Genomic DNA, 72089 nt, shown 5'->3' with positions numbered 1-72089 from the left:
TTCATCGCTTGTGTCTTGCCATACGCGGTGATCCTTGCTAAATAATAATAATAATAATGATGGCATTTGTTAAGCGCTTACTATGTGCAGAGCACTGTTCTAAGCGCTGGGGGGGATACAAGGTGATCAAGTTGTCCCACGTGGGGCTCACAGTCTTAATCCCCATTTTACAGATGTGGGAACTGAGGCTCAGAGAAGTTAAGTGACTTGCCCAAGGTCACCCAGCAGACATGTGGCGGAGCCGGGATTCAAACCCATGACCTCTGACTCCAAAGCCCGTGCTCTTGCCAATGAGCCACGCTGCTTCTCAATCTGAACTAAATCTGTTCCAGGAGCAGAGCTGGGATTGTAAATGCTTACTCACAGCCCTCCCAGTTGTCTCCTCAGGCTCGCAGGGGCTTCATACATTCATTCATCTTTATTGAGCGCTTACTGTGTGCAGAGCACTGTACTAAGCGCTTGGGAAGTACAAGTCGGCAACATATAGAGCCGGTCCCTACCCAACAACGGGCTCACGGTCTAGAAGGGGATGGGGTTGGGGTGAAGGGTTTGAAGGCCAGAAGGAGCGGAAAGATATTATTATCTTAGAAGCATCATCATCATCATCAATCGTATTTATTGAGCGCTTACTATGTGCACAGCACTGTACTAAGCGCTTGGGAAGTACAAATTGGCAACATATAGAGACAGTCCCTACCCAACAGTGGGCTCACAGTCTAAAAGGGGGCTCACAATCTAAAAGGGGGCTCACAGTCTAAAAGGGGCAGTGTGGCCTAATGGAAAGAGCACAGGTCTGAGAATCTGAGGGCCTGGGTTCTAATCCTGGCTCCATCACGTGCCTGCTGTGTGACATCCGACAAGACGTTTAACTTCTCAGTTTCCTCATCTGCAAAATGAGGATTCAATTCCTGTCCTCCCTCCTACTTAGACTGTGAGCCCCGTGTGGAGCCTGATTATCTTGTATCTACCCCAATGCTAGGCATGTAGTGGTTAATGAATACCACAATTATTGTTGTAATTATTATTCTGTCAATAGTAACAATAACTGTAGCGCTTGTGAAGTGCTTACTCTGTGGCAGGCACTGTACTAAGAGTTGGGGTAGATACAAGGTAATCGGATTGGATTTAGAGCCAATTGGGCTTAGATCCCGGACTGTATACATTAGACTGTACATGGTCCAATGTACAGTGCTTTGCACAGAGTAAGTGCTCAATAAATACAATTAAATGAACAGCCCCTGTCATCATCATCATCAATCGTATTTATTGAGCACTTACTATGTGCAGAGCACTGTACTAAGCGCTTGGGAAGTGCAAATTGGCAACATATAGAGACAGTCCCTACCCAACAGTGGGCTCACAGTCTAAAAAGTGGGCTCACAGTCTAAAACAATCTTCATCCTCATTTTACAGATGAGGGAACTGAGGTACCGAGAAGTGAAGTAACTTGTCCCAGGTCAATAATAATAATTATCTGAAGCACTTACTATGTGCCCAGCCCTGTTTTGAGCAATGGGGTCGATAGAAGGTAATGAGGTTGTACCACACAGGGCTCACGGTCTTAATCCCCATTTTACAGATGAGGTAACTGAGGCACAGAGAAGTGAACTGACTTACCCAAAGTCACACAGCTGACAAGTGGCAGAGGCAGGATTAGAATCCATGACTACAGACTCCCAAACCCGGGCTCTTTCCACTAAGCCACACTGCTTCCAGCAGACAATTGGCGGAGCCGGGATTAGAACCCAGATCTCTCACTAATTCTTCTGGTCTTGGTGGCCAGTCCAGAGATGCCAAGCCTCGGCTCACTCATGGTGGCTCTGAGCCCCGGCAGTTTTATAAGTGATACGATACAACTGCTCCAAAAGTCGAATGTAATTATTATACCAGCTCCTGGTCTTTCAGCCAAACAGTAGGAAATTTATGACTCTTTAAACCTTCTTTTAGAACTGAGGGTTCCCACCACGTTGGTGCCACAATCCACCAATCAACCTTCCCCAAACTTGATTCCATTTTCCAATTCTTCCGCCACAATCCACCAATCAACCTTCCCCAAACTTGATTCCATTTTCCAATTCTTCCGCCACAATCCACCAATCAACCTTCCCCAAACTTGATTCCATTTTCTAATTCTTCCTCTTTTCCATTATGGCATTTTGTTAAGCACTTACTATGTGCCAAGCACTGGATTAAGTGCTGGGGTAGATGTAAGCTAATCAGGTTGGACGCAGTTCATGTCCCATATGAGGCTCACAGTCTTAATCCTCATTTTACAGATGAGGTAACCGAGGCACTGAGAAGTCAAGTGACTGAATAATAATAATTACGGTATTTGTTAAGCGCTTACTATGCGCCAAGCACTGTTCTAAGCGCTGGGGTAGATACAAGGTAATCAGGTTGCCCCACATGGGGCTCGCAGTCTTCATCCTCGTTTTACAGATGAGGGAAGTGAGGCACAGAGAAGGTAAGTGGCTTGCCCAAGGTCACCCAGCAGACTAGTGGAGGAGCTGGGATTAGAACCCACATCCTCTGACTCCCAAGTCCGTGTTCTTTCCACTAAGCCACGCTAAGGTCACACAGCAGACAAGTTGAGGAGAACACAGTTCGTCTACACTGCTACACTGCTTTCTCTATCTGGGCATCTTGGAGTGTGCTGCCAAGATAGCAGAATTCAATGTCGGCATTCTACTCCGTCTCACCAATAAGAATTTTTGTTTGCTTAGAGGCAGTCTGGAATATACACTCGAACTTCTTCAGGCTAATTTATTAACTTATATCTACCCCAGCACTTAGAATAGTGCTTGACACATAGAAAGCACTTAATAAAAACCATGACTATTACTATTATTAATTCTTAGCCTGTAAAAATGTGTTGATTCTACAAGAGAGTCTTTCCAGTGGGAAGATACTTTCATACCCAAAAGATTTTACTGGGCTGATAAATAGGCTGCAGGTAGGTACAAATGACTTTAACTTTAATTTTTCACAAAATGTTTCTGTAAGTTCAAGTGATTATTATATTTGTGTCAGAATATATCATTTTTACACTATATTAGAGAAGCAGCGTGGCTCAGTGGAAAGAGCTCGGGCTTTGGAGTCAGGGGTCGTGGGTTCGAATCCCACTCCTCCACATGTCTGCTGTGTGACCTTGGGTAAGTCACTTAACTTCTCTGCACCTCAGTTACCTCATCTGTAAAATGGGGATTAAGACTGTGAGCCCCACGTGGGACAGCCTGATCACCTTGCATCCCCCCAGCGCTTAGAACAGTGTTTTGCACATAGTAAGCGCTTAACAAATGCCATCATTATTATTATTCATATATTTGCATGTGGGACCACAAACTACCATTAGGTCAAATTAATTTTAGAGTACAGCAGTTTGAAGACACTGACAAATACAACAAAAGAGATTAAACATCAGTCGAATTGCAATTTCAGTACCACACTGATATTAAACATTATTATAAGACATTATTATTTCTGGTGTCGGAAATACCTGATGGATGAATTTTCAGCGCAAAGAAAATGGAGCCAAGATTTCGGAGGATTTCTGGCAGTCTCCGTTTTTTTTTTTTTCAAAGTTTCTCTGCAGGGTCTTGGTTTCACATGTTTAAGAATAGCTTTCGGACTTGCACTGAGTCACTAAGTTTGGAATTGTTAAAGGAGAAAAATTCCTGTGTCTGGTGTTGTTCTGGCTGGGTTTGACCCTGCGAACCGGGTTTCTTTTCAGGTGGGTGTTCTTTCCTTATTGCCGATTTCCTTCAATTCATCAGTAGGGGTTCTTGCCACTTTGCTAGGAATTTGTGACTCTGGCTTGGATGAAGTTACTTCACACCAACAATAAGTTGGCAGACAACTGGGTAAAGGCTTATTTTTTTCTTTCTTTTCGGCTTCTCCCTCTTCCTTCAGAGACTCCATCTTTGGGTGCCATCTGAACTTATTCCTTTTAATTCACCTCTTACTGGCTACAGGGACTTTCCTCTTGTGGTAGGAACATGCCTTCTATGAGAGTTTTCCAATCTCCTATGTTCTGTGACAATCCTCCTCTCAAGTTGTCCTCAAGACTCTGGGGTCTTGTACCTGAAGCTGATGAAACATGATTCCTTGCCTGCTAAATCCACCCATCAATCAATCAATCAATCGTATTTATTGAGCGCTTACTGTGTGCAGAGCACTGTACTAAGCACTTGGGAAGTACAAGTTGGCAACATATAGAAACAGTCCCTACCCAACAGTGGGCTCACAGTCTAAAAGATAAAGGATTCAACATGATTTCATAATTTCATAAAATGCGACGCAGTTCCTTGCAATCTGTAACCACATGGTCACGCTCTTAGCGCAGTGCTCTGCCCATAAGAAGTGCTCAATAAATACTATTAATGGACATGGTCAACTGATCTGCTGGTTGCCAAAGATCCGAGACTTAGTCGGTCTGGGAATGTAAACTCGTTGTGGGCAGGGAACGTAGCCCACTGTTGGGTATGGACTGTCTCTATATGTTGCCAACTTGTACTTCCCAAGCGCTTAGTACAGTGCTCTGCACACAGTAAGCGCTCAATAAATACAATTGATTGATTGATTGATTGATCTGCGAACTCTGTACTGACAGTGCTCTGCACACAGTAAGTGCTCAATAAATACAATTGATTGATCTGCGAACTCTGTACTGACAGTGCTCTGCACACAGTAAGTGCTCAGTAAGTGCCATTTATGATGATGATCTGGGATCATCATCATCATCATCATCATCAATCATATTTATTGAGCACTTACTGTGTGCAGAGCACTGTACTAAGCACTTGGGAAGTACAAACTGGCAAAATATAGAGACAATCCCTACCCAACAGTGGGCTCACAGTCTAAAAGGGGGAGACAAAACCAAACATACTAACAAAATAAAATAAATCTGGGATGTGATTCTCCAGCTGCCATTCCCTGTGTCATCGTAGCCAATTCATGTAACTTCTGCTTTCCTTCCTACTATATAGTAATCATTCCCCCTCATCTCACCGATCTTAAAAGAGAGAGTAACCATTAAGTGCGTGAGCTCCAAAGAGAAAGGTACAATTCTGTCAAGGGGTGTTGAAATTACAGCGTGCAAGGCAGAATGCTCATCAGACTGTGTGTCTACAGTCAGCCTGGGTTCCTTCCTCCCCAGCTTCATGGATATCCCTGCTTCCCTCTTCTCCAGCACCGCCCACTGCCCCCAAACTGGTCGACCTGGTAAATCAAACTCCGCAAAAGTCAAACATTAGCCATTAAAAAATGCAGGGCTGACAAAGCAGCGCGAAGGACTTTGCCCGAGTAACGTTTCATAAAGCGACGCGTGCCTGCCCACTGTGGAACCAGGTTAAAGGAAACAAAGGGTCCACGTCAAATTCAAGGTGGAGAAACAAACATTCATGGCTTGAGGTTGTGAAATGACCCAAACGGTGCCTCAAGTTGTTTCTGAATAATAATAATAATAATAATAATAATAATGACATTTATTACTCTATTTATTTATTTATTTATTTTACTTGTACATATCTATTCTATTTATTTTATTTTGTTGGTATGTTTGGTTTTGTTCTCTGTCTCCCCCTTTTAGACTGTGAGCCCACTGTTGGGTATGGACTGTCTCTATACGTTGCCAATTTGTACTTCCCAAGCGCTTAGTACAGTGCTCAATAAATACGATTGATGATGATGATGATGATTAAGCGCTTACTACATGCAAAGCACTGTTCTAAGCGCTGGGGAGGTTACAAGTTGATCAGGTTGTCCCTCGTGGGGCTCACAGTCTTCATCCCCATTTTACAGATGAGGTAACTGAGGCCCAGAGAAGTGAAGTGACTTGCCCAAAGTCGCACAGCTGACCACTGGCGGAGCCGGGATTTGAACCCATGACCTCTGACTCCAAAGCCCGGGCTCTTTCCTACTGAGCCACGCTGAATAGAGATAAAACACTGTAGTGTTTAATAATGATGGCATTTGATAAGCGCTTACTATGGGCAAAGCACTGTTCTAAGTGCTGGGGAGGGATACAGGGTGATCAGGTTGTCCCACGTGGGGCTCACAGTCTTAATCCCCATTTTACAGATGAGGTAACTGAGGCACAGAGAATAATAATAATAATAATGACGGCATTTATTAAATGCTTACTATGTGCAAAGCACTGTTCTAAGTGCTGGGGGGGATACAAGGTGATCAGGTTGTCCCACGTGGGGCTTACAGTCTTAATCCCCATTTTACAGATGAGGTAACTGAGGCACAGAGAATAATAATAATAATGACGGCATTTATTAAGCGCTTACTATGTGCAAAGCACTGTTCTAAGTGCTGGGGGCGGTTACAGGGTGATCAGGTTGTCCCACGTGGGGCTCACAGTCTTAATTCCCATTTTACAGATGAGGTAACTAAGGAACAGAGAAGTGAGGTGACTTGCCCAAAGTCACCCGGCTGCCAAGCAGCGGAGTCGGGATTAGAACCCACGACCTCTGACTCCCAAGCCCCGGCTCTTTCCACTGAGTCACGCTGCAAATATAAGAGTAAAATACATAAGTAGAATAGAGTGCTTTTCCTAAGAACCCCAAAGAATTCGGTATTTCATTCATGCTCACTAACTTTCTGGGCAATGGCATGCTATTGATGCCTGTCTACTTGTTTTATTTTGTCGTTTGTCGTCTAGACTGTGAGCCCGCTGTTGCGTAGGGATTGTCTCTGTTGCCAAACTGTACTTCCCAAGCACTTAGCACAGTGCTCTGCACACAGTAGGAGCTCGATTAAATGAATTAATGAATAAAAGGAAGGAACTAGAAGGGAGCTTGAATCTGAAAAACTGAGCCAGAATATGACTTTGGATCTGGAGGATAAGGGAAATGAAAGATTGGAAATGTTAAAAAAAAATTATCAGTGGGTAATGTCCTTTACTGCAGCAATGCTTGGTTTGCGCTCAACATCATTTTCACTGAAGCTCAAAAATATCGTACTGTATCAAAAGGAACTCCTTCCATTTCCTTTCTCCTTTAGCAACTAATGGTCTGTTTTCTCTCCCTCAGGCTAAATTCAACATCATCTACGACTGAAGTAAACAGTTTTACTGAACCCTGCGGCTCACCAATAAGTGACGCCGCAGAAGTTTATTTAAAAAGCCAATTTAAAAAGAAAACACCCCAAACTATACGATACCCAAAATAACTCTGACCCCTGACATTTGGTGTAGGACTCCTCCAGGGGAGGGGGAAGCTAATTCCAGTGGAGACAGAGTCAACTCATCTCCAGCCTTTGGCTTCATTAGTTAAACTCTTCCAGATGGGAAATAGTGGAAGCAAAGGAGCTTTTTGGAGTCCTTTTGGATTGTTAATGAGCATTGCAATAGGCTACATGTAAAAGAAAATATTTGTCCTTTATCTCTGCCGGTAAAGGGCAGTGAAGAGGTGTTTGGTATTAATATCCCTTATTTTCCAAGGGAAAACCAGAGGCTGGGACCCCCTAAGTAAATGTGAGGTGGAAGAAAAAAATGAAGCCGGTACCATCAAGCAGAAATTGTTCCTGAGCCTGTGAGCAAGGAAAAAGGGGATGGGATTATATGATGAATTCCCAGGGGGGCCCATGGCTGCCATGTAATCGGTGGCAGGCATCTCATGATTGACCACTACCGGCAAGATCCCAGCCTGAGTACTCCTGGACTGGCTACTAAAGACCGTTGTCGACCCAACATTACCGTAATCACATTTGGGATTTCAGGCCACAGTGTGGCCCGGCAGACCTTTGCTGCAGGTCCGATGCAAGGAAAGTCCAGGAAGAGCACCAAGACCTAGTATTGAACTCTCCTCAATGCTCAGTGCAGTGCTCTGCATACAGTAAGCGCTCAATAAATACGATTGACAGTTTCCATATCTAGACCGGAAGCTCATTGTGGGCAGGGAATGTCACTGCTTATTATTGTATTGTACTTTCCCAAGCACTTAGTACAGTGTTCTGCACACAGTCAGCGCTCAATACGATTGAATGAAATATCTATCAGCCAATCAGTCATATGTAGTGAATGCTTTCCGCTTGCAGAACGCTGCGCTAAGAGCTTGGGAGAGTTCGCTATAACAGAGTTATATCTTGAAAATATTTGACACCATCAGCAGTGTAAGATCTGGAAATTACTTAGCATATTTAGCTGCCCGGTTTAAGCTCTTCGACGGTCTGTGACTACTTTATAATAATACGATTGAATGAATGAATAACGGGCCATGTGTGCCCTGTCCAATCCGATAATAATTTTCATAATAATAATTTGGTACTGTTAAACATCCACTGTGTGCCAACCACTGTACTAAACACACCATAGTCAGGTCAAACACAGTCCCTATACCTTTTGGGGATCACAGTCTAAGTAGGAAGGCATTGAATCCCCATTTTACAGATGAGGAAACTGAGGCACAGGGAAGTCAAGTGACTTGCCCGAGGTCACACAGCAGGGAAAGGGTGGAGCCTTGATTAGAACCCAGGTCTTCTGTCTTCCAGGCCCATGCTCTTTCCACTAGGAAATGTGATTTTTCAATTGCCAATGAAGTAAAGCAGCCATGCTGGAAGATACAGCAGGAGACTTGGATTTAAATACAGTGTGGCTTAGTGGATAGAACACAGGCCCGGGAGTCAGAAGGACCTGGGTTCTAATCCCAATTCACCACTTGTCTCCTGCGGGACCTGGGGCAAGTCAGTTAACTTCTCTGGGCCTCAGTTACCTCATCTGTAAAATGGGGACCAAGACTACAAGCCCCATGTTAGGCAGGGACTTTGTCCAATCTGACTAGCTTGTATCTACCCCAGCAATATAACAGAGTTGGTAGACACGTTCCCAGTCCACAACGAGCTTCCATGTGACCCAAATATTATACTGGTAACACAGAGGAAAATTCTGACACTGGATCCTCCGGGATCCAACCCAGCCCACATCCTCCGCTCCTCTGCCGCTATTCTCCTCACCGTGCCTCGTTCTCGCCTGTCCCGCCATCGACCCCCGGCCTGGAATTCCCTCCCTCTGCCCATCCACCAAACTAGCTCTCTTCCTCCCTTCAAGGCCCTACTGAGAGCTCACCTCCTCCAGGAGGCCTTCCCACACTCAGCCCCCTCCTTCCTGTCCCCCTCCTTCCCCTCTCCATCCCCCCCCCGCCTTACCTCCTTCCCCTCCCCACAGCACCTGTATATATGTATATATGTTTGTACTGATTTATTACTCTATTTATTTTATTTGTACATATTTATTCTATTTATTTTATTTTGTTAATATGTTTTGTTTTGTTCTCTGTCTCCCCCTTCTAGACTGTGAGCCCACTGTTGGGTAGGGACTGTCTCTATATGTTGCCAACTTGTACTTCCCAAGTGCTTAGTCCGGTGCTCTGCACACAGTAAGCGCTCAATAAATATGATTGAATGAATGAATGAATGAATGACACTGAATTCTGCTACCTAGGCAGGATTAATACCCATGACCTTCTGATTCCCAAGCCCGTGCTCTATCTATTATGCCATGCTGCTTCTCTGTACAGGCCATTCTCAATAGCATAGTGAGTCTCCTATTCATTCATTCATTCAATCGTATTTATTGAGCGCTTACTATGTGCAGAGCACTGAACTAGGCACTTGGGAAGTACAAGTTGGCAACCTATAGAGATGGTCCCTACCTAATAGCGGGCTCACAGTCTAGAAGGGGGAGACAGACAACAAAAATAAAACATATTAACAAAATAAAATAAATAGAATAAATATGTACAAGTAAAATAAATAAATAGAGTAATAAATATGCAAAAACATATATACATATATACAGGTGCTGTGGGGAGGGGAAGGAGAAGCTGTGCTCATCTCAACGGAGCTATGTTGGGTGGAACAGAGAAGCAGCGTGGCTCAGTGGAAAGAGCACGGGCTTTCGAGTCAGAGGTCGTGGGTTCAAATCCCAGCTCCGCCAATTGTCAGCTGTGTGACTTTGGGCAAGTCACTTACCTTCTCTGTGCCTCAGTTACCTCATCTGTAAAATAGGGATTAAGACTGTGAGCCCCCCGTGGGACAACCTGATCACCTTGTAACCTCCCCAGCACTTAGAACAGTGCTTTGCACATAGTAAGTGCTTAATAAATGCCATCATTATTATTATTATTACTGAGAGCTCACCTTCTCCAGGAGTCCTTCCCAGACTGAGCCCCCTTTTTCCTCTCTTCCTCCCCATGCCCCCCACCCTACCTCCTTCCCCTCCCCACAGCACCTGTATATATGTTTGTACAGCTTTATTACTCTATTTATTTGGCTTGTACATATTGACTATTCTATTTATTTTGTTAATGATGAGCATCTAGCTTTATTCCTATTTATTTTGATGACTTGACACCTGTCCACATGTTATGTTTTGTTGTCTGTCTCCCCCTTCTAGACTGTGAGCCCGTTGTTGGGTAGGGACCGTCTCTATATGTTGCCAACTTGGACTTCCCAAGCGCTTAGTGCAGTGCTCGGCACACAGTAAGCGCTCAATCAATACGATTGAATGAATGGGACATGAGAGGAGAATGAATATAGGAGGATACCCTATATAAGAGGAGGATACCCACACAACTGCTGAATGGAGAGGTGAATTGAGGAAAATGAATGCAAGAACAGAGGGGACGTTTTTAGGACATAGTGAACAAATTCTCAGACAATGCTGCAACTCAGCTGAAAACTGGGAGTCAATAGCTGAAGGACAAACTAGGTCATACCTTTGATAAATGAGGCTGCTATCGAGAAAGGAATGGCTCTTTGGAAGAAAAAGCTTCACTAGGAATGAGAGGCAGGGAGGTAAAAACACAAACAGTACCAGGCCCTGCAAACGTCAAACACGATAACACAACAAGGCATGACCTTTTTGTGCGCACACTGGGGTGGGATTGTGGGTCCTGCTTTGGCCTTTTCAGTCCAGTAGGTCAATTTCACCTTCAAGGGAATCGTAAACTCCTTCTGTTAAGCAGCGTGGCTCAGTGGAAAAAGCCCGGGCTTAGGAGTCAGAGGTCATGGGTTCGAATCCCCGCTCTGCTGCTTGTCAGCTGTGTGGCCTTGGGCAAGCCACTTAACGTCTCTGTGCCTCATCTGTAAAATGGGGATTAAAACTGTGAGCCCCACGTGGGACAGTCTCATCCCCCAGCACTTAGAACAGTGCTTGGCACATAGTAATCGCTTAACAAATACCATGATTATTATTATTATTATTGTGGTTGGAGAATGTGTCTACCAACTCTGTTGTAGTCTCCCAGAAGCTTAGTTCAGTGTTATGTGCACAGTGAATGCTTAATAAACACCATTGATTGATTGCTTGATTCTTCAAATTAATTCTTCCTGCTTCCTAAACACTGAAAATTATAATTTCGGTTCCTTCATAGTTACTGGTACGGCAGTATAGAACTGGTTGAAAGGGTAGGCTCATGGCAGCAACATTGCCTCATGGAGAGATAACAATAATAATAATAATAATAATTTTGGTATTTGTGAAGCGCTTACTATGTGCAAAGCACTGTTCTAAGCGCTGGGGAGGATACAAGGTGATCAGGTTGTCCCATGCGGGACTCACAATCTTAAACCCCATTTTACAGATGAGGTAACTGAGGCACAGAGAAGTTAAGTGACTTGCCCAGAGTCACACAGCTGACAAGCGGCAGAGGCGGGATTTGAACCCATGACCTCTGACTCCCAAGCCCGTGCTCTTTCCACTGAGCCACGCCGCTTCTCTAATAATTGTGGTATTCGTTGAGTGCTTATACTGTGGGCCAGGCACCGTACTAAGCACTGGGGTGGGATACAAGCAAATCGGGTTGGACACAGTCCCTGTCCCACATGGGGCTCCCAGTCTTAATCCCCATTTTACAGATGAGGTAACTGAGGCCCAGAGAAGTGAAGAAACTTGCCCAAGGTCACACAGCAGACAAATGGCAGAGCTGGGATTAGAACCCAAGACCCGACTCCCAAGCCTAGCTCTATCCACTTCCGCATGCTGCTTCTCTGACCACACGTCTGGGAGTCGGAGGACCTGGGTCAGAAGACCTGGATTCCTATCCTGACTCCGGCATTTGTCTGCTGCGTGACCTTGGGCAAGTCTCTTCACTTCTCTGGGCCTCAGTTACCTCATCTGTAAAATGGGGATTAACGCTGTAAACCCCCCTGTGGAATATTCATTCATTCAATCATACTTATTGAGCGCTTACCGTGTGCAGAGCACTGTACTAAACGCTTGGGAAGGACAAGTCGGCAGCATACAGAGAAGCAGCGTGGCTCAGTGGAAAGAGCCCGGGCTTTGGAGTCAGAGGTCATGGGTTCGAATCCTGGCTCCGCCACATGACTGCTGTGTGACCTTGGGCAAGTCACTTAACTTCTCTGAGCCCCAGTTACCTCATCTGTAAAATGGGGAGTAAGATTGTGAGCCCAACGAGGGGCAACTTGATCACCTTGTATCCACCCCAGCGCTTAGAACAGTGCTCTGCACATAGTAAGCGCTTAACAAATGCCATGATTATTATTATTATTATTATATAGAGACGGTCCCTACCCAACAACGGGCTGGAATATGTACTGTGTCCACCAAGATTACCTTCGATCTATCCTATCCCTTAGTAATAATAATAATAATAATAATAATAATAATAATAATGGCATCTGTTAAGCGCTTACTATGTGCAAAGCACTTTTCTAAGCGCTGGGGAGGATACAAGGTGATCAGGTTGTCCCACGTGGGGCTCACAATCTGCCCACTGTTGGGTAGGGACTGTCTCTATATGTTGCCAACTTGTACTTCCCAAGCGCTTAGTACAGTGCTCTGCACGCAGTAAGCGCTCAATAAATACGATTGATGATGACGATCCCTATATTCCAGATGAGGTAACTGAGGCTCAGAGAAGCGACTTGCCCAAGATCACACAGCAGACACGTGGCGGAGCTGGGATTCGAACCCATTACCCCGGACTCCAAAGCCCGGGCTCTTTCCACTGAGCCACGCTGCTTCTCCAGTGCATGACAAAGTAAGCGCTTAACAAGTACCATAAAAATTAGTAAATGGGATTCCCTCACCTGGTAGACTCTGAGATTTTTAAAGAAAATTAGAAAAGTATTGTTCTTTCTTAATTTGCGAGGCTTTACTGATCTTACCCATCCACTCCAGCACATTCTAAACCATGTACAAAATTATTACCTCTTGCCTGCGGGGTAAAGAATCGGGAATGAGCGATCGAAAGTAAACACCGATGTTTTCTAGAGTGAATAAATCAATCAATCAATCAATCGTATTTATTGAGCGCTTACTATGTGCAGAGCACTGTACTAAGCGCTTGGGAAGTACAAATTGGCATCACATAGAGACAGTCCCTACCCAACAGTGGGCTCACAGTCTAAAAGAAAACTTAATTATACTGGTCTTTCAAGCTACATATCACCTTGCTTGCATGGACAGCGATACAGTCACTGCAAACCAAGGGCCACAATTCCTACCAGCTTTCTGGCCAGGGTGTTGCGGGTGTCAGTGAGTTAAAGCGCATCCTTCCATTTTATTTTTTTTTCTGAAGGAGCTTGCCAGAAAAACGTATCTTAAAGGAAGGAGCTCTGTTCTGGTACAAAGGTCAAACTTTTTTTTTTTATAAATAGGGCTATCTTAGCAAAGAAAGTGCATTTCCTTCACATACGAGCCCCCTTAATCAAGGTTCCAGACTTGGCTTCGGTAAGAAAGAAGAGGGCGACGGAAAGGAAGGGAGAGCATTCTTATACTTCTTGGCTGGAATTCAAAAGCAAACAGTTTCCGAAGAAAGGCATTGTCGGGACCCTCGTCGAGACGGTCTTTCACGGAGAACGAGTTCTTGAAAGCACAGAAGAGAAATATAAACATCATTGGGTGGGGAATCTATGGTCGCCTGGGAAAGCTCTGCCTGCCGCTGATTTGCACTGATCACACATTTCAGTGGTAAAGGCAAATGAGAACTGATATAAAATTATTTTGTTCAGGGTCTTTGAAACACAGCTCTAGCCGAGGCTCTCTAGCAAAAGGCTTTTCTTTTTCAGGTCATACTACAGACAGACCCGTGATATAGAAATGATTTACTTCATTCAGCTCTAAATTTGTCTTTTGGCACTGGCGCTGAAATGAAACTTGGCTGAGAAACGGACATCGCCGATACTAAAGGCAGGATGAGGAAGGAAAAAAGTTTCTAAAGAGACTTTCTATTTTTATGATGTGGCCTTTTTACCCGTTAGAGGAGCAGAATAGGAGGGAAATGGTAAAGAATGGAAATCAGGTGCTTTCTCACAGGATCACAATCTCCGTGCCATTCCTTCCTTAAATGCAGGGTTGTTTCGGGTGTGGGGTGTGACAGAAAACCACAGGGAAAGGGCCCTTGGTGATACGGGAGAGGAAATCCAGCCCCTAACATTAAAGCAGTCTAATTACAGTAAAAAAAAAAACCAAAAAAAAAACCAGGACCACAGTTGAAAGACCTGAAACAAAATAGACCTACTTGGATATAGGCAGAGACCTACTTTCATCCCTGAAACCTAGTTTGGGGATCAAAATTTCTACATCTGTCTCATGTTCTCATCCCAACAGTGTCCTATATTTCTTCAAATTAATGGTGCTCATAACCATCGGGCCCCTCATTTCAAAGCCTTTGGAAAATGTATAAAATGTAAATTTAGGGCTATTAGATTTCTTAAGGCTGTATTAAAGAATTGCAGGCTTTTATTTGAGTACTAGTGACGGACCAGCTGTAAGACTGACTAGAGAAGAGTGAGATGAAATATTGAAGTAGCTGGAAATCGCTGTCAAAATAAAAAGAAGAAAACGTAGCATATTATTTGGCAACGTCCACCTGTTATAATATTCATTCATTCATTCAATCCTATTTATTGAGCACTTACTGTGTGCAGAGGACTGTACTAAGCGCTTGGGAAGTTGGCAACATATAGAGACGGTCCCTACCCGGCAATGGGCTCACAATCTAGAAGGGGGAGACAGATAACAAAATAAAACATGTGGACAGGTGTCAAGTCATCAGAATAAATAGAAATAAAGCTAGATGCACACCATTAACAAAACAAATAGAATAGTAAATATGTACAAGTAAAATAGAGTAATAAATCTGTACAAACATATAATGTTTATACATATAATGTTTAATGTACATATAATATAGCATATAATGTTTATACAGTGCTAAGTGCTTAGTACAGTGCCAAGCGCTTAGTACAGTGCTCTGCACATAGTAAGCGCTCAATAAATACGATTGATGATGATAATAATAATGGCATTTGTTAAGCACTTACTATGTGCAAAGTACTGTTCTAAGCGCCGGGGAGGACACAAGGTGATCAGTTTGTCCCACGTGGGGCTCACAGCCTTAATCCCCATTTTACAGACGAGGCAACCGAGGCCCAGAGAAGTTAAGCGACCTGCCCAAAGTCACACAGCCGACAAGCAGTAAAGCCAGGACTAGAACCCATGACCTCCGACTCCCAAGCTCGGGCTCTTTCCACTGAGCCACGCTGCTTCTCTTGGAGCACATAATCCAAGAAAGTTGGGAAAAACCGTTTTTTCCTTTTCTTCCACTCCCTTCTGCATCACCCCGACCTGCTCCCTTTTTTCATCCCCCCGTCCCAGCCCCACGGCACGTCCGTCCTGATCAGTCATTTATTTATTTCTATTAATGTCTGTGTCCGACTGCAGACTGAAACCTCCTTGTGGGCAGGGAACGTGTCTGTTACATTGTACCTCTCAAACGCCTAATACAGTGCCCAGCACACAGTAAGCGCTCAATAAATACAATCGAATGACTGACTACAGGGCAAATAACGGACCATCCAACCCTTCTAGCTCTCCTCTCTCCCCCTCTGGACTCTCCTACCCATGAGTCATCATCATCATCATCATCAATCGTATTTATTGAGCGCTTACTATGTGCAGAGCACTGTACTAAGCGCTTGGGAAGTACAAATTGGCAACATCTAGAGACAGTCCCTACCCAACAGTGGGCTCACAGTCTAAAAGGGGGAGACAGAGAACAAAACCAAACATACTAACAAAATAAAATAAATAAAGTCGACATGGACATTCATTCAATCGTATTTATTGAGCGCTTACTGTGTGCAGGACACTGTACTAAGCGCTTGGGAAGTACAGCCCGGCCCTGGTGGAAAAAGCAGGGGCTTGGGAGCTGGAAGGACCTGGGTTCAAATGCCCATTCCGCCACCTGTCAGCTATGCGGCCCTGGGCAAATCACCTCAATTCTCCGGGCCTCAGTTCTCTCATCCGCCAAATGGGGATTCAACCCCCTTCATTCATTCATTCAGTCGTATTTATTGAGCGCCCACTGTGTGCAGAGCACTGCACCAAGGGCCCGGGAAGCACAAGTTGGCAACACACAGAGACGGTCCCCACCCAACACTGGGCCCACAGGCGAGGAAGGGGGAGGCAGAGAACAAAACAAAACATATTAACAAAATACAATATATAAATATGTACAAATAAAATAGAGTAACAAATACGCACAAACATATATACATATATACAGGTGCTGTAGGGAGGGGAAGGAGGTAAGGCGGGGGGATGGGGAGGGACTGGGAGCCCCACGTGGGACCTGATTATCGCGTCTCTACCCCAGCGCTCAGTACAGCGTTTGGCACCTAGAAAGCACTTAAGTACCACAGTTCTTCTTCTTATTATTATTATCAGGACTGTTGGTGTGGGGTAGATACAAAGTCATCAGGTTGGACACAATCCCTGTCCCACGTGGGGCTCAAGTCTTCATCCCCACTTTACAGGTGAGGGAACTGAGGCACAGAAAAGGAAAGTGACTTGTCCTGAGGCACAGAAAAGTGACTTGCCCAGGGTCACACGGCAGACAAGTGGCAGAGTAGGGATTAAAACCCAGGTCCTTCTCCCTCTCAGACCCATGCTCTATCCACTAGGCCACACTGCTTCCCTACAATGTCCTGAGGACTTAACTCTGAGCAGAACACTGGACTAACATTAATCCTTGACATTTTGACATTTACATCCTTGACCTTTTAGTGGGCAGGGAATATGTCTACCAACTGTGTTATATTGTACTCTCCCAAGCACTTAGTACACTGCTCTGCACACCGTTAAGAGCTTAATAAATATGACTGCCTGATTGATTGACATCTACAGTCCTCTAGACTATAAACTCACTGTGGGCAGGGAACATTTCTATCAATTCTGTTCTATTGTATTCTCCCAAGCACCTAGTGCAGTGCTGTGCACCCAGTAAATGCTCAATAAATAGGATTGATTGATTGATGTGTATTTTATTCGTGATGTGTACATATATATAATTCTATTTATTTAGATTAATGCTATTGATGCCTGTCTACTTTTGTTTTGTTTTGTTTTGTTTTGTTTTGTTGTCTGTCTCCCCCCTTCTAGACTGTGAGCCCGTTGTTGGGTAGGGATCGTCTCTGTTGCCGAACGGTACTTTCCAAGTGCTTAGTACAGTGTACTGCACCCAGTAAGCGCTCAATAAATACGACTGACTGAATGAATGATGTTCTTCATATTGCTTAGATTTAGATTTTCCCTCTAGGTCTCATTTTTTTTTATTATTTTAGTTGCCCAGCTTTCCTCCACTTCTACTCCTGCCATGGAGTTTTGCGACTCTGGAGGGGAACACAATGACACTGGCACACAGAGGGGGATTAACACTCTCCGTTCACATGGGCTCGGATCATCATCAATCGTGTTTATCGAGCGCTTACTGTGTGCAGAGCACTGTGCTAAGCGCTTGGGAAGCACAAGTCGGCAACATATAGAGACGGTCCCTACCCAACAGTGGGCTCGGATGGCCTTCCGTATGATGCCGTGATGTTATTTTGCGTAATCATCATCATCATCAATCGTATTTATTGAGCGCTTACTGTGTGCAGAGCACTGGACTAAGCGCTTGGGAAGTACAAATTGGCAACATATAGAGACAGTCCCTACCCAACAGTGGGCTCACAGTCTAAAAGGGGTGTAATAATAATGATGGTATTTGTTAAGCGCTTACTACCGCACGCAATCTATCTAACATGTGTCTGACTGTCTGCTATCCCCAAGTGTTTGTTACTGGCCAACCTAGAAAAGGGTTATTTTTTTTTTCCGCCTCAAGGCAGACAAACCTCTGAAACCAAACCTGTCGGGCCAACGCTTATCGAGACGTACCACGGTGTAGTTGACAGAGCTTGGGCCTGGGAGACAGAAGGCCATGGGTTCTAATCCTGTGACCTTGGGCACACAGCATTCACAGTGCTCTGCACACAGTAAGCGCTCAATAAATACGATCGAATGAATGAATGGCACATAGTCAGCGCTTAACAAGTTCTGTTTTGTTGTCTGTCTCCCCCTTCTAGACTGTGAGCCCACTGTTGGGTAGGAAAAGGTCTCTGTATGTTGCCAACTTGTACTTCCCAAGCGCTTAGTACAGTGCTCCGCACACAGTAAGCGCTCAATAAATACAATTGAATGAAAATGCCATAAGGAAACGAAACAGTAGCAACGTGGAGAGGAATATGTATATATGTTTATATATGTTTATATGTTTGTACATATTTATTACTCTATTTTATTTGTATATATTTATTCTATTTATTTTATTTTGTTAACACCATCATCATCAATCGTATTTATTGAGCGCTTACTATGTGCAGAGCACTGTACTAAGCGCTTGGGAAGTCCAAATTGGCAACATATGGAGACAGTCCCTACCCAACAGTGGGCTCACAGTCTAAAAATATGTTTTGTTTTGTTCTCTGTCTCCCCCTTCTAGACTGTGAGCCCACTGTTGGGTAGGGACCGTCTCTATATGTTGCCAACTTGGACTTCCCAAGCGCTTAGTACAGTGCTCCGCACACAGTAAGCCCTCAATAAATACGATTGAATGAACTGGGCATTTCATTTCTCTGTGCCTCAGTTACCTCATCTGGAAAATGGGGATTTAGACTTTGAGCCCCACGTGGTACAGGGACCGTGTCCAGCCCAAATGGCTTGTAACCACTCCAGTGCTTATTACAGAGCCTGGGACATAGAAAGTGCTCCACAAATACCACAATTATCATTATTACTATCTGTATTTACAACAGGAGACACCACCACCATCATTTAGAAGCAGCGTGGCTCAGTGGAAAGAGCCAGGGCTTTGGAGTCAGAGGTCGTGGGTTCAAATCCTGGCTTTGCCACTTGTCAGCTGTGTGACTTTGGGCAAATCACTTAACTTCTCTGTGCATCAGTTACCTCATCTGTAAAATGGGGATGAAAACTGTGAGCCCCCCCATGGGACAACCCAGTCACCTTATAACTTCCCCAGCGCTTAGAACAGTGCTTTGCACATAGTAAGTGCTTAATAAATGCTATTATTATTATTATTATTAAAGTCACAGTCGATCCACTAGATGGCAGTATAATATAATTTATTGCCCTAATTCATTCATTCATTCATTCAATTGTATTTATTGAGCGCTTATTGTGCTCAGATAACTGTACTAAGCGCTTGGGAAGTACAAATCGGCAACATATAGAGACAGTCCCTCATGCACTGCAACAAGGAACAACTAATTTTGAATTGACATCAGTCAGTCTTTGGTATATACTGAGCGCTTGCTATGGGCAGAGTACTGTACTAAGCGCTTTGGAGAGTAAAATACAACAGAGTTGGTAGACTCATTCCCTGCTTACAAGGGCCTTACAATCTAGAGGCAGACATTAAAATAAATTACAGGTATCAATCACATTCATGGAACGCTTACTGTGTGCAGAACACTGTGCTACGCTCTTTCATTCATTCAGTTGTATTTATTGAGCGCTTACCGTGTGCAGAGCACTGCACTAAGCGCTTGGGAAGTACAAGTTGGCAACATATAGAGACGGTCCCTACCCAACAGTGGGCTCACAGTCTAGAAGACGCTCTTGGGAGAATACAATATAAAGAGTTGGTAGACACGTTTCCTGCCCACGGTGAGCTTACAGTCTATGTTCGTAAGCGTCGTGGGGATGCGGGCTGGTTGACTATCAAGAGATTAAAGGGGACAGATTCATTCATTCGATCAATCGTATTTATTGAGCGCTTACTGGGTGCAGAGCACTGTGCTAAGCGCTTGGGAAGTACAAGTTGGCAACATATAGAGACGGTCCCTAAGTGCATAGGTGACACAGAAGGGAGAGGGAGTAGGGGAAATGAGGCTTGGTCAGGGAAGGTCTCTTGAATAAGTTGACTAAGGGGCAGGAAGAGGAGAGAAGCAGGAAGGAGCAGATACAGTGAGTAGGTTGGCAGTAGAGGTGTGAAGTGTGCTGATTTGGGTTATACTAGGAAGATAAAATAGGATGGGGTCAGCTGGTTAAGCGCTTTAAAGCCAATGGTAAGGAGTTTCTGTTTGATGTGGAGGTAGATGGGTAACAATTGGAGGTTCTCGAGGAGGGGAGACTCGGACTGAACATTTTTAATCATTTGATCAGGTTTAGGAACAGAGCAAAGAATGGACTGGAATGGAGAGAGACAGGAGACAGGGAGGTCAGCGAGGAAGCAGACGCAACATTCAAGGCAGGATATAAGTGCTTGGATCAGTGTAGTAGTAGCAATTTGGATGGAAAGGAAAGGGTGAACTTTAGCGATGTTTTGAAGTTAGAACGGACAGGATTTGGTGTCAGGTTGATTATATGGGCTGAGTGAGAGAGATCATCATCATCATCAATCGTATTTATTGAGCGCTTACTATGTGCAGAGCACTGTACTAAGCGCTTGGGAAGTACAAATTGGCAACATATAGAGACAGTCCCTACCCAACAAACAGTGGGTTCACATGAGGATAATGCCTAGGTTATGAGCTTGTGTGACAGGAAAGAGAGTCATGTTGTATACATATGTTTGTACATATTTATTACTCTATTTATTTTACTTGTACATATCTATTCTATTTATTTTATTTTGTTAGTCTGTTTGGTTTTGTTCTCTGTCTCCCCCTTCTAGACTGTGAGCCCACTGTTGGGTAGGGACTGTCTCTATAAGTTGCCAACTTGGACTTCCCAAGCGCTTAGTACAGTGCTCTGCACACAGTAAGCGCTCAATAAATACGATTGATTGATTGATTGTTGTCTACAGTAAGGGGAAAGATGAGGGGAGGGTGGGCTTTGGGTGGAGGGATGAGGAGTTCTGTTTTGGACATGTTTAGTTTGATGTGTTGGCAGAACCTCCAAGTAGAGCTGTCCTGAAGGCAGGAGGAAATGCAAGACTGCAAAGAAGGAGAGAGTTCAGGGCTGGAGAGGTAGGTTTGGTAATCATCTGCATAGAGATGGTAGTTGAAGCTCTGGGTGTGAATTAGTTCTCCAAGGGATGGAGATGGAGAATTCAAAACACGCAATTTATGACAAACATACGGTGGCCAGCAGCGGCATTCCAAAAAAACGGCAGCCCGGGATGCATGAGAAATTCCTATTCGACTACTGCTGGGCTGCTTGGCAAAACACAACATTCACTTTGAGGGCAGTGGGAGCAATGGAAAAAAACAGAATATCTTTGTCCAGAGGCCCATTTTGCCATCACCCAACCCCTCTGTGAAGTTAGCCAAATTTGGAGGCCACATCTTAGATGGGACATAATAAATCTGGAGATGATCCCGAGAAGGGCAACGGAGGTCATCTGGCAAACCAGAAGCTTTCTTAAGGGAGTATAGGCTGGAAAGACTGGGCTCTTCAATCTGGAAAGACAAATGAAGGGGTAGGATCGAAGTTTGCAAAATGACAAAGGGTGTAAGCAGGGCAAATATAAAATTGTTACTCACCACATTTCACAACGGGGGCCACCATTTGGGTCTTCAATTCTGGAAAGACATAATGGGATATGACTAAAGTTTACAAAATTATGAATAGAAATGTATTATTCTCCCAATTACACAAAGCGAGGCACCATTTGGGCTCCTCAATGTGGAAAGACAGGTGAGGGGATGTGAATGAAATTTACAAAATTACGAAGAGGGGCAGGCAGGACAAATATAAAATGGGTATTTGCTATATTTCACAGTAAGTGCTCAATAAATACGATTGAATGAATATTTTGCAACGGGGGCACCATTTAGGGTCTTCAAGAGGCACCATTTAGGGTCTTCAATGGGGATATGACTGAATTCACAAATTTACCAAGGATAAACATAAAATCGTCATTCACCACATTTCATTCATTCATTCAATTGTATTTATTGAGCGCTTACAGTGTGTAGAGCACTGTACTAAGCACTTGGAAAGTACAATTCGGCAACAGATAGAGACAATCCCTACCCAACAACCGGCTCACAGTCTAGAAGGGGGAGACAGACAACAAAAAAAACCAAGTAGACAGGCATTTCACAACTGGGGCCGCCGTTTGGGCCTTCGATTCTGGAAAGACAGGTGAGGGCCTGTGACCGAACATGGCAGGGCAAATTCAAAATTATTATTCACCACATTTCACAACAGGGAGCACCATGGAAATGTGAAGATGGCAGGCTCAAAACGAAGGGGAAGAAACACTTCTTCCCACGGCAGATGAGGAGCATGTGGAATTTATTAAAGGCGGGAAGTTGTGCAGTCTGGAAAATGCCACTTAGGAGCCCAAAATATTGGACGTATTCATGAAGGTCACCTCCTGAATCACCTCCGAGCCAAACTGAGAGCCCGGATTCAGCAACTCAGATGCTCATTTTTAAATGTATAGAAAAGCTGATGTATTTAAGGACTGAGGCCTGTATTCGAGGCCTCCCACACCTCCAGGTGTGGGAGAGGAATGGGAGGAATTGGGGGAGGAGGACCAAACTATTCGAATGAGGGGGCTTGGCTCCCCCCAGCCCTGATGCTGGGGTGCCCCGGCCGGCCCTGTGAGCACCGCTCCATGTGCGGGCAGGTGAAAAACCAGTGACTGACTGGCGGGGCCTGATGAGGCCTCCATTTCCACCTCCCTAAGAGCCACAGTAGCATCAGGTAGCACCCAGATCCCATCATCGCCACCCTTCAGGCCCCTCCTGTGGGCACCACCCCAACGCATGGGGAACCCAACTGCCACTCCTCCTTCCCTCTTCTCCATCCTCCTTTCCTGCTCTCCTCTTCCCTCTCTCCTCCTTTTCCCCTCCCTCTTCTCCCTCCTCCTTTCCCCCTCTTCTCCCCTCCCTCTTCTCCCTCCTCCTTTCCCCCATCTTCTCCACTCCCTCTTCAACCAACCTCCTCCTTTTCCCCTCTTCTCCACTCCCTCTTCAACCTCCTCCTTTCCCCCTCCCTTTTCTCCCTCCTCCTTTCCCCTCTTCTCTACTCCAACCTCTTCCTTTTTCCCTCCCTCTTCTTCCTCCTCCTTTTCCCCTCCCTCTTCTCCCTCCTCCTTTTCCCCTCCCTTTTCTCCATCCTCCATTTCCCACTCCTCCTTTCCCCTCCCTCTTCTCCCTCCTGCTTTCCCTGCTCCTCCTTTCCCTCTCCGTCTTCTCCCTCCTTTTCCCCCCCATTATCCCTCCTCCTTTCCCCCCTCTCTATTATCCCTCCTCCTTTTCACCTCCTCTTCTCCAACCTCCTTTTCCTCCTTCTTCTCTTCCCCCCGCCCTCTCTTCTTTCCCCTCCTCTTCTCCACTCCCTCTTCAACCTCCTCCTTTTCCCCTCCTTCTTCTCCCTCCTCCTTTCCCCTCCCTTTTCTCCACTCCCTCTTCAACCTCCTCCTTTTCCCCTCCCTCTTCTCCCTCCTCCTTTTCCCCTCCCTTTTCTCCATCCTCCATTTCCCACTCCTCCTTTCCCCTCCCTCTTCTCCCTCCTGCTTTTCCTGCTCCTCCTTTCCCTCTCCGTCTTCTCTCTCCTTCCCCCCCATTCTCCCTCCTCCTTTTCACCTCCTCTTCTCCAACCTCCTTTTCCTGCTCCTCCTCTTCCCCCCGCCCGCTCTTCTTTCCCGTCCTCTTTTCCCCCTCCCTCTTCTCCCTCCTCCTTTCCCCCCTCTATTCTCCCTCCTCCTTTTCACCTCCTCTTCTCCAACCTCCTTTTCCCGCTCCTCCTCTTCCTTCCCCTCCTCCTCCCCCATCTTCTCCCTCCTCCTTTTCCCTCTCTCTTCTCCATCCTCCTCTTCCCCTCTTCCCCCTTCTCCTCTTCCCCTCCCTCTTCTCCTTCTCCTCCTTGCTGTTCTGCCTCCTCCTTCCCCCCTACCCCCACCCCATGGCATAGTGGCGAGAGCACGGGCCTGAGAGTCACAGGTCATGGGTTCTAATTCCTACTCCGCCACTCATCTGCTGATGACCTTGAGCAAGTCATTTCACTTCTCTGGGCCTCAGTTCCCTCATCTGTAAAATGGGGATTGAGATTTTGAGCCCCACGGGGGACAGGGACTGTGTCCAACCCAATTGACTTGTATCCACCCCAGCGTTTAGTACAGTGCCTGGCACATAGCAAGTGTTTAACAAATACCATTATTATCCCGGCTCCGCAAATTGTCAGCTGTGTGAATTTGGGCACGTCACTTAACTTCTCTGTGCCTCAGTTCCCTCATCTGCAAAATGGGGATTAAGATTGTGAGCCTCCCGTGGGACAACCTGATCACCTTGTAACCTCCCCAATGCTTAGAACAGTGCTTTGCACATAGTAAGCGCTTAATAAATGCCATTATTATTATTATTATTATTGTTAGTCTCCCTCTTTCTTTTCCCTCTCCCTCCTCTTTTCCCCCTCCCTTTTCTCCCTCCTTCATTCATTCATTCAATCGGATTTTTTGAGCACTTACTGCGTGTAATGTATTAAGTACTTGGAAAGGACAATTCAGCAACAAAGAGAGATAATCCTTGCCCACAACGGGTTCTTCTTTCCCCCTCCCTCCTTTTCCTCCTCTTCCTCCTGCTCCTTCTTCCCCATATCCTCATCCCCCCTTTTCCGTCTCCCTTCTCCTGGAGGCACGATGAGTTGAGGACCGACTTGGCTAGAAACTCTACCCTCCTCCCCTCTCCATTCTAGTTCCCATATCTTGGAAGCAGTGTGGCTTACTGGAAAGAGCCCAGGCTTGGGAATCAGAGGTCATGGGTTCTAATCCCAGGCTCCGCCACTTGTGAGCCCACTGTTGGGTAGGGACTGTCTCTATAGGTTGCCAACTTGTACTTCCCAAGCGCTTAGTACAGTGCTCTGCACACAGTAAGTGCTCAATAAATACGATTGATTGATTGATTGTCTGCTGTGTGGCCTTTTGGGCAAGTTGCTTCACTTCTCTGGGTCTCAGTTCCCTCATCTGTAGAATGGGGATGAAGACTGTGAGCCCCACATGAGACAACCTAATTACCTTGTATTTACCCCAGCGCTTAGAACAGTACTTGGCACGTAGTAAGTGCTTAAAAAACACCATCATTATTATTATCATTACTATAAAATTGGGATGAAGGCTGTGAGCTTCATGTGGGACAACCTGATGACCTTGTATCTACCCTAGTGCTTAGAACAGTGCCCGGCACAGAGTAAGCGCTTAACAAATACCATCATTATTATTATCATTATTATAAAATGGGAATGGTGACTGTGAGCCCCATGTGGGACAACCTAATTACCTTGTATTTACCCCAGCGCTTAGAACAGTACTTGGCACATAGTACTTGGCACATAGTAAGTGCCTAAGAAACACCATCATTATTATTATCATTATTATAAAATGGGAATGATGACTGTGAGCCCCACATGGGACAACCTAATTACCTTGTATTTACCCCAGCGCTTAGAACAATACTTGGCACATAGTAAGTGCTTAAAAAACACCATCATTATTATTATCAATCAATTAATCAATTGTATTTATTGAGCGCTTACTGTGTGTAGAGCACTGGACTAAGCACTTGGGAAGTCCAAGTTGGCAACATATAGAGACAGTCCCTACCCAACAGTGGGCTCACAGTCTAGAAGGGGGAGACAGAGAACAAAACCAAACATACTAACAAAATAAAATAAATAGAATAGATAGGTACAAGTAAAATAAATAGAGTAATAAATATGCACAAACATATTTACATATATACAGGTGCTGTGGGGAAGGGAAGGAGGTAAGATGAGGGGGATGGAGAGGGGGACGAAGGGGAGAGGAAGGAAGGGGCTCAGTGTGGGAAGGCCTCCTGGAGGAGGTGAGCTCTCAGTAGGGCCTTGAAGGGAGGAAGAGAGCTAGCTTGGCGGGTGGGCAGAGGGAGGGCATTCCAGGCCAGGGGGAGGACGTGGGCCGGGGGTCGATGGTGGGACAGGCGAGAATGAGGCCTAACGGTGAGGAGATTAGTGGCCGAGGAGCGGAGGGTGCGGGCTGGGCTGGAGAAGGACAGAAGGGAGGGGAGGTAGGAGGGGGCCAGGGGATGGACAGCCTGGAAGCCCAGGGGGAGGGGTTTCTGCCTGATGCGCAGATTGGAAGCCACTGGAGATTTTTGAGGAGGGGAGTGACATGCCCAGAGCGTTTCTGGACAAAGACAATCCGGGCATTAGCATGAAGTCTGGATTGAAGTGGGGAGAGACATGAGGATGGGAGATCAGAGAGAAGGCTGGTGCAGTAGTCCAGACGGGATAGGATGAGAGCTTGAACGAGCAGGGTAGCGGTTGGGATGGAGAGGAAAGGGCGGAGCTTGGCAATGTTGCGGAGCTGAGACCGGCAGGTTTTGGCGACGGCTTGGATGTGAGGGGTGAACGAGAGAGCGGAGTCGAGGATGACACCAAGGGCCTGTGAGACGGGAAGGAGGGTAGTGCCGTCAACAGAGATGGGAAAGTCAGGGAGAGGGCAGGGTTTCGGAGGGAAGACAAGGATATCTTAATATCCTTAATGATATAATCATGATATAATAATCGATATAATAATTACGATATAATTATGATATACTATGATATAATAATTATGATATAATAATTACGATATAATTATGATATAATTATCATTACTATGAAATGGGAATGATGACTGTGAGCCCCACATGGGACAACCTAATTACCTTGTATTTACCCCAGCGCTTAGAACAGTACTTGGCACATAGTAAGCGCTTAAAAAACACCATCATTATTATTATTATCATTACTATAAAATTGGGATGAAGGCTGTGAGCTTCACGTGGGACAACCTGATGACCTTGTCTCTACCCTAGTGCTTAGAACAGTACCCGGCACAGAGTAAGCGCTTAACAAACACCATCATTGTTATTATTAAAATGGGGACGAAGATTGTGAGCCCCACGTGGGACAACCTGATGACCCTGTGTCTACCCCAGCGCTTAGAACAGTGCTTGGCACATAGTAAATGTTTAACAAATACCATCATTATTATTATTTTCTTCCTTCCTTTCCCTCCCCTCTTTTTCTCTCCCCTTTCTTTCTCTCCTCTCTCCCTCCTTCCCCCTCCCTCTTTCTCTCTCCCCCTCCTTCTCTCTCTCTCTCTCCCTCCTTCCCCCTCCCTCTTTCTCTCTCCCCCTCCTTCTCTCTCTCTCCCCCCTTTCCTTCCTCTTTCTCTCCTTCTCTCCTTCTCTCCCTCTTTCTGTCTCCCCCCTCACCCTCTTTCTCTCCCTCCCTCTCTTGCCCCCCTATCACCCTCTCTCTCTTCTCTCTCTCTCCCATCTCTCTCTTCTCTTCCAGGCTGTCCATCCCCTGGCCCCCTCCTACCTCCCCTCCCTTCTGTCCTTCTCCAGCCCAGCCCGCACCCTCCGCTCCTCTGCCGCCACTAACCTCCTCACTGGGCCTCGCTCTCGCCTGTCCCACCATCGACCCCCGGCCCACGTCCTCCCCCGGGCCAGGAATGCCCTCCTTCTGCCCACCCGCCAAGCTCACTCTCTTCCTCCCTTCAAGGCCCTGCTGAGAGCTCACCTCCTCCAGGAGGCCTTCCCACACTGAGCCCCTTCCTTCCTTCCTCTCCCCCTCCTCCCCCTCTCCATCCCCCCAGCTTACCTCCTTCCCTTCCCCACGGCACCTGTATATATGTATAAATGGTTGTACATCTTTATTACACTATTTATTTATTTTACTTGTACATATCCTTTCTATTTATTTTGTTAGTATGTTTGGTTTTGTTCCCTGTCTCCCCCTTCTAGACTGTGAGCCCACTGGTGGGTAGGGACTGTCTCCATATGTTGCCAACTTGTCCTTCCCAAGCGCTTAGCACAGTGCTCTGCACACAGTAGGCGCTCAATAAATACGATTGATTGATTGATTTGAATGCCCTCCCTCTGCCCCTCCGCCAATCTGGCTCTCTTCCTCCCTTCAAGGCCCTGCTGAGAGCTCACCTCCTCCAGGAGGCCTTCCCAGACTGAGCCCCTTCCTTCCTCTCCCCCTCGTCCCCCTCTCCATCCCCCCTCATCTTACCTCCTTCCCTTCCCCACAGCACCTGTATAGATGTATATATGTTTGCACATCTTTATTACTCTATTTATTTATTTATTTTACTTGTACATATCCTTTCTATTTATTTTATTTTGTTAGTATGTTTGGTTTTGTTCTCTGTCTCCCCCTTCTAGACTGTGAGCCCACTGTTGGTTGTACATATTTATTACTCTATTTATTTATTTATTTATTTATTTATTATTTATTTTACTTGTACATTTCTATCCTACTTATTTTATTTTGTTGGTATGTTTGGTTCTGTTCTCCGTCTCCCCCTTTTAGACTGTGAGCCCACTGTTGGGTAGGGACTGTCTCTATGTGATGCCAGTTTGCACTTCCCAAGCGCTTAGTACAGTGCTCTGCACATAGTAAGCGCTCAATAAATACGATTGATTGATTGTTGGGTAGGGACCGTCTCTAGATGTTGCCAACTTGTCCTTCCCAAGAGCTTAGCACAGTGCTCTGCACACAGTAGGCTTTCAATAAATACGATTGATTGATTGATTTGAATGCCCCCAATCCCTCTGCCCATCCGCCAAGCTCGCTCTCTTCCTCCCTTCAAGGCCCTGCTGAGAGCTCACCTCCTCCAGGAGGCCCTCCCACACTGAGCCCCTTCCTTCCTCTCCCCCTCGTCCCCCTCTCCATCCCCCCCATCTTACCTCCTTCCCTTCCCCACAGCACCTGTATATATGTATATATGTTTGCACACATTTATTACTCTATTTTATTTGCACATATCTATTCTATTTATTTTATTTTGTGAGTATGTTTGGTTTTGTTCTCCGTCTCCCCCTTCTAGGCTGTGAGCCCGCCGTTGGGTAGGGACCGTCTCTCTATGTTGCCACCTTGTACTTCCCACGCGCTTAGCCCAGTGCTCTGCACACAGTGAGCGCTCAATAAATACGATTGATATTGATTCTCTCTCCCTCCCTCCGTCTCTCTCCCCCTCCCTCCCCTGTCTCCCTCGCTCTCTTTCCTCTCTCCCTCCCCCTCCGCCGGCCCGGAGGTGACGCGCGCCGTCCGTCCGTCCGTCCGTCCGTCCGTCCGGCCTCCGGCGGCGGGCCCCGGCGAGGCGGCCCAAGATGGCGGCGTGCGGCGGGCTGGAGCGGAGCCTGTGGGAGCTGCGGGGCCCCGAGCGGGACGCTCGGCGACGTTTCCGGGAGTTCGCCCTCAGCGCCGCCGGTAGCCGGGACGCCCGCAACACCCCCCCTCCGCCTCCCCCGGGGCTCACCCCCCCCCCTCGGGACACGCGCGGGCGCGGGCGGGCGGGCGGGCGGACGGACGGACGGGCGCCATCCCGCCCTGCTCGGGGGCCGCCCTCCTCCTCTCTCCTTCTCTTCTCCCTTCTCCTCCTCCGTCCTCCTTCTCTTCTCCCTTCTCCTCCTCCCCTCCCTCCTCTTCTCCCTTCTCCTCCTCCCTTTCTCCCTCCTCCTCTTCCCCCTTCTCCCTCCTCCTTTTCTCTTCCTCTTCTCCCTTCACCTCCTCCCTTTCCCCTTCCTCCTCTTCCCCTTCTCCCTCTTCCTCTTCCTCCTCCTCCTCCTCCCTTTCTCCTTCCTCCTCTTCCCCCTCTTCCTCTTCTTCCTTCACCTCCTCCCTTTCTCCTTCCTCCTCTTCCCCCTCTCCCTCCTCCTCTTCCCCTTCTCCCTCTTCCCCCTCCTCCTCCTTCCTCCTCTTCTGTCTTCTCTTCCTTCCTTCTCTTCTCCCTTCTCCTCCTCTCCCTCTCCCCTCCCTCCTCTTCTCCCCCTCACTTTACCCCTCCTCCTCTTCTCCCGCCTCCTCTTCTCCCTCCTCTTCTTCTCCCTCCTCTTCTTCTCCCTCTTCTTCCCCCTCCTCCCCTTCCCACCCTCCTCCTTCCTCTTCCCCCCTCCTCCTTCCTCTTCCCCTCCTCCCTCTTCTCTTCTTCCTCCTCTCCTCCTCTTCTCCCTTCTCCTCCCCTCCCTCCTCTACTCCCTTCTCCTCCTCCCTTTCTCCCTCCTCCCTTCTCCTCCTCCCTTTCTCCCTCCTCTTCTTCCCCCTCCTTCCCCCTCCTCCTCTTCTCCCAACTCCCTTCTCCCTCCTCCTCTTCCATCTTCTTCTCCTCCTCCCCCTTCTCCCTTCTCCTCTTCTGTCTTCTCCCTCCTCTTCTCCCTCCTGCTCCTCTTCTCCCTTCTCCTCCTCCCTTTCTCCCTCCTCCTCTTCTCCCTTCACCCTCCTCCTTCCTCTTCTTCCTGCTCCTCCTTCCTCCTCCTCTTCTCTCTTCTCCCTTCTCATCCTCCCTTTCTCCCTCCTCCTATTCTCCCTTCTCCTCCCTCCTTTTCTCCCTCCTCTTCTCCCTCCTCCTCTTCTCCTCCCTCCTTTTCCTTCACCTCCTCTCTCCTCCTTCTCCCCCTTCTTCCCCTCCTCCGGCGGCCCAGGGCTCAGAACCCACTCACCAGCATCATAATATTAGCCATGGCATTTGTCAACCACTTACCGTGTGCCAAGCACTGGTCTAAGCGCTGGGGGAGGTGTAAGCTAATCAGGCTGCCCCACGTGGGGCTCAAAGGCTTCGGCCCCATTTGACAGATGAGAGAACTGAGGCACAGGGAAGATAAGCAGTAATAATGATGGTGGTATTTGCTAAGTGCTTACTATGTGCCAAGCACTGTTCTAAGGGCTGGCGTAGATAAAAGATCATCAGGTTGTCCCACGTGGGGCCCACTGGCTTCATCTCCATTTTACAGATGAGAGAACTGAGGCACAGAGAAGTAAAGTGACTTGATAATGATGGTATCTGTTAAGTGCTTACTATGTGCCAAGCACTGGGGTAGATACAGGCTGATCAGGTTGTCCCACGTGGGGCTCACAGTCTTCATCCCCATTTGACAGGTGAGAGAACTGAGGCACAGAGAAGTTAAAGTAGTAATGATGTATTTGTTAAGCGCTTACTGTGTGCCAAGAACTGTTCTTAGCGCAGGGGTAGACATAGAGTAATCAGGTTGTCCCACATGGGGCCCAGTCTTCATCCCCATTTTACAGGTGAAGGAACTGAGGCACAGAGAAGGGAAGTGACTTGCCCAAGGTTACACAGCAGACTGGTGGCAGAGCCCGGAATTAGAACCCGTGTCCTCCGACTCCCAAGCCCGTGGGTGTGCTTGCCACTAAGCCGTGACGCTTCTCCGCTCATCCCATTCCCTCTGCATCCCTCCTGCAGGGACCGTGAGCGCAGTGCCTGGAGCCGGGAAATACAGGGAGAGCGCTGGAGGCTTCTACTATGTGGAAAGTGGCAAGTTGTTCTCCGTCACCAGAAATAGATTCATTCATTGGTGAGTATGTTGCCAATATATGTTGCCAATTTGTACTTCCGAAGCGCTTAGTGCAGTGCTCTGCACATAGTAAGCGCTCAATAAATATGATTGATTGATTGATTGAGTGTGCCGTTCGCGGCCTCGGAGAGGGGGGATGCGCAACAGTTGTGTCGAATACGGTACCTCTTCCCCCCCAAATTGTCATTTCCAGAAGTGTTGAATGAGGGAACCGTGGTTGAGGGGCGAGGGAGGCTGTTGTGGCTGATCTGTCAATCAGGTGAAGTAGTAAGGCAGCAGAGGGATCTTGGAAAGGTAATGTAGATAATAATTATAATAATAATGGTGTTTGTTAAGCGCTTACTATGTGCAAGCCACTCTTCTAAGCACTGGGGGGGATACAAGGTCATCAGGTTGTCCCACGTGGGGCTCACAGTCTTAATCCCCATAGTACAATGCTCTGCACACAGTAAGCACTCAATAAATACGATTGAAAGAATGAATGAATTTTACTGGGTGGGGGGGGTATACAAGGTCATCAGGTTGTCCCACGTGGAGCTCACAGTCTTAATCCCCATTTTACAGATGAGGTAACGGAGGCACAGAGAAGTTAAGTGACTTGCCCAAAGTCACACAGCTGATAAGTGGCAGAGCCGGGATTAGAACCCATGACCTCTGACTCCCAAGCCTGTGCTCTTTCCACTGAGCCACGCTGCTTCTGTGCCTCTCCATGTGTGGCTAGACCATGCCACATATAATAATAATAATAATAATAATAATAGTAATAACTGTGGTATTAAGTGCTTACTGTGGACCAGACACTGTACTGAGCGCTGGGGTGGTTACAAGCAAATCGGGTTGGACACAGTCCCTGTCCCATAAGGGGCTCACAGTCTCAATCCCCGTTTTACAGTTGAGGTTAACTGAGGCACTGAGAAGTGAAGTGACTTGTCCAAGGTCACCCAGCAGATGACTGATGGAGTCCTGATTAGAACCCATGACCTTCTGGACCTCAGGCCAGTGCTCTGTCTGCTACGCTATGCTGCTTAATGCAGAGGTGGTGTGGCCTAGCCAGTGGACAGAGCTCCGGACTGAAAAGAAGAATAATAGTAATAATTATGGTATTTGGTATTATGGTATTTGTTAAGCGCTTTCAATGTGCCAGCCGCCGTTTTAAGCGCTGGGATGGATACAGAAGGCTGTCCACCACTGATTGTCAAAATGGGTAGCGCTTAACGTTTCAGTATTGCAGTTTATCCGTCCACAGAAGCTGAGAATACTTTTTCTGTGCTTCCAAATGATTTTGTCATTAATTTGATTGCATTTATACAGTAAGTTGAATTTGGGGGAGAGGATAATTGATAAAAAATAAACGTGGATTACTGTGATTTCTCAATAGTGCAGGCTGGGAACAAGATAGGGGACGGATTTCACATTTAACCAGCCACTGAATATGTTGGCAGCCTGGTCCTAGTATTCAAAAAACAAGCAAGAGCCTGAGCTGTGATTTGAAAGCGTCAGGAAGTATTCTTTCCCGGGGTGGCAACAGGATCTCCTGGGGATCAGGTTGAGGGGAAAATCATGTTTGAGCACACATGGGAGCAGGGAGGTAGATGTGCAGTTTCTACAAACATGCATATGTACACACATGTACGAATAGGGGAGGATGCTAGTGATGTAGAACACTAGCATCAGGGAGCCACGGTATTCAATTTGTACTTCCCAAGCGCTTAATACAGTGCTCTGCACACAGTAAGCGCTCAATAAATACGATTGATGATGATGATGATTCAGAGATGTACTCCTTTGCAAAAAGGCTGCGATATGGGTTTGACTCTTTAACACTAGGAACGTAGATCTCTACAACAGTATCAGTCATGACAGCAAGAAAACTGGAACAGAAACGTGGGATTAAAAAAGGAAACCAGCCAGGTCAGGAAAGGAAGGGAAGATCAGAGATATGTTATGTCTCCGATCCCGGGGAGGCAACTGATGCTCTTTTAAGGAACCCCCATAATTGTGAAAGTTGCTGGGCAAGAATGTGAGACAGAGCAACTCCTTCACCTGGCCGTGGAAGAAATATTGTGTTGAATGAAAAGAGAGGCCAGGAGCTTCCCAAAACCCTGCCTTTGGGAGAAAACAAATGAGAAGCTAGTACCAACACCTCTGTTTTGTTTTGGAACCATGGTTGTTTTAGTAGTTCTGCTAGGCCTTTGACCAGAAGGCCTTTTTTCCTCTAGAGAAGGTGCATCAACTCAAGTTTGAGTAAAGATTATCCTGACATATTTGCACGCACATTCCCTAGTAATGCAAAAGCCCTTTTTTGAAAGCAGCTATGTGAACCAACTTGGGGTTAGAAGAGAAAGGAAAATTACATCTGTAGATGAATAAGCGCTTAAATAGCAGAAATCCTTGGGTCTCGAAGTTCACAAATTTGTAATTGACTTAGGTGTCCTGAGGAGGTTGAAGGGGGTTATGACCAGGGAGAAGAAAAATGGATGAGGCTAGATTCCTGGGGGAGCTGTGATTTCAGAAGGGGTTTGGAGATGGGGGAGAGCTATGGTCTGGTGGATTTGAAGGCGAAGGGCGTGAGCAGGAGGTTAGAAGTGGGAGGGATGAGAACGCAGCAAAGTGAGTAGGTTACTAAAGGGGAGTTCTCTTTCAGAAGAGAGTCAGTAAATAAGGAAGCCGAGGGAGTGCCTTAAAGCCAATGGTCAGGAGTTTCTGTTAGAATCGGACAAGAATTCAGTTAGTCTCCCCCCTCAACCACCACCATAATGCTCAGTGGACATATGCTTATAACTGTCCTTTCTTTTTAATGTTGCTCTCCCCTGCTAGACTGTAAGCTCTGTGAAGGTAGGGATCGTGTCTGCCAATTGTATTGTACTCTCTTAGGCACTTTGTATGGTGCTCTGCACAAAGTAAGTGCTCAATAAATACCACTGATGAAGCGGGGAGGTGAGCAAATAACACTTCAGGCTAGCTAAAACTGGAATGCGTTGTAATTGGCTAACACCACAACAAAGAGAAGGACAGGCTGCCGTGACCTATCATTTAAAGGAATGGTGATAGAGAAAATACCTAGCTTGTGGAGCTTAATTTCATGTGATCTTGAATCTGATGACTAATGAGATCGTTTATTTTTATTAGTTGTGTCTGCTGTGGCTCTCACCCCTTTACTAATTCGACATGGGTTGGGGGGGGGGGGGGGGGTTGTGTGTGTGTGTGTGTGCGTATGCGGCCCAATTTGGGCCATTGGGAACCATATGAATGGAGTTAAGCCAAACCTCATAAATAGGGGAATTCACACTAACCTATTGTCTTAAGGAAGGACATTTGGAAATATTGAAAAATAAGAGGTTTATAACTTTTTTTTAAAAACAGGACCACTTCAGGAGACACTTTGGAACTGGTGGAGGAGTCGCTAGACATCAATCTCCTGAATAATGCTGTTCGTCTCAAGTTCCAAAATTGCAGTGTCTTGCCTGGAGGAGTGCATGTTTCCGAGACTCAAAATCACGTAATCATCTTGATTCTAACCAATCAGACAGTGCACAGGTTGATTTTACCCCACCCTTCCCGGATGTACAGGAGTGTAAGTAGTTCTTGACGGATTTCTGAATTGCAAACGCTGTATTTCTGTAGCAAACCGTGATTGACACAAGCTCACAAGTTAAGAAAGGTTTTCCACTCTGTTAACAGTTGCAAATTCTGATGACTTGACACCTGTCCACATGTTTTGTTTTGTTGTCTGTCTCCCCCTTCTAGACTGTGAGCCTGCTGTCGGGTAGGGACCGTCTCTATATGTTGCCGACTTGTACTTCCCAAGCGCTTAGTACAGTGCTGTGCACACAGTAAGCGCTCAATAAATATGATTGAATGAATGAATGAATAAGCAACTTAAGCACAACTCTGTTTAACACAGTCCTGTAGCAGTTGTAAATAAAGGCCAGGTGATGAATAGGAATTCAGCTAAGGCCTTTTGAGTGTTTAAGTGTTTTAAGCGTTTCAAGTGTTTTGAGTTCATGGTCTGTTTTGGATTATTTTGCAGGAGCTGATCACTGAGAACCAGATGCAGTCAGTATTCACTGATATTGGAAAAGTTGAATTTAGGGATCCTTCTAACTACCAGCTAATACCCCCAATTCCGGGTCTGGCACCCAGCTCCGCTGCCTCGGCGGCCTGGCTCAGCAGTGATGGCGAGGCGCTGTTTGCTCTACCATCTGCTTCCGGAAAAATATTTGTCCTTAAACTGCCGCCTCACGATGTGCCTGGTAAGACTGAAATAAAGATCCATAGAGAGGATAGAGTACAGAGCTCTACTCACGGTAGGCACTCGGTAAATACTATCGATTGATAAAGAGCCTCACAGCATTCATCTCCAACAGATGAAATCACTTTACGTCCACTTATCTGACAGTTGCCAAGGACAGCGGATCAAGTCGTCAAAATTGAATTGGGTACCGTTCATTTGTCAACAGCCCATTTGCTCAACGTAACCCAAGCCACGATCCGCAAGAGCTAAACCCAGTCTACAGTGTTTTTGGAACATAGAAGTGATGTCGATGTCCGATCATCATCATCAATCGTATTTATTGAGTGCTTACTATGGGCAGAGCACTGTACTAAGCGCTTGGGAAGTACAAATTGGCAACATATAGAGACAGTCCCTACCCAACAGTGGGCTCACAGTCTAAAAGGGGGAGACAGAGAACAAAACCAAACATACTAACAAAGTAAAATAAATAGAATAGATATGTACAAGTAAAATAAATACATAAATAGAGTAATAAATATGTACAAACATATATACATATATACAGGTGCTGTGGGGAAGGGAAGGAGGTAAGATGGGGGGGATGGAGAGGGGGACGAGGGGGAGAGGAAGGAAGGGGCTCAGTCCGATTTTACCAAGTGGAAGTGGGTGTGGTTTTAGTTAGTCTCCTGCTCACCTAATTGCATTAAAAACAATTAAACGAAAGAGTCAGTGGAAAAGGTGGGGTGGAAAGAGATCAGCTGATTTATCCCAGTGATCCCAATAGGAGAGATTGAACTGGAACCCAGAACTCCAGTCCTCCGCTCAGGAGAGAGAAAACAGTTAATTCGATCTAGTTTTGTTACTGAAGCCTACTTTTTGAACGGTGATTTAATTATCCCAGGCAGGGTATATAGCCCCAAGTCCCTCTGTGCTAAACAGTCATTACTCTGGAAATCTATAAATCTGTCGTCTTATTTGATTTAGTTGCCAGTGACCTCCTTAAGGGCCTTGAGCGACTTAACAAACACTTGGGTAAAAGGGATCTGTTTTTGAACTTGTAGGTACAGTGTCTGTTGTAGAGCTGAAACAGAGCTCAGTAATGCAGCGGTTACTTACAGGCTGGATGCCAACAGCTATCAGGTTAGTGATGCCGTGTGTAAAATTTTAAAAATGACTTTGACTCTTGACCCTGCTTGCAACGGCTCATGTTCTGCATTTGGAGCAGCAGCCCGAGATTTTGAGGCTCTCTGTATTACATGTCATTATTTGGTTTTGTGTTTTAGAGGTGACCAGGGCCCTTCAGATCGTCCCTTAAGTCTCTCTGTCCACTGTGTCGAGCACGACGCCTTTCTCTTTGCACTCTGCCAGGATCATAAACTTCGAATGTGGTCCTACAAGGTAAAGGCCAAGTGTTTCATTGTTTTTGCTGCTCTACAGTGTGCCTGTGAGGCTAAAAATCAGAGTTTCATTTGGCAGGGTTATGATCTGGTGAAAGATTTATAGATATACAGCCTGAGAAATTACATGGTATAGGCAAATTATATTTGTTTTGGGGTGTTTTATGTGTGTGAGTACATATACATGCACATAAAGATATAATAATAATAATAATGGCATTTATTAAGCACTTACTATGTGTAAAGCACTGTCCTATACATACACACAAAGCACCCCAAAAGTTTTGACATGTATACTAAAAATTGCACCCTGACTGGTAACATCAAGGGGCAGTAAAATACAATTAGGCAAAATACTGTTCAAGTTTCCTCAAAAGAATAGAATCTGCTGTGAAATGATTTATTCACTCATCTGAAATAGCATTTTTTATCATGCCTGAAGGTCAGTTATAGATGCCAAGGCCTACATGGACATGCCAATTTTGGGGAGATAATAATTTGGACCTAAATTTCATCTCATCCTAAGTCTTCAAGAGACTAGGCTCAGACGAACTGTTCATGATCGAGGATTAGCCAAATCAGTATTGTTTGAGGTCCAGGTCGAACATCCCCAGTGAAGAGCGAGATGTGTATTTTTAACCCAAACCGTTTTTATCGACCCCTTATTGCCGAATGTCTTTATCGTGATCAGGACCAGATGTGTCTGATGGTGGCCGACATGCTGGACTTTGTTCCTGTAAATAAGGACCTCAGGCTTGCAGCCGGCACGGGACACAAATTGCGGCTTGCTTATTCTCCTTCCATGGGACTTTACCTTGGCGTGTATATGCACGCGCCAAAACGAGGACAGGTAAGAACTAACTGAGTTTTACGCTGTAACCCGAGGGTACTTTAACAAACATTCACTATACGGTCAGTTCTGCTCACAAAGAGTGTTTTCACTACACGTTTTGAGTAGAATGTGATGACGGAATTGGGGATGGTTCTTCCGGCAACATATATCCGTCTAAGTGAAGTGCGGCATCAGAAGGCACGATTGTGCATGTATATATTTGTACATATTTATTGCTGTACTTATTTTACTTGTACATACTTACTACTCTATTTTATTAATGATGTGCACAGAGCTATAATTCTGTTTATTCTGACAGTTTTGACACGTGTCTACATGTTTTGTTGTCTGTTTCCCCCTTCTAGACTGTGAGCCCGTTGTTGGGTAGGGACCGTCTCTACATATTGCCGACGTGTACTTCCCAAGCGTTTAGTACAGTGCTCTGCACACAGTAAATATGATTGAATGAATGTAGCGTTGGACAGCGTGTGGTCTACTACGCGCGCCCTCTTTAAAGCTGTGGAAGCTGTGGAAAGATAGAGAATACAAGGCTCATTTGGGCTCTTTGGTAAGGAATTTAGAGGCTGGGTAATTAAAAAAACAATCAACTTGGTCCCCAGTCTCTTCGTCATTTCTGACCTCCTTAGGCTTTGTGCATTATCGGTACATACTTAAGAGATGGTGGCAGAAAAGCAGAACACTCCACTGTTGCTGGCATGTGCTGATAACTTGAGTGAGGGGCGAGAGAGAGAGAGTTTCTGACCAGGCACTTCCTTCAAGACTTGTCTTTTACCTGTTCAGAACAGTGCTTTGCTCAATCAGTAGCTGTCTGATGAATGCTAGGCATTAGACTGTGATTTGGAAAGTACAGCAGCAGTACTCAAGACATCCCTTCCCTGCTTGCAAGAACATTACAGTTTAACTAAGGAGACAGAGACAAATCATCATCATCAATCGTATTTGAGCGCTTACTGTGTGCAGAGCACTGTACTAATCACTTGGGAAGTACAAGTTGGTAACATCTAGAGACAGTCCCTACCCAGCAGTGGGCTCACAGTCTAAAAGGGGGAGACAGGGAACCAAACCAAACATACTAACAAAATAAAATAAATAGAATAGATAGGTACAAGTAAAATAAATAAATAAATAGAGTAATAAATATGTACAAACACCTTTTACAGATAGAGCAGAAGGAAGAATCAGGTTAAAGCGGAAAGTAATGCAAATACGTCTGGATGAATCAGCTGAACAGATAACCAAATGCACAGATAAACACCTAAAATAAAAGTAGACCGAGATGTATATTGGCGCTAAGGATAAAAATGCTATCTCTTGATTTAAGACATTTCTGCTGGTTTATAAAGCTTTCTCTTTCTTTAAAAAAAAATTTGGATTCTTTGGATGTAGATAGCCTTCGTTTGCAGCCTGCTGTTTGTGGATTTAATTTACGGGGTATTTAATCACCCCACTTGTGTTTGTACAGTTTTGTGTTTTCCAGTTGGTGACCACTGAAAATAATCGCTACAGTTTAGATCACATCTCCTCCCTGTTCACTTCTCAGGTGAGTGCCAGTGATCAAACTCAATCATTTAGCGTAGATATTTAAGCCGTCTAAAGCGATCCGTTAAAACAATTGTGTTTTTCAAAGAACGGTATCCCCAAGGTAGCTTTAAAGGAAGATCGCACGGCATGTAAATAGCACCTTCATCTGATTTTTTTCTGCAATTTCACGTGTGTGGTGGGCTTTCTGATTTGGTGTTCATTTAGTCTCAGAAAGTTAAAGTGTACATTTAAAATGTGAATAAAATCCTTTCTTCCTCTTCCAGTGTCCATGGTTTAATTATGATATTTTTTGTCTGTGTGTTTTTTCCTGTTTAGGAGACGCTAATCGACTTTGCCTTAACAGCCACTGACATATGGGCGCTCTGGCATGATGATGAAAATCAGACTGTTGTGAAATACATCAATTTTGAACAGTGAGGATGTTTTTTTTTTCCATTATTCTCTTAACTAGCTCAACACACGCTCCCAATCTTGGAAGATAATGTGATTTGCTTTATCGCTTTATGGGGTGCGGAGCAGTGGGTGGCGTACAGAACACTGTGTCATGTGGCCTAGTGAATAGAGCACGGGCCTGGGAGTTATAGGACCTGGGTTCTAATCCTGGCTCCGCCACTCATCTTCTGGGTGACCTTGAGCAAGTCACTTCACTTCTCTTTGCCTCACTTATCTTTAAAATGGAGATTGAGACTATGAGCCCTGTGTGGGACAGGGATTGTGTCCAACCTGATTTGCTTGCGCGTAGTACAGTGTCTGGTACATAGTAAGCGCTTAACAAATGCCACAATTATTATTATCGAAATTCTGGGTCTGCAGGGGATGCCTGGGTCCCATTTCCTAACACTGCAAAGGCGTCTACAGAGTTTACTTGGAGCCCTTCTCACGTCGGAAAATGAGGTTGCAGAGAGCAGATGCAATTCCTGGGACCTGTTTTTCAGCCTGGGCTAGGCGATTAGAACAGTGCTTTGCACATAGTAAGCACTTAATAAATGCCATTATTATTATTATTATCATGCAGAAGAGTTCCTTGTTTTCTCCTTACGTCCACCAAACAGGGAACATGGGTCCCCTTGCTCTATATCCAAATCTACTGTACTACCAATGACAGTGTAATTTGGTGTACTGTATCTCATTTTGGATTTGGAGAAAGCCTTTTAGACCGGGATCCTGCAGGGCTGTTGTGCTGCGGTGGTTGCTAGAACTAAGCACAATATTCATTCATTCAGTCGTATTTATTGAGTGCTTACTGTGTGCAGAACACTGTACTGAGTGCTTGGGAAGTAAAAGTCGGCAACATATAGAGACGGTCCCTACCCAACAACGGGCTCACAGTCTAGAAGGGGAAGACAGACAAAACAAAGCATGTAGACAGGTGTCAAAATCATCAGAACAAAAAGAATTAAAGCTATATGCACATCATTAACAAATAGAATAGTAAATATGTACAAGTAAAATAGAGTAATAAATCTGTACAAATATAAACAAGTGCTGTGAGGAGGGGAAGGAGGTAGGGCAGGGGGGTGGGGAGGAGGAGAGGAAAAGGGGAGCTCAGTGTGGGAAGGCCTCCTGGAGGAGGTGAGCTCTCAGTAGGGCCTTGAAGGGAGCTAGCTTGGCGGATGAGTGGAGGGAGGGCATTCCAGGCCAGGGAAAGGACGTGGGCTGGGAGTTGACAGCAGGATATGCGATAACGAGGCACAGTGAAGAGGTTAGCAGCAGAGGCGCGGAGGGTGGGGTTGGGCTGTAGAAGAAGGGAAGTGAGGTAGGAGGGGGCGAGGGGATGGACAGCCTTGAAGCCGAGGGTGAGGAGTTTTTGCTTGATACCCAATATCCATTCAAATGCCTCCTGTCTCTACCCCAGAGTACCAATGCGAGCAGGGCTCTTCATCTTAAGCTTAAGGCACACAGGGAAACACAGGGTGAGTGCCGTTCAGAGGCAAGTTAAAGGAATCTTCCATCAGTCACATTCTTTGGGCATAGGTGCACAAATCGGGTTTTGCATAGATGCAGACTTTTCTTAAGTGACCATTTCACCAATTTATTTGTCGTGTGTAGTAATGTCGCAGGACAGTGGAACCCAGTCTTTGTACAGACACTGCCAGAAGAAGAAATCACCATCAGAGATGACCAAGACCCAAGAGTAAGTGACCCCCAAACTGAACCGTTGCTCATTAGTACTTCCTCAGACAATGGAAAGGAAGGGGAGGTGAAATTCAAATCGGACAATGTCGCTATTTGCTAGGAGCCCTGGAAAAATGTATGATGCGGGGGGAGGTGAAAGCTGTGTGGTAATTGAAGTTTGGGATTTGCTTGGGGACTTGCTCTAATTATGCTATCCAAGTCCCCATTATGGAATTTTTGAATTACTCTTTATCCCACTCAGTTCCCACTTGAGGGAATTATTACTACCTTGGTTCCCCACTCTTCATAAAAAGATGAATTTCTGTGGACAGTTGCTTCACCTCACTTCTAAGCTGCAGTATCCTAATTCAGTTGAAGATGTAGATCTTTGCAAGTGCAGCCTAAGTAGTTTTAAAAATCTCTTTAGAAGAGAGAACTCTGTCTAATTGTTTCATGTATGTTCCCAATATTGTAATTCGCAGTGTTCTTCATTTTTGAAGATTTAATAGAAAGCACTGATGCTACTTATTAGAATTTCAGAACTCCAATGTGATATGAACATAAATTGGCAGGTCTTCAGAGTAAGTCTGAAACCTTCCTTCTAAAAGTCCCCAAAGTGTTTCTTTCTAAATGCTCTTTCAGTGTACGGCTAACATTATTTTTAATGTTCTAACAGGAAACATACCTGGAAAATCTTTTTGCACCTGGACGATTCACGAATGCTGCTTTATTCAAAGCTTTACAGGTGAGCAAGACATTTTGTTCATAATTCATTATCATTAGTCATTCATGATGTAAAAAATTGATTATGTTAGCTCCACTAAGCTCAGTGTGAAAAGCTTCTGGCTCTACTTTGGAATTTGTATGCATAGAAATCATGACGAGGCAGGTAGACTATTATAATCTTAAAAGTAATCCTTCTAGTCAAAAATAATATTTTCATTTGAAGCCTCCTGACATTTTTGAATCAACTGAGGGGGTTTCTCGGGGGAAGCAGAGGCTAGGTATTTATCAGTTAGCAAGGTTTGCTAATGAAGAAGATGGCAAACTTACATCCGTTTCAGAAAAAGAAAGCTCATCTCATTCCCCAGTGTTTCCCATTATTCACTGAAGTGCTGGCCGTCAAGGGTTGTGTCATTTTCTTTCTTTCTTTTACTAAAACAAAGTTAATATTTTACACCTTCAAACAGTACTGTAATTTTATCTGAATTCGGAGCAATTAATTAGGATTTTGGAAGTGGCTCTGGCGCGGTGGCACAAAGATTTTACTGCCCTTTCCTCTTTCTCTAGATCTTCCGTCGAGGAACTGAGAGAAATCTGGACCTTTCCTGGGATGAACTGAAGAAAGAAGTAACTCTAGCCGTGGAAAATGAAGTAAGGTTTAGAGTTCTTCATCCCCTGACAGAATCTGGAAAACTGAAATGAAGTTCCAAAAAATGTAAATTGAAAATATTGTCTAGTGAAATCGAGAACATCAGGTTGGTGGAGAAAACTGTATTTTGGGGAGAAAAAACCATGCCGAAACATCTTCAATTGTTTTGTTTTATTTTGCCAGCTCCAGGGAAGTGTAACAGAATATGAATTCTCACAGGAAGAGTTTCGACAGTTGCAGGTTGAATTTTGGTCTAAATTTTATGCCTGCTGTCTTCAGTACCAAGAAGCCCTCTCTCATCCTCTTGCATTACATATGAATCCCCACACAAACATGGTGTGCCTTCTGAAAAAAGTAAGGGAATTGAAACACTGCGAAAACGGTGGTCTATCACATTGTAATTCATTGTTAGCCCATTTCGGTAATCTCTGGAGTGTCTCATACATTCAATCGTATTTATTGAGCGCTTACTGTGTGCAGAGCACTGTACTAAGCGCTTGGGAAGTTCAAGTTGGCAACATATAGAGATGGTCCCTACCGAACAATGGGCTCACAGTCTCCTGCAGATACATATGGTTTGTCTGGAACCAGACTGTCGTTTTGTGTTTTGTATATTTAAAAAAGTTAACCACCCACTTAACTTTTCCAGGGGTTTCTGTCTTTCCTGGTGCCCTGCTCTCTGGTGGATCACCTCTATCTCTTGCCCGATGAAAATCTTTTGACTGAGGATGAGAGCACCATCTCTGATGGTAATTGTAGTTTTCTTCTTCTTCTGTGGATTTCACCTTGCCTTGTATATGACCTTCCGATTTTGGGCCATCGTCTTCTGAACTAAGTACCCCATCGCATGTTTTCTGCCTGCCTAAAGTCCCCCCAATTAGACTAACATATATTTCCTCGTCACCGCTGTTCCGTCGTCACCTCTGCCGCGCTTGCCTTACCCTCACTTCATTTCTCTGAAGTTGAACCACAACTCATTTGAAAAACGGGGCCTCCCTGTGAACCATCACTCTGACTTCCCAGATTTCTCTTCCCTTCAGATGCAGAAGTGGCTCGTGACATGATATGTCTGGTTAGATGCCTCCGACTGATTGGGGAGTCCATGTCTGTGGAGATGGCACTGATGATGGAAATGGCTTGCGGCCATCTTCAGTCGCCCGAAAGGGCTGCAGAGCAAATCCTGGAAGATTTGATTGCTAATGACATGTAAGAGAGAATTTACAGCAAAGCGTGTTCAGTGGAAATTCAGCAGTTGTTGGTCCAGAAACCGAATGGTTAAAAATCACCGTTTTTTAATTATTATCATTGTTGCAATTATTATTTACAGCAATCGTATTCATAATAATTATGTATGTGTCAAGAACTGTTCTAAGTCCTGAGGTATATGCCGGTTAATCGTCAGATACAGCCTTTGTACCACATAGGGCTCACCTTCTAAATAGGAGGGAAAACAGGCGTTGGATCCCCATTTTACAGATAAGGAAACTGAAGCACAAAAAAGGTGAAGTGACTTGCCCAAGGTCATGCTGCGGATTGGAACACGGGTCCTCTGATGCCCAGGATCCTGCTCTTTCCAACTAGGCCACACCGCTTATTCAAAGCTAAGGGGAGCAACAGTCATAATAAACAGATGAGCAATTTATAGGCAGGAAACCTGTAAACTCCTTGTGGGCAGGGAACATGTCTACCGATTCTGTTATATTAAATCTCCCAAGCGCTGAATACAGTGTCCTGCACAGAGTAAGCACTCAATAAATGATTGATTGATTGGTTAAAACGTATCAAGGGGTTTCCTAATGCCTGAATCAGAGCCTCCAAGGCTTGCATAGTAGAAAATGTGCCATAGGACTTAGCTTCTGCAAAAGCTTAAAGATTTTTGTCCGAACCAATTCATTTTGTTGGACGAGTAGTTTTGACTGAAATTTGTGAGATATGGAGGAAAATAACAAAACAGGAACTTTTTGTTCTAGAGTTTCTCTGTAATGTGTATTAACTTTTAAAATAGTGTTTATTGAGTGTGTGCTGTGTGCTGATCCCTGTACTAAGCGTTTTTGAGAGGACAGTATAGCAATGTTGATATTCATCCGGTCTTATTTATTGAGCGCTTACTGTGTGCAGAGGTATGTTCCCTGCACACAAGGAACTTACAGTCTAGAAGGGGAGACAGAAATTAATATAAATAAGCAAATTCTGAGTGTAATAATAATAATAATGGTATTTGTTAAGTGCTTACTATGTGCCAAGCACTGTTCGAAGCCCTGGGATAGATGCAAGGAAATCAGGTTGTCCCACAAGGGGCTCACAGTCTTTAATCCCCATTTTGCAGATGAGGTAGCTGAGGCACAGAGAAGTTAAGCGGCTTGCCCAAGGTCACACAGCAGAACAGTGGCGGAGCAGGGATTAGAACCCATGTCCTCTGGGCTCTTTCCACTGAGCCACGCTGATTATGTACATAAGTGCTGTGGTGCTGAGGGTGGGGTGTTTAAGGGTGTAAGGGCAATGCAGAGGGAGAGGAAATGGTAATCTATCCTCATCATACAGGTGCTTTTCCTCTTCCAGGGATCCTTTGTACTTGCAAGTCCTTTTTTATGCCACAGTGCTTGTGTTTCATGGACCACTCTCCTTATATTCACAGAGACAATACAATGGAGGATATTTGCAGCAAACTGCAAGAGATTAGAAACCCAGTCCACGCCATTGGGCTTCTTATTCGGGAAATGGACTACGAGACCGAAATGGAATTGGAGAAAGGGTTTGATCCAGGTAAGTGGCCGAACAACAAGCATGCCCTCGACTCCTCGAAAGGCAGCAGTTAGCCAAGATTCTCCTCCAATTTCTCTTTTTCTTTTTCCAGCGCTGCCTCTGAACGTTCGCATGAGTCTTGCCCAGCTCTATGGAAGTGGCACCACGGGGAATGTAGTATGCCAGAGCATTTGCAAAATTGCCAATACTCGCTTTCTCATTTGCCGAGACCTGTTGATACTGCAGCAGCTCTTGGTTAGGTTAGGAGATGCCGTAAGTACCTCCCAGAAAGGCTTTTGTGGTTCATGTGTTCACAATTTCCCAAGTTTAAAAACAAAATGCAGGTTCATTGTGTGCGTGTTCAGGACAGACTGTCTCTCCAAGCCCCAGCCCGGTAGTGAAAAAGACCAAAATTCTAATCCTGACTCTTCCACTTTCCCACTGGGTGACCATGGGGAACTTACTTAACTTCTCTGCTCGTCAATTCCCTTATCAGTAAAATAGGGATTTTAAGTCTGTGAGGCCCACGTGGGACGTGGACTGTGTCCAACCTTGTATCTACCCCAGTGCTCAGTAGAATGTAAGCGCTTAACAAATGCCATTAAAAAAAGGTGTGTGGATTGGGGTGTAATGGGCGATTGGTGAAGTTAGATAGGAAAGGGAGAGCTGATTGAGTGTCTTAAAGCCAATAGTAAGAAGTTTGATACGGAGATGGACAGGTAACCATTAGACGTTCTTGAAATGTTGGGGTGATGTGGACTGAACCTTTTTTTAAAAAAGGATCTGGGCAGCAGAATGAAGTATGTACTGGATTGGGGAGGGACTAAAGGCAGGGAAGTTAGCAATGAGACTGATTTTGTAATCAAGGCAGGATATGTGTTTGGGCCCGTAGCAGTTTGGATAGAAAGGAAAGGACAGATTTTTAGAGATGTGATGAAGGAAAAACTGATGGGATTTGGTGACAGTCTGAATATGTCATCACTGGCTACTGTTCACCAATTGTTTTCTCTTTTTAGGTAATTTTGGGGGGGGCCCAGCTTTTTCAGTCTCAGCAAGATCTACTGCATCGTACAGCCCCTCTGCTGTTATCATATTACATCATCAAGTGGGGTAGTCAGTGCTTGGCTTCTGATGTTCCAGTTGACACACTGTAAGTTTTTTGTCAAGGTTTTTTTCTCTCATCGGTATGAGCTACTTTACGAATATCCACTCCAATCAGATCACCATTTGTCAGGTGTTACGATTTCATTACTGTTTAACAACCATTAAGGTCTTAAATTTCCACCTAGTCTTTAAAGAGTAGGATATCTTGAAAGTTGGCTAGAGAGTCTCGGTTCAGGTATTTCTTTTTGAACTGTTTTTTTGTCCCCCTAGGGAATCCAATCTGCAGCATTTATCAGTTCTGGAGTTGACCGACTCTGGTACCTTAACTGCACATAAACTGGGTAAGAACTGTCCTTATGCACTCTGTGTATAGAATTGGTTGTTTGTTTTATAAGGTGATACAGTGTAATTGGTGATGAAGAAACAGTAACTGGGGAGCCTTTAGAAAAGTCACTCAGAGGTAATTATTTAGAACATTGCACACTTTCGACAGGTTTGCTTTTGAAAAAGTGATTTGAGGAAATGGGTGTTCTTGATAATTTGAGATCTGAGAACTCTCAAAATTTCTTCATGTCTCAGCGTAGAGCAGGAGTTACTATGGAACATCCTCAGAGCTGTGGGGATAAGTGTGTGTGAGAGAGATATTGTGCTAGTTTAAATGGACTTGCCTAGGAATATTGGTTAATATCTCCCAGGAATACAGCATAGAGTAATGGTATTTCTAAAGAATTTTATTTAAAAATTAAATAGGTGGCATGTATTGAGTGAATCAGACATCCTGACAGATAAAATTGCAATACTGCAGATGAGTTATTAAGCACTTTGAACAGATGATTATCACAACCTGTGTCTTCATACTCTTTTCAGTGTCCAGCCCTCAGACAGTAGTGGAGTTATTCTTCCAAGAAGTCGCCAGAAAACACATCATAACTCACCTCTTTTCCCAGCCAAAGGCCCCTCTGAGCCAAACTGGTTTGAATTGGCCTCAGTTGGTTACCGCAGTTACCAATTACCTCTTACAGCTCCTGTATCCTTTTACTGCAAAACCAGAGAGAGATTGAGTCTACTAAACAGTCTAATAAATCATCCCATTTGTGTAATTAAGGTAGTTTTGTGAACTCATACCTCTGTCTCCTCGTTATTTATTTCATGACTCTGAAATTTCAAGCCTTTTTTTTTTGCTTTTCTGAATGTAATTTCTGCAGTGGAACTTTTGATTCCTTAGCTAACGATCAGATGGCCCAGCAATTCAGGCTGTCTTTTTGCAGAATGCTTGATGGGAAGTTGTCAATACACCCAGTTGCAGGTAAGTTCTGACAGGTGTTTCCAGGTACTTGCAAAAATTGAGTCTTTCAGTTGTGCCATTGAAGATCCTGGGTTATCAATCTGGGCTAAGATGGGTTCTGGATATTTCCTTTTTATTAGCAACAGTCAAGGGTCCGTTACACAGACTAGAGAGACCATTGAGTATTCTAAACTTGAGGAGGAAATACTAATCAAGGCTTGGTTAAAAGAAACATATTCTTCTTTCATAATTCTCAATTTCATAATTTTCATATTCTTCTTTCTCAATAGTATTTCCCCTAGTATAATAGGCCAACTCAGGTTCTCTTTTTGGCAAGTTGAGCTTCATAGCTAGACACTTTCTAAAAATGCCTTGCTTCACGTAGTGAATTAGGATTGTAAATTGAAGACGTAATTATTAGTCGAGATAAATGAAGTCCTCAACACATTGTTTCCTTTCTTAAAAACCCTCTTATATTCCGGGACACCATAGGAATCAGAATAGTAAATTCAGGAAAGTGTAGATGATTTGTTTTACTCTATCATATATTATTTGAAGGGCAAACAATGGGGTTACCCGATATCACCTGAATGGTCTTTTTTCACTCATCGGATAATACTGTTTGTTTCCGTAAGGAATATATTCGTCTACTACAGCCCTGGTGTCAAGTGAATGTTGGCTCCTGTCGTTTTATGATGGGACGGTGCTACCTTGTTATGGGAGAGTGTCACAAGGTAAATTTATTTTTATTTCTTCCAAAAATGAAACATGGCTTCTACTGGGCTCACCATTGGAGTGTCTAGTAACTATATAAAAAAAGTTTTTTGTGTTTGCCTGTCTGTTGTGTACTCCTCTATGTAAGCATCCCCAGAAAATTTGAGTCTGGTGACAATGAAATTTTTAGTCTTCCTTCCCCAAATTTCTGATGAAACAGCAGCAAGAATGGACAAGCTTTCCAGGAATATACTTTTTTAATTTTTTTTTTAATTTATTCCTTGAGGCTCTGGAGTGTTTTTGCCAAGCTGCATCAGAAGTTGGCAGAGAGGAATTTTTGGATCGATTAATCCGTTCAGAAGATGGAGAGATAGCTTCCACTCCACGGCTCCAGTATTATGATAAGGTATTGTCCTGTTTTAGTGGTCTTGATGGTTTAAGTTGTTATTTGTCCAGTTTCCTAAGTTTGAAGTAAAAGGAAAAAATTCTACTTGGAGCTTCTTGAAAGATTGGTACTACTGGGAATAAATTTCCAAAATTAATATGAAACTGAGAGAATGCAAGTGCTTCACTTCAGCTATTCGTATGTTACTCGATCAGACTCCCATTGTTACCCATTCGGCAACCCAACTTGGGCACTGCTAGAGCTTCGAATCGATTCATAGATAGAAGAGGTGACATCCACATACCTTGAACTGTTTTCACACTGTGGTAAAGTAATGTACTGAGACTTGTCTAATATAATGCAAATCATTAATTGACAAAGTACTAACAACTAAGCAGATTAAAATAAGAAAGATAAACAGTGTAACTTCAAATTCATTGGAATTCCTAAGGTTTATTGAGTTGATTTTTTCTGGAATTATGTGACACCCCATCCAGAAGAGCTGAATTTAATAAGGAGTAAGAAAGAAAGGAAAAAACATGAACATGTGTTTTTTTTACCTTCATTTACCATTGCTGGGCTTTCAAATTTAAACCAGCTTAGGAATCTGGGGATGAGGATGTTTGGGGCCCCTTGCCCACATCTCCAAGAATTGGAGGAAACAGGTGAAAGTAAAAATTGCCTGAGACCCGAATTGGGGGTGGGCTAAGGGATTTAAAGGATGTGGGACAGGGACTGTATTCTGACCATCCTGTACCTACCCCAATGCTTAGTACAGTGCCTGGCAGATAGTAAGCACCCAACAAATATCATTTGAAACAACCACCAAAAAAGGAGCTGCATTCCGCAGGCTGAGCCAGAGGCCTTGTCCTGCCAAACAAAAGAGTAGCAGCAAGAGCATGAACAGGCTTTCCCCTCATCCCCATCCCTAAATGGCTTCCACACTCGCTGTTGGTGGCCACATGGTTCATTATGGAGTCCCCAGTCCAAGTGGCACAGCTGAGCACTGGGGAAAAAAATTACAAACCAAAAAGCAACCACTTGGAAATCATTCAAGCCCGAAGAGGGGCACCGGTACTTCTTCCTTTAGTGGTTCCCCATTTCAGACCGTCCTAGCAGATTCTCACCCCTGCCTGGAAACCCACTGTGGTGAATGCTTCTGAAGAGACGGTTTCACTTGTGTTGATCATGTTTTCTTCTCCCTGTGTGTAGGTTCTGCGTTTACTAGATGTTGTTGGTTTGCCTGAACTAGTAATCCAGTTGGCTACATTGGCAATCACCGAAACAGGTGACGATTGGAGAAGTCAGGTAAGAACCTCCCCCCGTAAAGAATTTTATTTTTCTTCAGCAGATTTCATTTGTGTCACTAGAAATGTATATTTTATAGTGTGTATTAATTCGGTCTGTCTATTTCGTTCCCAACCTTATCCCCACTCATTAGGCTACCCTGAGGACCTGCATTTTCAAACATCATTTGGATTTAGGGCATAATAACCAAGCGTACGAGGCTTTGACTCAGAATCCTGATTCCAGCAGGTATCCTAACAGCTTTTTCATTTCTTGAGGAGGGATAACTAAATGAATAACTCACCGCCAGCACCTTTTGGCTTTTCAATAACCGGCGTCTCAACAGAGCTCACCCCTTCCCTCCGTAGGCAACTGGATTGTTTGCGGCAGCTAGTGGTGGTTCTCTGCGAACGGTCCCAGCTACAGGATCTGGTCGAGTTTCCGTATGTGAACCTGCATAATGAGGTAACTTGCAATCTTCGTTAGGTACAGTGAACGAATGACTGTTCGAGGAAGCCACTGCCAACCTTCTAACTTGTCATTCTCCTTCCCTAGGTGGTGGGGATCATTGAATCGCGAGCTCGAGCTGTGGATCTGATGACTCACAATTACTATGAGCTCCTGTATGCCTTCCACATCTATCGCCACAACTACCGAAAGGGTGAGAACTCAGAGCAAGTTGCTTTTGTTGGAGGGATGCTGATAACAACAGGGTCAATACTGCTCGTACCACCCCTCCCTGCTCTTAGTTAAGCAGAAGTTGAAAGCATCCTTGGAGTGTTTTGGAGAGTTGCGGTTAAGCTAGCTTCCTCTATTAAAGCATAAAGAATGAGAGAGTCCGTTTTACTTGGGGAATTCCTGTTTTAGTGGTAGAATCATCTTCCCTGTTAGGACTATCTTCACGAGGACATCATCTCCAGTTTTCTGACAATTTCTCCAGGTCTGTTGTCCTTGTAGAGTAAATAGAAAGTATTTCTAACTTGGCTGCTTCCTACTATGTGGTGGGTGTGGCAAAGGATTTGGAAATGGAAATCACCATATTCTTACATCCAAATCCATCGGGCTAGGAGATGGTCATCTAAGTACTACTGTGTGCTGATGGCTGTTTTCTTGAGACACTTATAAAGAAGGAATGGAGATTATTATCAGTCGGTCGTATTTATCAAGTGGTCATTGTGTGCAGAGTACTGTGCTAAGCACTTGGGAGAGTACAGTACAACAGAGGTGATAGACACAATCCCTGCCCATAACAAGCTTACAGTCTATAGGGGAAGACGGGCATTAACATAAATAAATAAATTAATGGATATGTATGTAAATGCTGTGCGTCTGGGAGGGAGGTGAATAAAGGGGGAAAATTTAAGTTCATTCCTTATTATGAGTCGCTTCTTAGATTCCGCCTAGTGCTATAGACTGGCATTAATTTAAACCTGGAGAAAACTTAGATTATGAACCAGCCTGCAACCGGGAAGCCCTAAACAAAACCAAAGATTTTCGTGAGCCACACAAAATGTAATTTTGTTGTTTCAGTGTCCTTTCCAACAGTATACGTGCAGTAAGGAAATAGAAACAATCAAACAGGTCAGCATGACGTCTGCGTGATTAACAGTTGGTTTGGTGATGACAGGGCAGTAGGCGTTATACCAGACTGAAAGTATACGAAGCTGTAGTGATAACCTTCTTTTTGACCGAGGCCTGGATTTACCATGGAAGCAGCATAATCCTGGGAGTCAGAGGACCTGAGTTCTAATGCTGGTTCCGGCACTTGCCTGCCCTGTGACCTTGGGCAAGTCACTTCAATCTCTGGGCCTCAGTTACCTCATCTGTAAAATGGGAATTAGGACCCTGAGGTGCGTGTGGGACGCGGACTGTGTCCAATCTGCTTAGCTTGTATCTACCCCAGCGCTTCGAACAGTGCCTGGAGCATAATAATAATAATAATAATGGTGGCATTTATTAAGCGTTTACTATGTGCCAAGCACTGTTCTAAGCGCTGCGGAGGATACAAGGTAATCAGGTTGTCCCACATGGGGCTCACAGTCTAAATCCCCATTTTACAGATGAGGTAACTGAGATACAGAGAAGTTAAGTGACTTGCCCAAAGTCACACAGCTGACAAGTGGTGGAGCCGGGATTAGAACCCATGACCACTGACTCCCAAGCCTGCTGTTTCCACTGAGCCACGCTGCTTCTCCAGTAAGCGCTTAACAATTGCCATTTGCGGGGAAGAAAAGGACAATGATTTAATGAGGAGTTTCACCAGGGTAACAAGCTGGTATCCAAAGTCAAGTGATTGGATGACCGTACCTCGTTCTCGCCTGTCCTGCTATCGACCCCCAGCCCACGTCCTCCCCCGGGCCTGGAATGCCCTCCCTCTGCCCATCCACCAAACTAGCTCTCTTCCTCCCTTCAAGGCCCTACTGAGAGCTCACCTCCTCCAGGAGGCCTTCCCAGACTGAGCCCCTTCCTTCCTCTCCCCCTCGTCCCCCTCTCCATCCCCCCCTTCTTACCTCCTTCCCTTCCCCACAGCACCTGTATATATGCATATATGTTTGTACATATTTATTACTCTATTTTACTTGTATATATCTATTCTATTTATTTTATTTTGTTAGTATGTTTGGTTTTGTTCTCTGTCTTCCCCTTTTAGACTGTGAGCCCACTGTTGGGTAGGGACTGTCTCTATATGTTGCCAATTTGTACTTCCCAAGCGCTTAGTACAGTGCTCTGCACATAGTAAGCTCTCAGTAAATACGATTGATGATGATGATGGATGAGATTACCCATAGTGAGAGCTTGGATACCAGTAAACCCATCACCTTTGGGGCAGTGCTCCCCACAACAGAACTTTGTAGGGCGGGTTTAAGGACAATGTCATGAATATGCCAGCAGAGAGGTTGGTCTCAAACAGCAAAAATTTCAGGAGGTCCTTGATAGTCAAACAGGCCAACCTGGTAGACATCAATCACCATCAAGATAGGGATTGCTCTTGTGCAAAGATTTCATGAAGCTTGAAATACCAAGAGGCCGCTTTGGTAGTAGAAGCCAATTCAGTTGTGCAGAGTGTGAGCTAGATTGTCAATCTCTTCAGCCAAACCCACGTGGGGAAAGATTTCGCTGTCCTCAATTTTGAAAACTAAGGACAGCTCTTCTCCCGGTGAACTATCTCAGAAGTTGTGCACGTCAGTACCTTTTTACTCACAGTGCCCTGTTACACTTGGGTACACAGATTTACATACTCTATGTTTAAGTACTTCACATCTGACTCCCCTAAAAAACCAAGTTTCTTGAGGGCAGGGATTGTGTTTCATCAGTCTTTTAGACTGTGAGCCCACTGTTGGGTAGGGACTGTCTGTATATGTTGCCAACATGTACTTCCCAAGCGCTTAGTACAGTGCTCTGCACGCAGTAAGTGCTCAATAAATGCGATTGATTGATTGATCAATCTATAGTTCTCTACTGAGTACTCGGTAGAGTGCTGTGTACATTGTAGATGCCTAATAAATACTATTGATTCAACACTCATTCTGCTCCCAGAAAGTCCTCCAAAGCAATTCACCTGGGGAATAGGAGCAGGCCATTAAAAGGTTGAGTCTTTATTCTGTCACCTTCCTTCACTTCAAAACTCCACAGAACTTCCTTTCTGAAGCTGAGCTTTCAAACCCTTCAGATCCTAAACTGGGATCTCTCAGGAAGGAACATTTGTTCTGTTTGGCTGAAAGTCAGTTTTCTTGGAATGAAAATTCAGGGACTGAAAAACACATCTTTCACCCCTTTGATTTTGCAGGAGCTGGAGCGGGTCGTCTTTGTAGCTTTATAATGCGTGTATCCACGTACAGGCAGTCGTTGCGTCCATCATACATCCCGGAGTTTTTGATAGTCTGTAAACTTTTAATCAATCCGTCATATTTATTGAGTGCTTATTGTGCACAGGGCACTGTAATAAGCTCTTGGAACAAGAGTCAACAGAGTTGTCTCTCACCACATGTTTTCAGGGCATGCTTCTCCCCAGCAATTTAACTTTAGGCCTCCGAGTGCTTAACTAAGGTGGTGGTTTGCTCACGTACTGTGACGACCTTAGAAAATCAGGCAGATCTCCCTGACCCCTTGAGGTTTTAAGACTGGAAACCCTGGGAAGGTCGTTCTGCAGCAGGACGTGTGTCCGAGGGGAAGAAGCAGCCCCCACTCTGAAGTTTGCTCCCTATATCCCCCACAGCCGGAACCGTGATGTTTGAGTACGGGATGCGCCTTGGCCGTGAGGTCCGTACCCTCCGAGGCCTCGAGAAACAAGGCAACTGCTACCTGGCCGCGATTAACTGCTTGCGGTTGATTCGTCCGGAGTACGCCTGGATCGTGCAGCCAGCATCTGGGGCCGTGGTATGGCAAATTGGCATTTCTTGAAGTCCAGACTGGTTTTTCAGGTTGCCGTTTGAGATAGTATTTATCGAGCACGTACAGTGTGCAGAGCACTGTGCTAAGTGCTTGGGAGAGTATAATGCAACGATAAGCAGGCACATTCCCTGCCCACAACACAAGCTAGTCTTGGAGCTGTTCAGTTTAGAAGCACTGGGCCTGCCCTTTTTTTTTACGGTATTTGTTAAGCACTTACTAGGTGCAAAGCACTGTTCTAAGCGCTTGGGAGGTTACAAGGTGATCAGGTTGTCCCACGGGGGGCTCACAGTTTTAATCCCTATTTTCCAGATGAGGTAACTGAGGCATAGTCACACAGCTGACATTTGGTAGAGCCAGGATTTGAACCCATGACCTCCAACTCCAAAGCCCATGCTCTTTCCACTGAGCCACGCTGCTTCTCTTCTATTCAAACCTAATTTTGAAATGTTGGTGATTTTTTTTCTTGCCCTTTGGGTGGTCACTTTTCCTGTTTTTAAGGATGATGGCCTTTTAAAAACGGCCTGTCTTTTTCCCTCTCTGCATTCATCCTCTTCCCCGGGTTATATTTTAGAGCAGAAATGACATTCAGGAAAGACTTTCAGTTATAAAGAAGAATTTGGATGCAGAGGACCAGTGAAGACTTAATTTATAATAAAATAAAATTCCATCTTCCCTAGAAAACTGTGGTCTTTCTTTTTCTATCAGTATGAGCGGCCTGGAGCTTCTCCTAAAAGGAATCATGATGGAGAGTGTACAGCAGTCCCAAGTAAGTGAGAACCTTCAGTTGGACCAGAATTGGCCTGAAACTCTTTTGATTTGGCAACCAGAATGAAATTGTAATTGTATTTCCACCGCCTTCTCTTTCCCGTGCTTTTCGTTGTTTAAATTTGGGAGCATGGCTTTTGGAAGGAGAACTACCAACACCATGAAAAACAAGTGACCAATTGTAGAAAATTTCTAATACTTGAAAAATATTTCATTATCTTAGTGGTCTCATAAGGTGTTGACCTTTGCTTATTTCCCATAATTCTTGTCCCAGAAACTCTTGCCTCCAACTGGTTGTTACATGTGTTTCATCTCCTTGATAAAAATTCTCTATGTGTCTGTCAGAAACTATCCCGCTGTCTCTTATCTTTCATCTTCATTTATTTAGAAATCGAATTGAGGTTTTCCAGCATATAGATTTCTTGAAATGTTGATATAACTTGTTTTTTCATCTGCCGCGCTCTGCCCGAAGTGCGCTGGGTTTTAGATTGTTACTTCTTTGGTTCATAGCAAGTCGACAGATCGAAATCTTGGAGTTGGCGGATTTGGAGAAAGAATGTGCCCTAGCTCGGATTCGCCTGACTCTGGCTCGGCATGACCCATCAGCTGTCGCAATTGCAGGTAATGATTCAGTATTGAGAAGTCCCTCCCGCAGGGTTAACTCTACCACATGCTGGGTTTATGCCGTGAAACCAGCATCCTCTTTCCTGTCGGTTCCTTAAATTCCCAGCCTCGATTTTCTAAAAACGGATTGGGTTCCGAATTAGGAATGCTGCCGGTTGATACGGTTTTGAAGCTATTTCTCTGCTTTCATTTTGGAATCACAAATTTTATCTTTGACACAGGAAGCTCTTCAGCAGAGGAGATGGTCACTCTGTTGGTTCAAGCTGGCCTCTTCGATACAGCCATCTCACTCTGCCAAACCTTTAAACTGTCTCTGACACCAATCTTTGAGGGACTTGCTTTCAAGTACGTATCCTATTACTGTAGTCATTTATTCCATGTTCTGAAGTCTCTTATCCCTACGGCAACCCCATGTTAGTGTAGCCGTATTATTCCATAATTAAGTACAGTTCGATGGATGTTTTTAAGAAGAATCTGCTTGAGTGTCCTTCACAGTCAGTTACAAAGAAAACCATTATAGTTCATCAAATGTAGATTTGGTTACTGTTCATCGTATGTAGATTTGGCTCAAGCCTTTGGGATCTGCCATCTAGTGCTAAAAAATGTTTGCCGCTATTGCTTTGTCCACAGATTTTTCTGAATCGAGCATTTTTGGAAAGTGCATCAAAATATTTATTTTTCCCTCCCCGATATTCAGTTAAAATTTTGAATCCCCATTGGGAGACACGGGCTAGGGATGGGGAGGAGGGGGAAGCAAAGATAATAAGCTCAGGAAAAATGAACCGATCTGAAGGGGACAGCTTTAGCATTAGTAATTTCACTAGGATGTCTTAGATGCTTTTTTGCCCCTTTCAGCTTTCACGTGGTATGTCCAGTGCCATAAGGGGAGGAATTGTCTCTGTTGCCAAACTGTACTTTCCAAGCGCTTAGTACAGTGCTCTGCACACAGTAAGCGCTCAGTAAATGCGACTGAATGAATGAATTTGTGTTGCAGGTGCATTAAGTTGCAGTTTGGAGGCGAGGCAGCACAGGCAGAAGCCTGGCCCTGGTTAGCAGCTAATCAGCTCTCTTCTGTCATGACCACGAAGGAGTCTAGGTACAGTGTTATTTGGGGTTAAGTCTCTCAGATTTAAAAATTCCTACATACACTAGGACATGCTTAAAGTCCCTTATTTTTGTTTGGAGTTTTTTGTGAAATTGAAAAACATGGGGGTAGTTCTACTTCTTATATTAAAAACCTGTTAGGTTCACTGAAATGGGAAAAGTTTTCACCTTTTTCAGTATGAACTTGCTATCATTTTTCCCCTAAACCTAACCAACCAAACGTAGTAGATTTATCCCCAGAGACCATCACCAGAGCACTTGGCATCTGTTCAGGGATGGAAAATCCATTTGTTTATCCAGCAGTGGAATCACACCCGCTGGTGGAGCGTTCTTTAAGTTTGCCTTTCTGTTTGCTTTTAATGGTATTTGTTCCATGCTGTCTGTGTGCCAGGCACTGTACTAAGCACTGTGGTGGGTACCAGCTAATCAGGTTGGATACAGTCCGTGTCCCCCACAGGACTCACAGTCTAAATCCCTTTTTTACAGGTGAAGTAACTGAGACCCAGAGAACTTAAGTGACTTGTCTAAGGTCACACAGTAAACAAGTAGTGGAGCCAGGCCCGTGCTCCATCTACTGCTTCTGAAGACCCAAAATGAGTTCCAAGGGGCAGGAATGTCAGTTGCAGTTGTCCCTGGCTTTGGAATTAGATTACTTCCCACCACTCGTCTCTCTGCAGAGCCGGGGCTAGAACCCAACTGTCCCGACTCCCAAAGACCTGTCCTTTCCCCCGGACCAGTAGCTGGGCTGTAAAATAGCAAGCCTCCAGAACGAAAGCAGCTTCCCGGCCAAGGAACCTGAGATGCCCACTTTTCCAGTAACCCTAACCTCGCGGGTTCTTTAGCTAGCCCATCACCTCCCGTGGTGACATAACCACAAACCTCGTTAACCAATGACTTCTCTGCCTCTCAGAAGTCACAGTTCAGCCACCCCGGGTATATGAGAACCAGGAAATATGGTGGTTTTGTTTTTAAATAACCCTGCCTTCCTATCGCAAGGATTGGGGAGTCTTGCAAACTGGAACCATTCAGTCCATCAGTGGTGTTTCCTGAGTGCTTACTTTGTGCAGAACACCGTACTAAGTGCTTAGGCAAGTACAATATAGTTGGTACAGGTTGAGTGGCTACTCCTTCGTACAGGTGTGCAACCCTCCACCCCATCTCCCAACACTTATTTTAGAACCCGCTGTCCAGCTGGGACCTGGCACCCTAAAATAAACGGCAAGAAGGAGAGGGCTCATGGGGCACACGGGTGACTGGGCGGGCGGGCATGCCAGATATCAGTCTGCATATGAATGCTTGGTACAGTGCTTTGCACACAATAAGCGCTCAATAAATATGACGGATTGAGTGAAATGATCTTCTAGCCCCCGTGGAATCACCATGAATCAGTGAATGAGCATTCCAGTGGGTTATGACTCTAGAATCTTCCCCCATTTTGAATTAGATTGATTTTTACCCTTGCCATGTTACAGATTTGTTTCACCAGATCTTCTCTTCCTGTTGGTGGTGTTCTTTGCTAAAAATAGGCCAGGGTACTGCATTATCATAGCCTATTAATTAAGAATCTAAATGTATTACTCTCTGGGTTTTTTTTCCCAGTGCAACTGATGAAGCATGGCGGCTTTTGTCATCTTACCTGGAAAAGTACAAATTCCAGAACAACCTATACCACCACTGTGTAATCAACAAGCTTCTTTCTCATGGGGTGCCACTGCCTAATTGGCTTATAAACAGCTACAAGGTAAATACTGTAATTGGTACAGGGGATGAAGCAGGCCTCTCTCGGTCTGCTTAAGGAACTGAGATCTCAAATCAAAACACTGTCAGAAAATTTAGCTCTTTAAGCGTGAGGCTCATTGTGTTTGGGATGGGATGTTTTTACGCGGCAGCTTGATCATAAATGAATGAAATCCTTCACTTTTCACTCACCAAGCAAAGGTTATGCTAAAGAATGCACACAGATTCACGTAGCGGAGGAGAAAAATTGGGTCGAGTATGGAGAGTAGGAAGTTATGGGTTGGTGGGAGAGGAGAAATGTGGTAGACAGAATAGGAAAACTCTAGTTTTGAAAACAGGAAAGTGCAAACGGGAAAGTGTTACTCTCCATTAATAGAGATTAATGGAGAACTAAAATGGAGCCTAAAAAAAATCAAGCTTTTGACTACAACTGCATATTTTTAATCACGAGAGAATGCCTCCATGCAGCAAGGTCGTATGGAAAGCTATTTGAATTATTGAGACGTAACTTCTCAGCACGCTGTCAGTAAAGGAAAAAAAGCCAAGTTAGTATAGCATTATTCTGTTATAATTTTTTGAGGTTCTTTTACACTTTTCATTCAAGGAACTCCAAGCAGTCACATTGTCAGATGAGTTCTCTGCACTTATGGGACATAATGGCAACATTTTTTTCTTTAGTTTTACAGAATGGGAAAATTAAACACCAATAGGTCAGGATTTACCTTTGGGCCCCCCTTTGCAGGTCATTTAGGGAGCTAAGCTCAGCCTCCTTGTCTTCCAAGTAAGATATTCTATAAACCGTAAGCGTATTTGAGGATTGGGTTAGAAAATAGTTCTGTGAATCATGTTTTTACTCTGATTTTTGGGTAGAACTCTGCTAGGGAATTGAGGAACACTCTTCTGACCACACCTGTCTATCTGGGTGGCTTGTGATCACAATGTCAGAGGAAGCGGTTGTGCACTTCCGTGTGGCATTCATCACCCAAGGGGCGTGGATCATAACTTGAGTCTTCCTCATGTGAGGTTCATCGGCAATATAATTCTCCGTGTTGTAGAACTGAGTGTATTTTCCCACATCCCTGCCTGTAGCTGGTTACCTTGAGGGAAGACCATGAGTGTACTCTGCCATATGCATCTTGCCCCTTTGACCACTCATCGGTCGCTTTCTGTGCCCCAGCAGAATGAGAGTATACGTGGCGCTTTGCAAATAACTCCCCTGCTCAGGTTCTTGAGCCTGAAGGCTCGGGACCAAGTCTCATCCGTTGCTTTGAATGGGAGACTCCATCATCCCTTGAATAGGTGATTGATGTGGATCCCAAGAGGGGGAAAAGCTTGTGTTCCTACTTTAAAAGATTCATTCAGTCGTATTTTTTGAGCGCTCACTGTGTGCAGAGCATTCTGCTATGTCATGAGGCTTGTGTCGGGGCAGAGTCTGACACAATTACCCCTTTTTTGCCATTCTGCGTTAGCAGTCAGCATCTTGGGGTAGCTTTCAAATGGACTCTCTCCCCCTTTTAGACTGTGAGCCCACTGTTGGGTAGGGACTGTCTCTATATGTTGCCAACTTGTACTTCCCAAGCGCTTAGTACAGTGCTCTGCACACAGTAAGCGCTCAATAAATACGATTGATGATGATGATGATGATGATGATGACTGGTAACATGGTTACTTTAAACACTCCACTCCCCTGCCGCTAACCACCTCACTGTACCTCGTTCTCGCCTGCCCCGCTGTCTACCTCTGACCCACGTCCTCCCCCTGGCCTGGAATGCCCTCCCCCGCACATAATAATAATAATAATGTTGGTATTTGTTAAGCACTTACTATGTGCCAAGCACTGTTCTAAGCACTGGGGATACAGTCACTGTGGCAGACAGTGTTGCACATCCGCCAAGCTCGCTCTCTTCCTCCCTTCAAAGCCCTACTGAGAGCTCACCTCCTCCAGGAGGCCTTCCCAGACTGAGCCCCCCATCCTCACTTCCTCTTCCCCTCCCCACAGCACTTGTGTATATTTGTACATATTTATTACTCTATTTTATTAATGATGTGTATATATAACAATAATGATGGTATTTGTTAAGCGCTTACTACGTGCCAAGCACTGGGGCAGATACAAGGTAATCAGGTTGTCCCACGTGGGGCTCAGTCTTCATCCCCATTTTACAGATGAGGGAACTGAGGCCCAGAGAAGTTAAGTGACTTGCCCAAGGTCACACAGCTGACAAGTAGTGGAGCTGGGATTAGAACCCAAGACCTCTGGCTCCCTAGCCCATGCTCTTTCCACTATATGTAATTCTATTTATTTTGATGGTATTAACACCTGTCTACTTGTTCTGTTTTGCTGTCTGTCTCCCCCTTCTAGACTGTGAGTCCGTTGTTGGGTAGGGACTGTCTCTCTGAGATGCCGAATTGTGCTTTCCAAGCGCTTAGTACAGTGCTTTGCACACAGTAAGCGCTTAGTAAATACAATTGAATGAATGAATGAATCTGGAGGGGAAAATGTGTTTAAGACTTTCACCGAAAAACCTCACTTGGCATAATATTAACCAGAGGAGATTGGCGAAAAAGAAAAACTAAGAATGGAGATAAAATTGGGCTTATGGCTTCATTTCATATCAGTGTTAATTTAACACTCAAGAGTTCATGTAGTATCAATCCGATGGATTAGATTCAGTAGTCTGCTAATAAAGAGAAGCAGTGAGGCTTAGTGGAAAGAGCACGGGATTGGGAGTGTGAGCCCACTGTTGGGTAGGGACCGTCTCTATATGTTGCCAACTTGTACTTCCCAAGAGCTTAGTACAGTGCTCTGCACACAGTAAGTGCTCAATAAATACGATTGATTGATTGGGAGTCAGAGGACGTGGGTTCCAATCCCAGCTCCACCACTTCTCTGTTTTATCACAAGTCACTTCTCAGTGCTTCAGTTACCTCGTCTGTAAAATGGGAATTAAGACTGAAGCCCACCTGGGACAACCCGATTACCTTGTATCTACCCCAGCGCCTAGAACAGTGCTTGGCACATAATAAACATTTAACAAATAACGTCATCATCATTATTATTATTATATACTTGTAATAACAGTGACATTCACCTGTTTTCATTACATGTTCAAACGCGATCAAAGCATCCAAATTTGCCGTTCCTAATGTACAGCCAAGTTGAAATGCCCAGGAATCATGAGAGTTCTTTGAAGCCTGTAATTAAAAAGTAAAAGAACCTTAAAGAAAAATTAAGGCAAAATCCTAAATGGAAAATGATGGGAAAAAAGTCTAGGATGAGGGGAAAACCTGAGCTCTAGAGAGGTAGGACAATAAAAATAGTAGATCTAAGTTGAAAGACATCAAGACGGGGAAACTTGTCTTCATTGCTTCAGTTTCTACGGGCCGGCCTGAAAAGGTGTTTACTGTGGTTGTATTTCCACAAATTTCCCCCATCTGAATCAGCCCATCATCATCAATCGTATTTATTGAGCGCTTACTATGTGCAGAGCACTGTACTAAGCGCTTGGGAAGTACAAATTGGCAACATATAGAGACAGTCCCTACCCAACAGTGGGCTCACAGTCTAAAAGGGGGAGACAGAGAACAAAACCAAACATACTAACAAAATAAAATAAATAGAATAGATATGTACAAATAAAATAGAGTAATAAATCTGTACAAACATATATACAGGTGCTGTGGGGAAGGGAAGGAGGTAAGATGGGGGGGAGCCCATAAAATGTTAGCTTCCGCTCTTACCAACTTTGAAAACTAATGATTCCTAATGTTTTACTTTTCCAACTCAACCCTCATGAAACAATGAGGGCTTTATTTGGGGATATGCACGTATCTAGAGAAACGCAGCAATACTGTAAAAAGGAAGCATGTCAAACCATTGCCCTTTCCCTGCTATTTAACAGAAAGTGGATGCCGCTGAGTTGCTCCGCCTGTACTTGAACTATGACCTTCTGGAAGAGGCTGTCGATCTGGTTTCAGAGTATGTGGATGCGGTGTTGGGAAAGGGTCATCAGTACTTTGGAATTGAGGTGAGTGTTCCCTGACCCTTGGGATCCATTATAACCTCATCTTGGAAGGCCAGGGTTTGTCACAAAGATTGCTTGGGTAGGCTAGGATATTTCACCGTGCTCTAGCCACCTGGAACTTGCGTCCATAATACTACCTCTCCCTTTGACCTTTGGCCTTGACTTATCATTTAGTATAGGACTATATAATTGACGAGAGCTCAAGGCCCTGCTGAGAGCTCACCTCCTCCAGGAGGCCTTCCCAGACTGAGCCCCTTCCTTCCTCTCCCCCTCGTCCCCTTCTCCATCCCCCCATCTTACCTCCCTCCCTTCCCCACAGCACCTGTATATATGTATATATGTTTGTACGTATTTTTTTACTCTATTTATTTATTTAATTTATTTGTACATATCTATTCTATTTATTTTGTTTTGTTAGTATGTTTGGTTTTGTTCTCTGTCTCCCCCTTTTAGACTGTGAGCCCACTGTTGGGTAGGGACTGTCTCTATATGTTGCCAATTTGTCCTTCCCAAGCGCTTAGTCCAGTGCTCTGCACATAGTAAGCGCTCAATAAATACGATTGATGATGATGATGATGATGATGAAAATACAGAAGCTAACCCATTTTGAACAAAGAAATCTGGCCGTAGTTGGTGCCAGTGGAAGAAAAGTACTGTGTAGGTGTGAAGTGGTGTTTTTCTCTGTCTAGGGCAAGCTACCCAGTATTCCCAGATGAAAGTAGACACCTTTACATCAGGGAATTGACATTTTTTTTTTTTTTAACTGTACACCTGTGGCGTAAAAACTTCAACTTTAGCATGCTCCCATCCACACTCCTTCTCTTATTCTGCATTTCCCCATCTCTTCCCACCCCAGTCCAAGCCCCACATACAACACACAGTTGCACTTACATGGGTACAGATCTACTCCCTGAACTGGTTATTTTGGTAAAGCGCAGAGCTGCTGTTGCCCAATCTGTCTTAATTCCTTGAGACATTCCAACTCTGTTGGGTTGTATTTTCTCAAGCCCCTTCATACAGTGTTCTGCATGCAATATAAGCATCCTATAAATACCATTGAGTGGGTGATTGCTTGAGAAAGCCACTGAAAGGCTCCTTCTGTGTTGCTGCTGCTTTTCTTGGCCCCCCAGAGTAACTATCTTTGAAACACTGTCTGCCACAGTGACTGTATCCCCAGTGGTATTTTGAAATGCTATGGGTTCCCCCTCCTCCTGCACTTAATTACTTTGAGTCTTAGAGAATAGGGAAGCGGCATAGCCTGGAGGAAAGAGCACAGGCCTGGCAATCACAGGTCCTGATTTCTAATCCCAGATCTGCCACTTGTCGGCTGTGTGACCCCAGGCAGGTCACTTACCTTCTCTGGGCTCACTTATCTCAGCTGGTAAATGGGGATTAAAACTGTGAGCCCTTTATGGGACAGGGACTGTCCAATTCGATTGTCTTGTACCTATCACAGCGCTCAGTACAATGTCTGACACACAGTAAGCACTTAAATACCATAAAAAAGAAGGCTACTTTTAGCTTTTACACGGTACTGCAAAGTCTAGAAACATCCATGAGGGCTTTTTGATTTACACTGGTCTGACTGTAAATCTCATAATTGTGTGAAGGGTAGAAGGGTTTTGGCTAAATTGGTTTCTTGAAGTATGTCTAAATGTAACCTTAGGAAGTTTAAAATCCAAGGCTGTGATCAGCTTCATCTTCCAATAAATGAAACAATTAAAATATAGTCGGTGTTCAGAATTCGAGGGATCTTAAAATTGATGAACATTAAGAGTTACTGACTTATCTGAGTGGTTTGGGAAGACTGGGAGAAGTATTTTTTTTTTTAATGTCAATTTTGGACTAGCTATCAGGTTCAGTTGCTGTGTTTGCAGGAAAAAGCACCCCTTGAAATAATTTGTCAGGGAAGAAAAAAATCCTCTGAAAAAATATTGTTGTGAAAATCTTGATCTTTTACTTAGTGTTAATGCAAACCAAAAAAGAAATGGGGGAAGTTAGTCTGCTATAGAAGGCGGCTCAAGTGAAGAAGAAAGTAAAAGGCTCAATAAATAAAACAATAAATAATACTTATTGAGCAATTACTGTGTGCAGAGTACTCTTAAGAACTTGGGAAAGTAATCAATTAGTAGACATAATCCCTGCCCTCAGGTAGCTTATGGTCTAACAGAGGAGACTGACTTTAAAATAAATTACAAGTGGAAGTAATGGTGTGTAAAGTTATGTATATAAGTGCTTCGTGAGGATGTGAGTGCCAAGTTTATAGGTGATGTGGAAGAGGAAGAAGTTCTTTGGGTTTTCATCAAATTGAAATTAATCTTTTCTTTTAGTTTCCACTCTCTGCAACAGCTCCACTGGTATGGCTGCCGTACTCTGCTATTGACCAGCTTCTTCAAACCCTGGGAGAAAACAGTTCCAACAGTCACAATTTTGCAGTAAGTGACCCTTCACTCAGTTCATGAATCGGCAGAGTATTTACAGTGAGGTCCCTTTCACTGCCTAACTGCATTCTCCAGAGAAAACCTTTCGATCCTGGAAATTATTCTCTCCGTTGGAATGCTACTGTGTGTATCTCTAGACCGTCAGGTTAAAATGTATTCAGAAAAATTGGATGACCGTTCGAGCTTTCGTTCTTGGGCTGTTCTCAGTCAAGCATTCAAGGTCGACAGAAGCTGAATAGAAAACTGGAAAACCTTAGGGCATTCCAGCAGAATTCAGTTCATTCATTCAATCGTATGTAGTAAGCGCTTACTGTGTGCAGGGCACTGTACTAAGCGCTTGGGAGGTACAAATCGGCAACATATAAAGACGTATTCAGTCTGTTATTCAGTCCATGTTATTCAGACCGTATTCAGTCTGTTAGAGGATCTCGTAGCCCTGAAGGATGCCTTCAGACACTCGTGGCTCTGTGACTGTCCCCTCAGCAGTATTTTGTAGAAACTCTTGGACCAGGGAGAAATGACATTCAGATTCCGATAGCAGTGCAGTTTAGCAAGGGTCAATGGGTTGAGCTAATAAAACTTGCAATAAATAAATCACGCCCTCGTGCCTAATAATGATTGGTATTTGTTAAGCGCCTGCTATGAGCCAAACACTGTACTACGCGCTGGATAGACACAAGATAATGAGGTAGGGCGCAGTTCCTGTCCCGCAAGGCGCTCGTAGTCTAAGTTGGGGGGAGGAAAGATATTGAATCCCCATTTAACAGGCGAGGAAACTGAAACCCAAAGATGTTAGTGACTTGCATAAGGTCCCACAGCGAGCAAGTATCAGAGCCAGGATTAGGGCATAAGCCCTCTGACTCCAGGCCCGTGCTCTTTATACCGGCCTGCGTATGATTGCGGGAGGAAGCCTGATTTTTAAACCCATCTTAAAGGTTGAATTAAGATATCGAGGTGGGCACAAACCAGAATTTTCCTGTGAAGATTCGTGTATCTGCACTGGCCAGCGTTTTGTGAGTAAACCGAGGGAGGAGGGTAACAGCGTTTTCATTACCGTACCGCATTTTGGCTTGTGACAAAGTTAACACAAACCATGTTTTATTTCTGCTTAATAATGCCGTGCTGTTCTGCTGCAGCTGTACCAGAAGGTGCATGACAAATTGGATGACTACCAGCAAAAAGTTGAGAAGGCGACACGGGATTTGTTATATCGACGAAACTAACGCTCCGGACAATCGGGCTCACAGAACCTCCCTTGGCCTCGTGGTTCGGGGCCGCATGGCTTGATACCTCACTCTTCAGGAACCCTGCACTCGAAGCTGATTTCTGTAATATGTAAATGATGTGTACATCGTTAAATCTTCATTCAGCACAGGAGTAAGCAGACGGAGGTCAAGCTGAGGCCTCGTTCTTGGCTGGTGGTACTAATCCACTCCGATCTCTATTACGCAGGGTCACCTTCCTGATGTTAAGGAAAACCAGCGTTTTAGTATGTGTATCTTAACCGTGCCCACACTGCCATTTCTCCCAACATCACACCACATTCTGTCCAGATAGACACACGTTGTTGGAAGAACGTTCCCTAATTCCCCGAACGGCAGTCTATCCAAAGTCACCGAACCGAGTGTCCGCAATTTCTGGTTTTCCGTACCGGCTTAACGCCACCGCTTTTGTATATGATTCAGAAGCTTTTGAGAGTTTATATTTTTTTAAACTGCCAAAGACATTCTTTATCCGTGAATGAAGACCATATTCACCCAAGAAAATGGGGAGGTTGGTTTGTTATAACTGCTGAAATCAGTCCTGAATTCTTCATTTTCCCATCACTTTTGTATTTCAATGGATTCTTTTTTTGTCTAAAACTGACCTGTGTATCTTCTGTAATGAAACCGAGGCTAAAGATTTCGCTCTCTTTTTCCTTAATTTATTGGGGGGGAGGGAGGAGTTTTAATGGCCTTTAAAATATGAAACTACTAGCCCAAGTCAAGACTGATGAATCAGATTCTGAAGATTAATTTGAGGAAACTCTTAGTATTCCTAATGTTCCAAATTTCCAGGTCCGTCTTTGAAAAACCCTTTCCAAATTAAATTTGTTGCTACGCTATGTGATGTTTTTGTAACCAGGCTGGGCCTGATTAGCTGATTAATTTTATAAGGGTCTTTAATAAGCCAACTCAGAATGTAAACTGTTCCTCAGATTCCGAAGCATTCATGCTCGTAGCTTTTGGAAGAGGGGTAAGGCAGTAAAGTCTACTTTGACTTTATTCTACATATTAAAACTCACAGATTATCTTGTAAGAAAACATCTGCATGAAAGTGCTTATTTTTTTTTACCTTTCTCTGTTTACTCTTCCAAAGGGCTTTGGGAATATCAAGCAGTTAATCAGTGGTTTATACTGTGTGCAGCGACAATAGCGAGAATATCAGGAACCAGTTTCATAACCGATATTTCAGGAATGTGTTCCCCCTCAGGGTGATTATGGATAGAAAAACACTGATTTTTGGATCTCCAAGCGACCAAATTCATTTCCCAGTTCAGTCCCTTATCCGCTCTGACTCAGGGCATGGTTTGCCTTAGGGATTTCAGTTTCTAGAGCCTTCTCCTTGATAATGTGCCTGACAACCTGGCTTTTATAATATTTGCTTGGTTGAAGCTTTAAAGAATCAATCAATGATACTTATTGAGTCCTTACCGGGTGCAGACACTGTGATAGACGCATTTCCTACCCACAGGGAGTTTACAGACAATCTGTAAGGGGATTTAGCTGTGACCTCTATTAGGATGAATAAATGCTCCTAATTTTATTACACACTATGAAGAGGAATATGGACAAGTAAACTAATCCCTGACCTACATTGAAACAATTGGGAGCTGCAAGAGTTTAGATTAACTACTCATTTTCTCCTAGCAGCAGGTGACTCAAGCCTAAATTTAATGCATTTATTGAGTCTCCCAATCAAGAATGACTAGGTGATCCTTGTGGCTACTGATATTTGCAATACTCAGTATTCATTCATTCGATCATATCTATTGAGCGCTTACTGTGTGTAAAGCACTGTACCAAACACTTGGGAGTGTACAAATAGAACAATAAACAGAGACGTTCCCTGCCCACAACAAGGTTACAGTCTAGAGGAGGAAGCAGGCAGTAATATCAATGAATAAATTACAGGTATGTACATATACGCATACAATTGCTGCTTCCCAATTAGACCTAGTGTCTCATATAGTCTTGTGGACATCCAGATATCAATATCTGGCTGGATGCTTTTTTATCATCAGCGACTCTATAGAAGCACAATGTCACTGCCTAGATTTTTAGTGTAAGGTAAGGAGGTAGTGTAAATTGTGCAAAGAAGGGGACCCGAAACAGCCCCGAGGGACACTAACAGGGTTTGGAGGGTAGAGGAACATCTCGTGAAAGACAGAAGGATCATTCATTTATTGAGCGCTTACTGTGTGCAGAGCACTGTACTAAATGCTTGGGAAGTACAAGTCAGTAACGTATAGAAACGGTCCCTACCCAACAACAGGCTAACAGTCTAGAAGGGGGAAACAGACAACAAAACAAAACAGCCAGATCAGCCAGAAAGGTGGGAGGAGAGCCTGAAAAGAGTTGTCAGGTTAGAGTGCATTTAGGAAAAACAGGCAAAGTGCGGGTCTTTTTCCGTTCATACGACACTGATAATAATAATGTTGGTATTAAGCGCTTACTATGTGCAAAGCACTGTTCTAAGCGCTGGGAGGGGTGATACAAGGTGATCAGGTTGTCCCACATGGGGCTCACAATCTTAATCCTCATTTTACAGATGAGGCAACTGAGGCCCAGAGAAGTTGTGACTTGCCCAAAGTCACCCAGCTGACAACTTGGTGGGGCTGGGATTTGAACCCATGACCACTAACTGTTGGGTAGGGACCGTCTGCATATGTTGCCAACTTGTACTTCCCAAGCACTTGGTACAGTGCTCTGCACACAGTAAGCGCTCAATAAATACGATTGAATGAATGAATGACTCTCAAGCCCGGGCTCTTTTCATTGAGCCATGCTGCTTGCTCACAAAGCCCTACTGTGAGCTCACCTCCTCCAGGAGGCCTTCCCAGACTGAGCCCCCTCATTCCTCTCCCCCTCCCCACCCCCCCGCCTTACTTCTTTCCCCTCCCCACAGCACCTGTCTATACGTATATGTACGTATTTATTACTCTATTTTATTTGTACATATTTATTCTATTAATTTTAGTTTGTTAATATGTTTTGTTTTGTTGTCTGTCTCCCCCTTCTAGACTGCGAGCCCACTGTTGGGTTGGGGCCGTCTCTATATGTTGCCACCTTGTATTTTGCAAGCGCTTAGTACAGTGCTGCCCACTGTTGGGTAGGGACCGTCTCTATATGTTGCCAACTTGTACTTCCCAAGCGCTTGGTACAGTGCTCTGCACACAGTGAGTGCTCAATAAATACGATTGAATGAATGAATGAATGAAAGTGCTCTGCACACAGCACTCAATAAATACGATTGAATGAATAATGAATGAAAGTGCTCTGCACACAGCGCTCAATGAAAATGAATGAATGAATGAACGTGCTCTGCACACAGTAAGTGCTCAGTAAATACGATTGAATGAATAATGAATGAATGAATGCTCTGCACACAGTAAGCGCTCAATAAATATGATTGATGAATAATGAATGAAAGTGCTCTGCACACAGTAAGTGTTCAATAAATGCGATTGAATGAATGAAAGTGTTCTGCATACAGCAAGCGCTCAATAAATACGATTGAAAGAATGAAAGTGCTCTGCACACGGTAAGTGCTCAATAAATACGATTGAATGAATGAAGAATGAATGAATGAAAGTGCGCTGCACACAGTAAGTGCTCAATAAATACGATTGAATGAATGAATGAGTGAAAGTGCTCTGCACACGGTAAGCGCTCAATAAATATGATTGAATGAATAATGAGTGAATGAATGAAAGTGCTCTGCACACAGTAAGCGCTCAATAAATACGATTGACTGAATAAATGAAGAATGAGTGTATGAGTGAAAGTGCTCTGCACACAGTAAGCGCTCAATAAATACGATCGAATGAATGACTGAATGAAAGTGGTCTGCACTCAGTAAGTGCTCAATAAATACGAATGAATGAATGAGTGAAAGTGCTCTCCACACGGTAAGTGCTCAATAAATATGATTGAATGAATGAATGAATAATGAGTGAATGAATGAAAGTGCTCTGCACACAGTAAGTGCTCAATAAATACGATTGACTGAATAAATGAAGAATGAGTGTATGAGTGAAAGTGCTCTGCACACAGTAAGCGCTCAATAAATACAATCGAATGAATGACAGAATGAAAGTGGTCTGCACTCAGTAAGTGCTCAATAAATACGATTGAATGAATGAATGAGTGAAAGTGCTCTCCACACGGTAAGTGCTCAATAAATATGATTGAATGAATGAATGAATAATGAGTGAATGAATGAAAGTGCTCTGCACACAGTAAGTGCTCAATAAATACGATTGACTGAATAAATGAAGAATGAGTGTATGAGTGAAAGTGCTCTGCACACAGTAAGCGCTCAATAAATACAATCGAATGAATGACAGAATGAAAGTGGTCTGCACTCAGTAAGTGCTCAATAAATACGATTGAATGAATGAGTGAAAGTGCTCTGCACACGGTAAGCGCTCAATAAATACGATTGAATGAATGAATGAATAATGAGTGAATGAATGAAAGTGCTCTGCACACAGTAAGCGCTCAATAAATACGATTGAATAAATGAAGAATGACTGTATGAGTGAAAGTGCTCTGCACACAGTAAGCGCTCAATAAATACAATCGAATGAATGACAGAATGAAAGTGGTCTGCACTCAGTAAGCGCTCAATAAATACGATTGAATGAATGAATGAATAATGAGTGAATGAATGAAAGTGCTCTGCACACAGTAAGCGCTCAATAAATACGATTGAATAAATGAAGAATGACTGTATGAGTGAAAGTGGTCTGCACTCAGTAAGCGCTCAATAAATACGATCGAATGAATGAATGAATGAAAGTGGTCTGCACTCAGTAAGCGCTCAATAAATACGATCGAAGGTAAGCGCTCAATAAATACGATTGAATGAATGAATGAATAATGAGTGAATGAATGAAAGTGCTCTGCACACAGTAAGCGCTCAATAAATACGATTGACTGAATAAATGAAGAATGAATGTGTGAGTGAAAGTGCTCTGCACACAGTAAGCGCTCAATAAATACGATCGAATGAATGACTGAATGAAAGTGGTCTGCACTCAGTAAGCGCTCAATAAATACGATTGAATGAATGAATAATGAGTGAATGAATGAAAGT

At 44.4% G+C, this 72089-nt stretch overlaps 1 protein-coding gene across 1 annotated transcript; it reads left to right on the top strand.

Moving 5' to 3' along the window:
* The first annotated feature begins 29406 nt into the window (after window positions 1-29406).
* NUP160 (nucleoporin 160) lies at window positions 29407-68012 on the top strand. The gene is made up of 36 exons (XM_038764650.1): window positions 29407-29506; window positions 31497-31608; window positions 34972-35182; window positions 35639-35861; window positions 36907-36985; window positions 37129-37243; window positions 37934-38092; window positions 39558-39635; window positions 39953-40050; window positions 41687-41771; window positions 42429-42497; window positions 43043-43126; window positions 43308-43478; window positions 43774-43873; window positions 44165-44330; window positions 45760-45887; window positions 45979-46139; window positions 46883-47016; window positions 47241-47311; window positions 47838-47997; window positions 48207-48276; window positions 48891-48989; window positions 49256-49375; window positions 50567-50662; window positions 50796-50890; window positions 51010-51106; window positions 51197-51302; window positions 54858-55018; window positions 55739-55799; window positions 56309-56419; window positions 56644-56767; window positions 57417-57518; window positions 59126-59267; window positions 63166-63291; window positions 65619-65723; window positions 66866-68012. Exons 1-36 carry the CDS (start codon window positions 29407-29409, stop codon window positions 66950-66952), a joined length of 4206 nt encoding a protein of 1401 aa, XP_038620578.1. The 3' UTR covers window positions 66953-68012.
* Window positions 68013-72089: the final 4077 nt, after the last annotated feature.

The sequence above is a fragment of the Tachyglossus aculeatus genome, chromosome 22 (genome assembly GCF_015852505.1).
Source record: "Tachyglossus aculeatus isolate mTacAcu1 chromosome 22, mTacAcu1.pri, whole genome shotgun sequence".
Classification (NCBI taxonomy): Eukaryota; Metazoa; Chordata; class Mammalia; order Monotremata; family Tachyglossidae; genus Tachyglossus; species Tachyglossus aculeatus.
The sequence above is the reverse complement of the archived record's forward strand: the minus strand, read 5'-3'. Positions and strand labels throughout refer to the sequence as shown.

Bases quoted from the DNA above. Each gene is read 5' to 3' on its own strand.
- NUP160 (XM_038764650.1), top strand. From the start codon at position 29,407: ATGGCGGCGTGCGGCGGGCTGGAGCGGAGCCTGTGGGAGCTGCGGGGC. The intron at 48,990-49,255 runs GTAAATTTATTT...TTATTCCTTGAG, and splicing joins TTATGGGAGAGTGTCACAAG to GCTCTGGAGTGTTTTTGCCA. The intron at 57,519-59,125 runs GTACAGTGTTAT...TTTTTTTCCCAG, and splicing joins ATGACCACGAAGGAGTCTAG to TGCAACTGATGAAGCATGGC.